The sequence below is a fragment of the Anser brachyrhynchus genome, assembly GCF_964034855.1.
Source record: "Anser brachyrhynchus genome assembly, chromosome: 3".
Taxonomy (NCBI): Eukaryota; Metazoa; Chordata; class Aves; order Anseriformes; family Anatidae; genus Anser; species Anser brachyrhynchus.
Genome location: NC_137696.1, coordinates 87,679,378 through 87,751,466, shown reverse-complemented (window position 1 = coordinate 87,751,466; position 72,089 = coordinate 87,679,378). Strand labels below are relative to the sequence as shown.

The following is a 72,089-nucleotide window of genomic DNA, read 5'->3' as shown; positions in this document are numbered from 1 at the left end:
CAGCTCACCTGACATGCTCTCCAGGGTAGGAACGATTTAGAGCTGCAAGGCAGGCAGGACCTGTGTATTGTATTTTTGTCCCACTGCCTTCATGGCATGGCGTCAGACTCTGGAAGGGCTAGTGGTCACTCTGCCTTCTGTCTCTTGAATAATAATAAGTGAAGTAGAAAGTCCAGGATCACTACAAAGTGTTGGTAATACAGGACTGATTCTGGTATCCAGATTCAGGCTGAATACTTCTTCCCCATTGTAAACACACTTATGGAAAGCCATGGGACTGCTCACACTAACAGCAGACAAAACTGTGCACCAGACGATTATTCACATGGAAATGCCTGCCTGACAGAGACATGTCCTTCAGATAATCACAAATACAAAACAATAAGTGGTATCAGATACATCTTCAGGCTAGGCATGTAATCAAATTACCATGGCATAGCAAGTTGTCACATGTCACCTGGTCCTGGTAACAGCCTGTGCCTGTGCTCCTTCCCCTTGGCACATGAAGTACTTTGTGTTTGCCATGAGCCACAAGTGCCTGTGGATATTTTCTCTGGCCCCATGGAGCACAGGGACTTGGAGGCTGTGATGCCTCCACTGAGACCAAGCCATCCACTGGCAGGAGGAGATTTTAACTTCACCGTAAGGGTGTAGCAGCTCCCTGAGGTGAGGTGCTGGCTTGGGAGTCACCAGCTGGGCAGGAGGGACAGAGACTTGAATCATAGAATCAGTAAGGTTGGAAAAGACCTCCAAGGTCATCTGGTCCAACCATCCCCCTACCACCAATATCACCCATTAGACCATGTCCCTAGGCACCACATCCAACATTTCCTTGAACACCCCCAGGGACGGTGACTCCACCACCTTCCTTGGCAACCCATTCCAACACCTGACTGCTCTTTCTGAGAGGAAATGTCTCCTAATTTCCAACCTAAACCTCCCCTGGTGCAACTTGAGGCCATTCCCTCTAGCCCTATCACTAGTTACCTGTGAGAAGAGACTGACCCCCAGCTCCCCACGCCTCCCTTTCAGGTACTTGTAGAGAGCAATGAGGTCTCCCCTGAGCCTCCTCTTTTCCAGACTAAACAACCCCAGTTCCCTCAGCCACTCCTCACAGGACTTGAGCTCCAAGCCCCTCATCAGCTTTATAGCCCCGCTCTGGACACACTCCAGGGCCTCGATGTCCTTCTTGTAGTGAGGGGCCCAAAGCTGAACACAGCACTCGAGGTGTGACCTCACCAGAGCCGAGTACAAGGGGACGATCACCTCCCTGCTCCTGCTGGCTACACTATTCCTGATACAAGCCAGGATGCCGTTGTACTTCTCGGCCACCTGGGCACACTGCTGGCTCATGTTCAGTTGAGCATCAACCAACACCCCCAGATCCTTTTCCTCTGCACAGCTGTTATTCATGCAAATATTGCCATTCTTGTGAGCAAATACTATCATGAAAGCATTATCACCAAATACCCAGTACCTGTTTCATCTGTTCCAATGACATCATACTCTTCCTCACTTAGCAAGAATCATAATATCTTCCAACACTATGCTTCTAAATGTTTTTATTCCTTGCTGGAACCCTTTTAATTGAGTCACCATCCACATGGACTAACCTGCAGCCTTGTAGATGCTGACTGTCCCCCACAATGAAACAATCTCCTTTGACAACTGACACTTTGCTGGAGTTGATGCCACTTCTTCTACTAACATGTTCACCTTTCTTGGTGACCCTGGCTGATCTGGGTCTGCCCAGGGTGCTCTGAAATCAAGTCATCAACAGGATGATCCAGACTCACCCAGAAGATCGGCAAATAATATGAAATTTTCTACCAGCGTTAGGACCTTCTGATATCTTCTTCGGTTTAAATTGTGTTCGATAGTGCTATAAAAGTAACACAGAAACCTATTGAAAAAAGCTAGTCTTTGCCTTGCATATTGATAGCCTTGAATGAACTAGTACTTTTAAGCCAAACATCAGCTCAATATAGCCTGCCTTGTGCTAGGTTTAGTGGTCAAGACATTTTAATGTAAAGTTCTTCATGGTGCTGTTTGCACTATGCTCCTCATCTCAAGTGAATTTTGGGACATTTATAAGACCCAAATTTTCAGCACAGACCTGCTCTCACTCTTCCCAGGGCAGTAGTCCCATCTCCAGCCATCCTGGACTCCTACCCAGTACTTCTTTCTGGAGCTTGGCAGGTTGGCTCAATTCAGCATGCCCAGCTCTCCTGCCCTGAGCAATGCTGTTAGAGCTACGGATGTCACTTCCACCACTGGCTCCCTGAGTCTCGTACATTGCCATTGTGAGTGGCACATAGCCCTTTCTGGCTCTCTTTCAGTGCATAATCTGGGTCCTACTTGCTGTCTTGCATCTTGGAGAAGCTGCACAGGAACCATCACACTTCACCGTGTTCCCTCTTTCTTTCCTCCCATTACATCCAGTTTCTTTTATTTTCATCCTATCTGTCTCATTGTGGATTCACTTTCTGGAGCTGACTTTAGCTCAATGGTACTTGTTTTCACTCATGATTGATGTTTTGCACTCAGGAGGTGCCAGTCTTTTTTGGTGCAAAACAATTGGGTTTAATACATTGCATTCAGTTGCTTGCCAAGTGGCTAGATTTGCTATAATTGCTTAAATCCCCTCTGTATGACCTTCATTTGGGGCTTTAATGCACAATTGCTGAAATGATGCTTTTCTGAATTCTGTGCACTTTCTTTCATGTATGCTCCCATATTTATTGCAAAAATAATAATCATCAGTATTTTATAGGGAAGTTGAAACATGAAATTACCCCAGACTTATCTGTTACTGGGAACATTTAATTTATTTTGTGTTATGACATATCTTGGTAAGTTTTTCACTGAAGGCTATAAATTATGGTGTAGCAAAAACTTAACCTCTATCTTTCTATTTTAGTCCATCTCAGAGTTAGAAACACCATTTTAACAGTCTGGGACATGCCTGGCACATCATCAGTATGCTGCAAATAATTATATATAAACCAATAACAAACATTAGAATACAATCATTTCTGTTGGAAGTGAATGCAGTCTTGGGCAATGCTGTGTTTCACTGGCGTTTTCAGTATTATTCACCTACAGTATTTTTTCAAAAGGAGATGAAGATCTTGCTGATCTATTTATTCTAGATGCTGAGTGGCAATTTCTTAACGGATTTTTTTTTTTTTAAGGGAAATACATGTAGGGAAAGAATGAGATTTCTGTTGTCATTAAAGATTTAAAATATCAGTGCTTATTTAACTGCTATTATATAGTTCCATTATCATTTTCTGAATACTGCATTACCACTAATTGGTTTAAACTTTACAGCCATATCTATATCACATCCATTATCTAAGCAGATTCAAAGGATGCTAGCACTGTACAAAGACAAACAGTTAATTGAAAACATACAGTCTCATGAACCAGGTTTGCAAAAATTTATCCAGTGGAAAACCTTATTTAATTTTTTGAATTAATTGTGAATTGAGCAACCTTTCTGGGACTTAGGTGTCCTAGTATAGCAACATAAGAAGCCCACTTTCTGTTAGTTTGCAAGAGTGATCACTTAATCAAAACTAAATAAAAACATAAGCAAGACTGCAGGCATACTATGTAATGAGTTAATGTTTCTTACTGTAAAATGATTTTGTGACCAATTGTAATTGTCTTCAAATAGATTCAAGGTCAGTTTGCTGCTTGTTGATGGGAAAGTATGGTGGAGGGGTGGAGATAAACTCAGAGACTGCCAATCAGCTTATAAAATCTCATGCAGACTGGCAGGGACCAATAGAGACAAATAAACCATTCCTACTGTTTTCAGGCACAAACATCAGATGATATCTGGATTCCTTTATGAAGATATCATTACACGTAAATATTAGTCATGGATTTCTCTGGGGCTTTCTTGGTGCAGCACACCTAGAAGAGATGAGCTTTCTTCTCAGGAAGTAATTTTAATTACAGTAGATTTAAACTAATTTTATAAAATGATTTTTTAAAGCTTTGTGGGAATTGTTCTTCCCTTCCAACTGAGGATCCTTTAGATCTACTGTTGCATTTGCTGGTGGAACAGACAGAGACCCCTGTAGCTGGAGTTCTCTGCAGCAGCGGGACTCCAGCACTTCGCATAGGTAAGGCAATATGAACACACGGGCAGAGGCCAAGAGATCCTAACATGGATGTCATGCTCTATTCCAACTAGATGAAACAACACTGCTAACACCATCACCTCTGTGAAACAGCTGAAACAGTTAATGTGTAGTAGAGGTCTACGTGCACCACAAGCTTCTTCCAATACACCTCTTGAAGTCAGGGCTCACACTTTAAAGCCCAGACAAAATACCGCCTGCAAGGTGGGGATACACCAAGAAAGGGTAGGGGCAATCCCATCACTGTTCCTTTCCTCCACTGACTCTCACAGACCTGAGGACCCATCACTTTGATTTGCATAGCTCGTTCAGGGCACCAGTCATGGTATAAGCCTTTCAGCATCTCACCCTTAAAGTAATGATCTGGTCAACAAAGAGGACTGGTTTGTGCTGTTTGAAAAGAGATGTTGCCTCCGTTGTCAAAGGAAATTTGAAATGAGCAGTTTAGTTAAGGCATCTAGCTCTGGTACCGCTAAAAGTAGATAAGAGGAACCCACAGCTGTTATGACTTGTTATTTCTTGGTAATACTACTAATTAGAAGGGACAAACACACACACAAAAAAAGAAATTTTCGCTTATGACAACGATGCTGCTCAGAAAGAAGACACAAACCTACATGGCTCCCCGTCATTACCATCCTCTGCTGTTTCCACAGGATATCCAGCTTCCCTCAGCGTAACTGCACCTTTCCTGCAGGCAGGTTTGTTGTACCAGGAGGTAGCAGAGAGGGGAATAAGGATGTAAAGGGCTGCTGGGAGGTAGGGCTTCCATGGCCACCAGATACTTAGCCACCATTTAGTGGTAGAGATAAGTTCAGCACTATAACAAGGAGAAGTTACTCAGATTCAACAGCAGTGAGAGAATTAGACCTTTTCCTTCCTGGACTCCTCCAGGATAAAATAGCATTTCACAAGGTCATTTGTAGAAATATGGCTCTGCATTTTAAAAATTATTGTTTATTAAATAATCCCTGTGTCACTTACAAATGGGAAGAGATTTGAAAAGAACATTAAAAATGCCTCTTCTCTCGCTGAAATCCCCTGAAAATTACCTTGATATAACTCACTAGTCTGGAGTACTCTTAGCATTACACATTTCCGTCTAAAATATGTCTTACCTTTATTTTTAACTGTAATGATACGTAAACATAGATATTTTTAGTATAAAGACTCTGTGCTACTTATTAGTAGAGCTGTACTGATATCACATATTTTTTTCTTACTCATTTTTTCTTTATTCCAGGAAAACACAATCCTTCCCTGAGAACATGGCCTTATTCATGACATTTATTCCTCTGACTGATTAGGTCAATTGTGCTTTTTAGAGCTGAGGAACAACAACCTGAAACCAGCCATTTGTGAAACTGTTAGAGATACTCCTCAGGTAAATTTACCAGGGGAAAGTGTCTCAGCATAACCCTGGCACCAGGACAGTTTCATCTAAAGGACCAGCAAGACAGCCGAGCAATGGCCTCTTCTTACCCCAGAGACAGCTAAAGGAATGTTTAATAGGTATCAATAAGTTTTTTGACCTTATGTTTCCTCTCTGCATGCTCTTTGTTTCAATGAGTAGTTTCAAAAGATTAAGGAATGAGAGGAGAGAGAAGGAGAAAATAAGACTAAAATCACCCTTAACTTCTTTATAAAAATACATACACCAAGATCAGGAAGGGATCTGGTTCAGGCTGCCTGTCACAACTGTAGTAAAAGAGCTGATTCAGTGTACACTATCACAAAATATAAAACCAATGTCTTGAAAACAGTACTCCTTTCTACTGCCTTGAAGAATATTTTGAGTAAATTCAGATTTTTAGTAATGCTTTGCACATAATCAGAGCTGTCTAATCTTGTCAAACATTTGCCCTCTGGCAAACATGCATTTCCATCTGACAGCCAGCTGCTTTTGAGAAACCTACAGCAGAAATACCCGGTAAGAATTCCACCGGGAGCTTCCTTCCAGCTACAGCAGCATTTAAGCAGTTTTTATTCCTCAGGCAATTTTAGTTTCCAAGCATACAATTATTTTTTTTTTCTCCTTCTATTATGAAAGTAATCATTTGTACTCCCCTAGTTCTGCAAAGCCCCAACAAAGTTCATGTCCCACTGGGCTAGGTCTTCTAACGCCCCAGGAGAAAGCAGCACAGAGATTGCTTTGAACACCATGAACTTCTTTGTCCCAGTGGGCACCAGCTCCATAGCCTGACAGTCATGGTTCATGAAGTGAATCTGGCCTTTGTGCTGCTGGTAGACGTGGGTTCTGCAGTGTTCCTCCACGTGCACTTGTGACAGGCCCCATGGATGTATAAAACTGACGTCTGTGTCCATATTCCTCGTGAGGACAGTCCAAACTTCCTCAGCAGCTGCAATGTCCATTAGCCACTGGCCTGTGTAAGCAGAGTGAGGTGTTTAAAGGCAAGCATGTAGCAGTGTGCCTCTGTGTTGCAGCTGGCTGAAAATTGTCCAGCGAAGCACTTTCTAAGAAGTCTATAGTGAAAACTGGGTGCCTTTGAAAATTGCCTCCAGATACCTATATCCATCTCTAGACATCCAGTTTTCTTGATAAATTTTCATCCATGCCCACGAGGAACATCACTTGAAGACATTTCCAGGCACACATGATCTAGAGATACCTAAGGCACATGCAATATAGTCCCGGGAGGATGCTGTCAGGAAAGAGACAGGTCAAGAAACAACCTGTTCCCCTGCTTACCAGACCAATAAAGGACATGTTGTGGTCTACTACAGGCTGCCTAATCATGGGAAGCCTGTTGATGTGGCCTTCCTGCTTCAACTGAAAGAAGCATTGTGCTTGTAGACTCTCATCCTGATGGGGGATTTCAACCCCCCAGATGTCTGCTGGGAAAGTAACTCACCAGGCTGTAAGCAATCCAGGAGATTCCTGGACTGCATCGAGGACAACTTCCTGGTCCAAACTCTTTAAAGATGTTAAGATCAGAGGCAGCCTGGGCTTCAGTGACCATGCCCTGGTTGAGTTTGTGATCTCAAGGTATACGGGCCTGGCAAAGAGCAAAGTCAGGACCCTGAATTTCTGAAAAGTGAAATTCCAGCTGTTTAAAGACCTATTGAACAAGATCCCCTGGGACACTCCTTAAAGACAAAGGAGCTGAACAGAGATGGCCACTCTTTAAGGATGTTTTTCTTGCAGTGCAAGAACTCTCCATCCCCATGTGTAAGAAAGCAAGCAGAAAAGGCAGAAAACCATGATGGCTGGGCAAGGACCTGCTGGTCAAACGGAGGTGTTTATATGTTGGAGAGATATGGATATGAAAAGGGGACTATTCAGTAAAGAATTAGGCGGATGACCACAGCTAGGATTTGCAGGCTCTATGTCCAGGTGGAGGCTGGTGAGTGGTGGCCCTCAGGGGTCTGTCTTGGGACTATTTAATATCTTTATCAATTACATAGACAGTGGGTTTCGTTGCACCTTCAACAAATTTGCAGATGATATCAAACTGAGTGGTGCAGTCAGTACAACAGAAGGAAGGATGCCATCCATAAAGGGACCTGGGCAAGCTTGAGGAGTGGGCTCACATGAACCTAATGAGGTTCAACAAGTCCAAGAGAAGGCTTTGGGGAGATATCACTGTGGCCCTTCAGTACTTAAAGGGGGCTTAATAAATATACGGAGAGCAACTTTTTACATTGGCAGATAGTGATAAAACAAGAAGGAATTGTTTTAAACTAAAAGAGAAGAGATTTAGATTAGATGTTAGGAGGAAATTCTTCACTCAGAGGGTGGTGAGGCCCTGGCACAGGTTGCCCAGAGAAGCTGTGGTTGCCCCATCCCTGGAGGTGTTCAAGGCCAGGATGGATGGGGCCCTTGGCAACACGATCTAGTGGGTGGTGTCCCTACCCATGTCAGGGAGGTTGAATTGGATGGTCTGTAAGTTCCCTTCCAACCCAAATTGTTCTATGATTCTATGATTCTATGTTTTGTGTCTTGTCTGGTGTCCTTTAGTGAATGTGGTGTGTGTTTTTTTGCTTTCCCTTAATAACCAGTGTGAAATTACTTTTCTATGAGTCATTTTCTTTGCAGCTTCCAAAAATTATCTCACCTTAGTGAGCTACGGTTCCTGATCCTACTGTTGCCAAGATCTTCCATTTACGCTCCAGGAAGTTCCCTGTGCTGAGGTTTGGAAAGATCTGCAGTAAAAAGGAGAGCGACCTGAGAAGATGGCAGTGTCTTTCACAGCTGGAAATGTTATATATCTTTCACTAATGTCAATGTGTGCAGACTCTAAAGTCTACTGTGGAAAGTCAGAAGAAAGCACACAGTGAACCATCTGAAGTCAGCCCACAGTTCGCTTGGACTATTCAATTCTTTTTATGGGTTAGCAAATTTACAGTTATAGAAATCAGAATAGTTTCATAATAAACTTGAGACAAGAAAAGGGGAGACCTATCAAACCAGTTATTCACATATTCATATCTGGTCACCTCTAAAAATGGGAATATAATCCAGAAACTTTACATAAAATGCATAATAGATGCAACTTAATACTCATTAATAGATTTGAGTTAAAATTATCCACTGCCTTTCTTCTCATGTTACACCTCTTCTGATATTTTACTTCTAGGAACTCAGAAATGTTGCTCAAAGATTTACTAGTGAAAATCATCTTTCCGGGAGGTGGAAGCTGCAGTTTGCCAATGTGCTGTAACAGCTTATGAATGAATGATGCCTCATGGAAGGTCTGCAGTGAAGACCTTACCTAAATTTTGCCAAAATCTCCCCAGACTTAATCTGGCACTCAAATTTGATAGGATAACATGAAGAAGTGTAGCAGATTGTCTGCATTGGTGAAGAGTTTGTTCAGAAGAGATTCAGAAGAGTTCAGGAGAGTTTGGTTCTGACCTGCAGATCGAGTATTCCTCCTTTGGAATATGTCGTGCATGGACATGACCACTGTGACTTCTCTGTGCCATGTCCTTTATGTTCATCCTGGATGACTTTCACCAAGTCATCCTCTTCCTCACAGTCTGTTTCTCAGGAATGCATCTTTCTCTTGACCAAAGGGCTATAAAAACCCTAACTGGCTGAAAAAGAGAAATCATAGGAGCTGGGCTTCATTTTTCTTTCTTTCTTTCTTCCAAGACAGAATGGTCTGTTTTGATTTTTACACAAAAATTCATATTTACGTTTGGCAATAAATAAATAAATAAATAAAATCATTAAAAGAAAGCTCTTAGAAACAAGTGTTTAATAAATGAGTTCCACTCTAACTGCACCTGTTTTATCATATTGCTGTTCATTTGGTGTATCTGTAAACAGGTAAGAACAAGATGCACTTCAAAGCAGTGAAATCTCAGTAAATTGTGGGTGAATTCCAATGTATAAATATGGATAAGACCCAGAATACTGCAGTGCTGTGATCTCTGTGACACACATAAGCCAGCCATCAGTTACAGAGGTCAAGGGAGGCCACTTTTTGTGGCTCTACAACTAATTCAAGTCCCTTGTCAGCACCAGTGCAGGAGATGCACTTTTGCCCTTCCCTTCCCCAGCAATGATTTGCTTCTGTTAGAGCTGGTAGTCCAGACATTGTTCAGCCTTTTCTGCTCATGGGCCTCCCAATAGCAACGGAGAGATTTATTCCCTAGCTCAGCCATCAGGACAGGACTTGGTCATAGAGGTAGTGGAGTTATGTGGGGTCAGTCACCTCCAAGAAAGTTCTGTAGCTGAGCAGCCACCGGTACTTTGTAGAGTTGGAGCTTTTAATGTCTGTGACTTCCTCCCTAGGTGAAATGAAACTTCAATAACAAAGTCCACAGAAAATGACATGTGAAATGGTCTGAGGTGAATAAATAAATAAATAAATAAAATGAATAAATAAATAAATATTTTTTTTGTTTGAATGTTTTTGTTGTGTTTTCTCAGCTTCCTGGTGAGCCACCAGTGGATGGGTGCCTGTCTCTGCCATAGCAATTTTGCGAATTGAGTTTGGATGGTGTCCAAAATCCTTGTTCACTTGAGCCCCCTGATGTCAGAGGCAGCTGCTGAAGAAGGATGCTTCCATGTGTCTAACAGCAGCACCCCAATCCACCACCCCAATCCACCACCGTCACTGGCTTCACCTTCTCCTGGAGATTCCTGAATAGTGCTGCTGGTCCCTGAATGTCATTGAGCCTGGTGCTTCAGCCTGCTTATCTTGACAGACTCCACCAAACAAAGCTGATGGGAATGAGAAAGGGCATCCTGCTGGGAGCTGCAGAGGGGTGCTCCTTCCTCTCACTCCACAGCCTGCTGGGTTAGAAAGAGTGAAGCCAAGGTCTCAGCATCTTCCTGCAAGTCTCAGCCAAGCTGAATGTGATCCTGCGACTACCACAGTATTCAAATCCGCCCCAGGGGCTTGTTTCCTCCCGTGTCTCCCCAAGTCCTCTGTGTAAGCCTGGTAACTTCTTTCACTGAGTCACAACATACAAACAAGAAAAAGTGAGATTTGGAGTGAAATGATCCTGAAAGCTTTAGGAAGAATGACTTCAGCCCCAAAATCCCTCCGGATGCAGGAAGCTGTCATTTTTGTTCACCAAGTGTTTTCTCATCAGAAAGAAGCTGTCCAGCTAAAAGTACTTTCAAACACTGTTCACATCTATTACAGACTTAAACACAAACTGCAAATCTCAGAGACTCAAGGTGTTTGAAAATGAGGAATAAGTACTTTGATCTGCGAAGGAAGGTCTGTCCCAAGTGTTTAAGTGAAATGTTTAATGAATGTTTGAATAAAAATATTTAAAACTAAATGTTACTTATCCACATTTAAAATGAAAAAAGAATGCTTTTCATTATGAAGTGATGTCATAGCTGTGTGATGATAACTGACGATTCAGTTTTCCTTGCATAAACAAAGAAGAATCCATTGAGCCATGTGAGTCTGTACCAGATGGGTGTTGCTAGAAGTCAGTCTGTCTTTGGAGACACCTGTATCCCAGAGGTCTAGGTTTATATATTAATCTTATAGAACAGTAAAGATGATTCTTTAGCTTTGCTGGCTTTGTATTTCTCTCATATAGCCTCCTTACTCCCCCTAAGTAGGTTCCTTATCACTGGTTTGGTTTTGCAACATCACTTCTGACCTCCTCATGCGTCCTGCTGTCCTGCCTTCCCTGTTCCATCACCACCACCAGCCTCTGTGAGAAGCAATAACGCTCTCTTCCCCTGCATTGGCAGGGTGGGGGCTGCTTCCTCGGGCTCATTTGCAGCACAGCAGTTCACCCCCCAGAGCCCATCGCTCCTCTGAAGCTGCCAATTGCTAATGGCCAGGCAGCAGGCTCGCCAGGAGTGAAGGCGTCATTAAACCAGCGCTTGTTGGCTTACGGCCTTAAAATGAAAATCTTAGTCCTGCCTGTTCCCTTGCACTCCACAGCCACACAAAGTAAATAATTCCCACTGTAACAGTTGTCTTTGAATAATGTGAAAAAAATACCGGTGCTCGATGCCTGCAGGCCATCACTTTTTGGCAATGTATTAAAAATGGAACAGATAAAAGAGATGTGCACTTATAAAAATCAGCGATGCTTTCCTTTAGATCAGCCTTGTGATTTTGTAGCCAGCTGTAAAAGAGACACAGGGGAAAGGACAAAGTGGGGCGGGACTGGGTGAAGTATGGTTCCCACTCCTGTCCTTCCCGTGCTTCGTAAAATGAAATAATGACACAGTAAAGTACAGAGCACTTCTGAAGTTGCAGCCTCACTAGGGGATGTCATCGCTGTGATAGCCTAATGAGCCTGAAGTGACTGAAGAGTGTCAATAGAAAAAATCTATTGTGGGAAGATTTCTAATCCTCAGCACAGCAGGGAACCACTTTCTGAAATCCCAGCACATTTGTCAGTGACAGTTAAGACTGAAATTTCACGCAGTATAAAGATATACTCAGTACTCTAATAAAACACATTTTCAGTTTTACAAATCCAGGATATTGATTAAATAAAAACAGATCTAAACAAAAAATCTGAATATGGAGTGTTGCAAAGTGAAATACAAATTAGAAACCTGAATTTTGGAACATTTATTAAAGATTTTTTCATTGTAATGTAGGATATAAATCCTCAGAACTACACCAAACAACTTCTGTTTTAAGAGACACAAAGTTGAGCTTTATACCTTAAAGCAAATGGTGTCAAATCAATTAAATTATCTCCTACAACTTAGTAACTGTTCTTGTGAATAAAGGTGGAGATGTAGATGTCACAATGTGATTTTATTAAAGTTTCTTGGTGCTGTTTCAATTATGTTCTCAAAAAAAAAAGGGGGGGAAAAATGGTTACGTTTTACGAGGTAAATGCCAAATAGGGTGTATGCCTTGATCCAGAGAGCTTGCCATCCAAAATTTACTGTTAAAATGAAGGGGTGGGAATTTACCAGGTGTGGTACTGATCCTTGTCTGCATTAGGCACCATGCAACAGTTGTGAATCCAAAGGGCATAATGCACAGCTGGTGCTGCTGGTGAAGAAATGAGTTTTGGGGAAAAAATGAGCTAGTGAGAGGTGGACATTAGGCAAGAGATGGACATACAAGCTCAATGTGACTCCTTGTTGCAAAAAAAAAAAAAATAAAAAAAAAATGCAACCACACCACTGAATGTACAAACTGGAGTTCAGCAAGTGAGATAATCCTTCAGCTCTGCTTCACACTGGTAATGCCTCATCCAAAGTATCACACCTACTCTGGGGCCCTGTGCTTCAGGAAAGGCACAGAATCAAAGAATGGCTTGGGTTGGAAGGGACCTCAAAGCCCATCCAGTTCCTACCCCCCTTCCATGGGCAGGGGCACCTCCCACCAGCCCAGGTTGCCCAAAGCCCCATCCAGCCTGGCCTTGAACACCTCCAGGGATGGGGCATCCACAGCTTCTCTGGGCAACCTGTGCCAGGGTCTCTCCACCCCCTCAGTAAAGAACTTCTTCCACATAGCTAATCTGAATCTACCCTTGCTCACAACTCTTTGTGTGCGACCATCCAGCCAATTCCTTACCCACCGAGTGGTCCATCCATCAAACCCATGTCTCTCTAATTTAGAGATAAGGATTTCACAGGGGACAGTGTCAAATGCTTTGCGCAAGCCCAAGTAGATGATGTCAGTTCTTCTTCCTCTATCAACTAATGCTGTAAAGCCATTGTAGAAGACCGCCAAATTTGTCAGCCACTCGCAGAAAGACCAGAAGATAACTGTGAGCATGGCAGGACGTCCAAAAACCCTGCCTATCAAGAAAGATTTAGAACAAACAAGTGAATAATAAGGGAAAATGTGACACCAAGCACATTTCTAATCCCAAGGTGAAAAGGAAAGGAATGATCTGTCCGTTGTGTCAAGTGAAGGGAACCAAGATATGAAAGACCTAAATGGCAGGCTAGACTTTAGGAAAAACTTCATAATGGTAAGGTCAGAGGGGTAATAGAGTAATCTTTAGAGACCCCCAAGAGGAAGCTAAGAAAGCTTCTCCAAGGACTGGCATGGGTGTAGCTAAACTAGTCTGGAGGCAGGAGAAGGGACCAAGAAGCCCTGAAGGTTCCCTCCAACCTTCTCCTTCTAAGGCACATGGAAGTGATACAGTCTGCACAACAGCTCAAAATTGGATCAGAATAGGTGACATAAGATCTGACTGTTCACAAACCCACTGGCCAAAAGGCCAGACCAGACACTGGGCAGACCCTTCCTCTGAGCAGGCGCTCCCTGAAATCTGGGAGAAGGCATAAAACAGCAGCAACCTCCAAACACCAATTCTACCATTCATAGTCCCAACGCAGAATGGTGTATTGTCTACCTGGGAGATGATAAGAAGGATTTGCCACTTGATTTTATTAAGTCTGAGAGCACAGTACTAAGAAATTACTAAAAACCCATCACTGCTGCATCTATGCAAGTGAGGAGGAAAAAACCAAATTTTTCTTGAGTTTGAGAAGCGGGTTTCCTTAAGTTTCACAAACGCACATACTTTTCCGTTGTATTATTCCTTCACTTTCAAAGCTTCATCTGACAAAAAGCCAATCTCCTTGACAACCAAGCTCAGCCTCCTGCACACAGGGATCGTGCTGTATGGCTCGTCACAACTTCCACAGCACTTCCACCGGACAAAGGACACTCGCCCAAAAGAGGCAAATTCAGTGCTGCATTGTCCATGGCCACAACAGCCTTCACAGCCCTTCACAGGCAGTGATATGGATTAGAAAGCAGAGTAACCAGTAGAAAGTCAGGATAGTAAGTTAAATACTTTTTTTCAGGATCAAATAAAGCACTGCAGTGCATTGATACTTTATTTTTTTTCTTTTTTGACCTTAGATCCTGCTGTTTTTTTCACATCTAACACAATCTTACCTGTTCCTTGTTCTATTTCTGTCCAGGAGAGACGAGTCATAGAAATACATTGGAAAGATTCTTTCACATTCATCTATTCACCTTATACCAGCAATGGACTGTGTGCAACAGAGCATCTTGTGAGATTCAGTGGCTGGCTCTTGGCTCTTTTTCAGGCTGTTAATGTTTTTCCTGGATTTTCACTCTGGTGTAAAGAATAACCACGAATGTTGGCAAGTGGAAATTCAGAAAACTAGTGGTGGCTATTATCCTTTAGTTTCTCTCGTTCAGTCTCACTGTTTGTGTATTACAAATATAATAATATTAGCATGCGATAGTGGAAGTAGGATAAATTAATTAACATTTTAATAGTGTTTTGAATGAGAAAAGCTCTGCAAAGGTATCCTGTCATTTGTGAATTTAATCACATTATTCAAGTTCAATAACGTGACACAGTACTTGGGCTCAGTAAAATAGGTAATCAACTGTTTCCATGTTTTCCAGCTTTTTCTGAAATGTAATTTTATCAGCATAAAACAGGAGATAACAAAAAATCAGTAATTTCACTGGATTTGCTCTGAGAAGAAATAAACCTGATTAACCACAAGTAATTAGAGCCTGTTTTTAATAGCACATTAAATTCACTTCAATCATGGAATTTTTGTCCAATCCCAAAAACTGCGTTTGTCATCAGAAGTCAAGACATTTCAGAGGCAAGGGCTGGTGAGCAGCAGCAGCCAGCTTGGCACAGGCACGCACAGCACTTGGCCCCATGGCCTGAGGCTGAGATGTTTATCAAAGGCTGCAGAAGCTTTGCACCAATTTTTGGTACCTTGTTTTGTTGCTGAAGGTCTTGGGTCCTTCTTCTGTTGCCTGTGGTCACTCAGCAAATGAAGGGAGAGGACAAGGAATGTGCAGGACAGAAAATTCATTATTAAAATAGCACGTGTGTTGTGCATCCTTGTTGTAGCAGCTCAGTCAGGACCTAACACATTGCATCAGAGCCAGAATCAGGGCAACTGCTTGTTCTTCGGTTACTGCATTTGTGACCCAAATGTTACTACAAAAACAGAATGAGGTCAGTGAAGTAACAGAACTGACCAGAGGAATAATTTAACGTATTGGGAAATACACGCAAATAAGGATACAAATTAAATGGTTTCTACAAGAAATGGCATGTTTAAGAAATGAGTATTTGAAGATTGCTCCAGGTCATGTCTTCTATGTCAACTGGTCATCTTTTTCTCCCAGTCCAAGAAGGTGATGAATACGAAGAGGTAAGAAACTGCTTGCAAGTCTTTGCTTCAAAATAATTAATCTTTCATGTGAGCAGTAAAGAATTTAACCACTGACCTTCAATTTCTGCTTTCAAGAGCTTGCAAAGTGCTATTCTGTTAACGATAATTAGTCAAATGCAGCAAAAGTAACAACTAAACGTGATCTAGTCTCAGTCCAGCCTCACAGTCAACATTGACAAGGACCAGCTGCTGACAAACACACTCTGAGGTACAAAGTCCCTCCCAGGTTTCCATGTCCAGACCAGTTTGAAGCCAGCATGAAGCAGCACAACCAAGCCAAACAATCAGCCTATATTTCAGGAGCTCTGTTAAACGCAGATTTGGTAAAGTGTTTCTTTGCCTTTGTCTCAGCCACTGCTGCTCACTCCTTTCCCTCCACCTGAAGGCTCTGTTTGCCCAGCAGATTGGCTCTCAGGTCTTTTCCTCTGCAGACGTGTGTGAATGCATGTGGGTGCTTCACAAGTAGCCAAGGGCTCTTTGAGTGGAGAATGGGCAATGGTGCTTGAAAATGTCAGCAGTGATGGCTGGAAGTTCGTCTGCTTCAGGTAGTTGTGAAAGTGCATTCACATAATGTTCAGATACAGTGAGAAAAACTCATAACCTGAACAAGGGGGAGAAATAGCGTGATGCATATGACGACAGACTCTGGCATATGCAGATGAAAACCCAGAGAAGCAAAGTACATCCAAGGGACAGCATCCTGTCCTGCCCCTCCTCTTCCCCATGGGCGATGGTTTGGATGTGCTCCTGCCTTTGGTCTGAAAAGCGTAGATGTAGTAAGGAGCACAGCGCGTTTCCATCCTCGCTGTATCCCACTGTTTCCGCTGTCACATCTATTCCTGTATCCTTGCCTGGAACTGATACCACTCTGAATTCACTGCAGCTATCACAACTGTTACCTTACTCTGAAAGCTGCATCTGTCGTCAAGAGCTGAGGCATTTCACAGACAAACGTTCCTGTGTGGCAGCAATCAGTTTTGCATAGGCAAATAAACCATTTGGTCTGTTTCCATGCTTCTAGATTAAAGCTCCTGATAACAGGCACAGAGAACCTTCGCTGTAATTTTCTCAACCTTGTTTTGCTGCTAAAGGAGCTAGGATTGTCTTCTGCTGCCTGTGGTCACTGTCTTTTCGGAGGGAAGAGGACAGTGATGGTAGAGGTTCCAGGCGTTACTTATGGGATCAGGGCCCTCCAAACAGAGACCTGGGAAACTCAGTGTCAGCAGTTTTCAAACACCAGACAGTGTCCCTCTGTACCCACGCTCTCTAATCTGCAAGAGAAATCAAGTCAAAACGGTACTGAGGATTATTTCCTGTCCCTTTTTGTGCACCATGAACCAGAGCTTGGAGTCTACCATCTAAAAGATAAAACAAAAAAAAAAAGGTCTGAAAGACTGGAGACAAGGTGTCTAAGCGCAGCTTCTCCATGTGGTGATATGAGGTCTTCAGCAAATAAATCAAACCTGCTATTTTTTCATTTCTCAGGATGCAAGCGGAATTACTCACAGGACATCAGGCACATGAGCCAGGGTGACAAGCCAGATAGTTGCTCGAGAAGGTGGGATGCAGAAGATGGTGGGCACCACTCCATGCACCAGGACATGAACAGGCAAAAACTGTGTGGCTGTTGGGAAGATGAAGATCCCTTCATTGACTCCTGTAGGCTGAAGATACAGGATCAGACATGAAGATGGAAACTGGTGGATGCTTCTACATATGCTGGAGTCTTTCTTCCTTTCCACTGCATCCTTCTGTTTCTCCCTGTAGCCTGAAGTATGTGTTTCTGCTCAGTATTCTTATTTCCTGGCACCTTTCTCATCTGCTATCTTTCTCATTTTCTCTGTCCTACATGGCACAGCTTTCCTTTGTTTCACCATCTTCTATCATTTTTTCCCCAGCTTTGTTCCCTGTCTGTTCCTGCATTAATTTATCCTGTTGGCTGGCCATTATGTAAAATATTGTGGGAACAGGATGTTCCTTTGATACTTAATTAAGGATAGAGTGTGAACAGCTGATCTCCTGGCATTTTTAGCAGGGAGAAAAAAAAAAGGAGTGGGAAAATATCTTCCATATCCATTGCATGTCTATTTTAAATTAAAATTGTTCTTGAAAGAAGCCAGGTGGCAGTGGCAGGTTGAGTATCCCCCAAAATTTTCATTCTTCTTAGGCTAGGATGAGGAGCATTGTCATAGTCAGCATCATGCAGTGGTATATTCATGATTCTCTCAAAATTAACACATGCAAGTAAGAGGAGTGAATGAGGATAGAAACCAGTCTGCTTTGCAGTGGAGAGCCAAGGAATCTTTCAGTGGAAAAGGACACACAGTGGTGGAGACCTGGCTTCTTGTAGGGTTTGAGCTGCTTCTCCAAGCAAAACCATTGCCTCCAGGGGTACCTATGGTGCGGAGAGGGGAAGATATATGTTCAGAGAAAACCTGTTATGGATGTGACTTTGAGAAAGTTGTGTGGATGGATGGTGGTGACCAACAGCTGAACCTAGCTCTCGGGACGAGGCAAAGACAAATGTGTGACATTTGGATCTACAAATGGAAGAGAAGGATGAAAAATTGGACCAGGTCCACAGTGAAGTGTGAGTGTTAGCACTTTGGAAAATGTCAAGATGCTCTGGGAGTCCTCAGGTCGTTAAACTGAGGTTAAGCACTGACTTCGTCACAAGCTTTCCTCACTTAATCAGAGAAAGGACACTCAAAATAAACACCTATTTTTAGTCTAAATACAGCCAGATAGAGCATAAAAATGTACAAATTTACTGCTAAGAGGAGTTAAGCACTGTAGCATGTTAATAGTGCTGATGGCACCTGCTCCATGATCGGAATTTTTAAAGAAAATACTAAGTGCCTGTCTCAGCCCTGCCCTACAATTTAGACAATGATGCGTTTAGCATGACAGACGAGATGATCACAGTGATCCTTCCAGGCCTTGCACCCCATCACACCCACTAAGTGCGTTATGGGACTGCCTGGCATCGGGCGGCGTGTGGTGGATGTGTATTTACAGCGTACCAAAAAATGTGTGTGCTTTTCAGTGGGTGGGATCTGAATCAGAAACAATCTGCTGCAAGTTTCATAGGACTAAGGAGAATGCCGAAAGCCCACGCAGGAGCGAGGATGCAAAACATGGGAAAAGGCATACGGTAAGAGGGCTTCAGGCTGGAACGTGCTGCTTCGCTGCTTCCTCATGTGCTGTGCCCCGCTCAGCATCCAGCCCGGCCCAGCACCCAGACCTTGCCGCAGGGCACCATCACTGCTCTGCACAAGCGATTGACCTGCTCAGCTGAACAGCTGCCAAAAAGCAATCAGAAAAGACTGAGAAGTAAATCAGGCTTTATTCTTTATTTAAGGATTTGCAGCCTTTGCTATATTTCCTCCGATTTGTTAAATATTTCATAGCACGTTAAACAGAGATTTTAGGAGCCAGCTATGACACTAGACAATGTACTGATCACAAGGGACACAAGCTATTGTTATCATCCCCTCTACTCTTGGAAGTTCATCCATTGTGAAAATGTCAGAGTAGGCTAATTTTGTGCTGTATAATGTATTTGACCTACCGCTCTCACTCAGGTGCATTTGAAATTATTCAGATGATCCAAAGTAAATCTTGCAATGAACACTAAATTCCCAATGTTATTGATTTATGTTTTTATTGCACTAAATGATTATAACTGCAGAACACTGCTCAACAGTTCAAGCATTCTCTTTGCTTAATTAGTATTTGTCACAGCCAGTAACCTGAAGGTGCCTCAGTGAATTAAACTGGAAATATGCAGCCTGTAAGCTTCATGGAGCTAGAGCTATATTCAGATTTCCTTTGCATCCTGCATTAATCTTCCATCACATCCTGAGACAAACTCAGATAGTCTTTTATGTTGGGTAGTTTGGAGAAAAGCACAGAATTTGAATCTTACTAAAAATTCTCTGGTGCTGTGTCACCTACAAATAACCAGATGCTTAGTCATAAATATACGCACAGTGCTGTCCCCTTACTGCAACCCTTTCACCTTCCAGCAGCTCCGTTTTGCCCATGATGCAGGTTGGTGCATGCTTTAAAAACTGCAGCATCAGGTTTTAATTTCAGGGAGAAAGAGCTAAGGGATTTAAAGGTTGGACCTGGCACTTAGGGACATGGTTTAGTGGGTGACATTGGTAGTAGGGTGATGTTTGGACCAGATGATCTTGGAGATCTTTTCCAACCCTAATGATTCTATGATTCTATGATTTTTTCCTTATAGCTAACAACACACTTGGGCTCCCCATTATTTTTCACAAATATTGTGGCTTCAACCCTGTGGACACCCAACAGCAGTGCTTCACTGCTGGGAGGTCCCAGGTGTCTCCAAGAACAGCGGTCTCAGTCCCGAAGTCCAGCATCTCTGACGGGTCTCGGCAGGTTTCTATCAGTTCCAGTGAAGCTCCTCATGCATCATGAGATGCCTCATCCTAATGATAACACCCTTTGGGCAGGCCTGGGTGGGCGGATTACTGTACAGACACATACCTCAGTGTGCTGGTGGAGTTATTGGCATCTCACTGTTATCCAGTCCTACCAGCCAGGCTGGCCTTGTGCCCGTAGAGCCACTCCATGCAGACACGGCTCCATTGATAGGGAAAGCTCATCTGTGCCAACCCGTGTACGGCAAACAGTTGAGTGTTGCCTGCCTCTTGGTGAGGACATGACAATTTTCATGCACTAGCCCCTGAACAGACGTGTTAATTGTGAACTTACTGGTCTGTGACCTTGCAGAAGACCTCAAGCATGATTTTTAGACTTTTTGGTCTTCAAGGCTTCAGGGTTTTAGCATGTGTTGAAATTTCTCCATCAGTGGAAGCCTTAATAACATCTTCATCACACCATGCAGCAGAATATACCTTGCCTCCTCATTTTGCTCTTCTGCTTCCCTTTATTTATTTTCATAGATAAATTCTGTCTTTTCTATCTCTCAGGAACTATTTCTTACAACATTTAACTCTTCTCCCACCATGTTTCCAATTCACCCAGAAAATTCTACTACTTTCTTTTCACATTTATTCTTGCTTAGTTTCCCCTTGAATGAATTCTTTGTGTTTGGCCCCTAAGGGAATATCTGTTTTCTCACTTTCTTCCAGGAAAGGAACAGGGAGATGGACTGTGTAGGAGGAAGGAGAGAAGTGCATAAGTGTTTTTTGTCTTTTTTTTTCTTTTTTCCTGCAGACAAGGAGGTCACTGTGACATTACGAGATTTGCCTGTTTTTCTCCATCCCTCCTCAAGACACTTCTTGCAAATACCCCACATTGATCCAGTCAATCTGCATCTTTTCATCATATTCAGATGGCAATATCAGGATTTCCAGCGCCAGGCCCTCCACATCCTGATTTCCAATAAACCCTAGTCTTCAGTCAGTCAATGCTTTTCTATGAATGCTCAGTATTATCTCTGAACTCATCTCTTTACACCAACTTTGTCCTGACAAATTTCTTAAGGGGATTTTCCTTAAGTAAAACATTGTCATGTGTCATGACTACTCCTAGACAATTGCTCAGACAATTTACATTCAGTGAAATTGCATTTCTCAGCAGGTCATCAGGCTTTCTTTCCCCTTCATATTTCTACCAAATTGATATTGTTGATTGTGCTAACCCAAAAATGACCGTCAAAAACCCTCCTGGAGTAATTAATGTGCAACAAGATCCTCCTTGCTGTGAGAAAAGTTTGTTGTAATGCCTGCATCTCTCTCCAGCCTGCTGCAAAATGCAAGTATTTAAAAGATTTTCTAATGAACACAAACATATTTTTTTAACTTCATACCAAACATGTTTTTCTTCTGCAGTTCTTGCTCTTCTTTTACTGAGGCCTCTGTTCCCGTGAGTGACTGCGAGCCTTCATCTCCCACTGATTTCAATGGGCATGTTGTGAAAATGCAGCAACACATCCCTAATAAGGCTGGGAACAGGAGGAGGTATTTATCCCTGCACTTTCTAACAAACTCAGAACTCTATCTTCAAAAAAAACATCATGTCAGGGGAAAAGAAAATAGTTTTCCTAGCAGCGTTGTTGGTTAAAGTATTTCAGCAAAAGGAGCAGCTGTAACAGTCAGATGGAGACTTTTGAAAAAGTGATAGAAACAAACTTAATTAAAGTCAGATTAAAAACTGCATGAAATATCTTTATTTTTTCAAGACTTTGGAGTAAGTACTGTTTACCAGGATAAGTTTACTTTCAGAAAGAAAAAGGATATTAGTAGCATGGCTAAAATAAAGTTGTTTAATAGAATATACACTGCTTAGCAAATAGAGAATAAGCTACAGGAAAAATTCATCACACTCAGGAAAACATTCAGATAGAACACAATATTTTTCCTATGGCAACATAGCATATACAGAAAGTCTTCAGAAGCTGACCGAAGGGTAACTTCATTTAAGAGTTTACTAAATGCAGGGGTAGAGCAAGTGGAACATGATGTTTCTTGGGAAATAAATCATATTATGGGAAAGGAAAAAAAAATCTCTTTATTACTTCTATTGCTCTGGACATAGATTTACTCTGCTTTTCTGCTCTTCTGAGTGTTATGAGAAAGGGGCTTGTTGCAGTGAGTCTGTGTTCCTTTGCAAGTACCACTTGTGAAGAACAAGCCAGATAGAGATCAGGCTAAACCCTCCAGCCAGGCCACGAAGAACACTGGAGTGTCTGGTCTGTGGAGCCCATAAGACTGGCTGAGTGCTGTCAAGAACAGATGCAAACAGAGCAGGAGAGGGGTGAGCAGTATGGCAACACCGAGCTCCAGTCTGCAGCTCGGAGATTTTCTGACACTGAACCTTTATGTTGGTGTGTGTAATGAGGTAAAACGACATATGCAAAGATTTGAATGAGTACTTCCCCAAAGAATGGCCCTGATGAATCTAGAGACACAGTTAAATATTATTTCAAATTTAAAAAAAACTAAGGTGTTAACACTGTTCTGTACTAAGCTGGCAACTCCTTTCCTTCTGACATCTATATAATTGCTATCTTTGCTGCATATACTGTGGAGCTGTCATTCTAGTGATGTCTTGTGGCCCCAGAAGGAATCAGGATCCCGGCCTTTTTACAAACACAATTAGAAGATAACACTTTCCACCTATCAATCCACACATCATCTCTTTCACTGAAATCATAGACCATATAGCATGAAATAAAGCAAGTACCAGGATCAGTTGTGAAGGGAAGCTGCCCAATTTGCTGAGAGATGATCTGCTAGAAGTCCTTGTTTTATAGCAGAATCAACAAAGCATCTTTCTTTGAACATCAGTCAAGACTTTTCAGTGCAGATGAATAAAGCTGACTGTGAGTTGAAAACAACAACCTGCTGTCAGTGGGGGAGGTTGAACCTTGGCCAGTTCGTACTGAACCTTTGAAGGTCTGATCCCAGTTTTCCTCAATCTGCCTTGTTTTACTCCGAAGATACTGCAACTCCCACCAAGGCCCAGCCTGGAGCACCACCCGTGAGATGTTATCATCCCCCTTGGTCACAGGGACATTGGGCATTAGGAGGCAAACTGGGACATGCCTCATCAGAGAAAGATGCCCAGAAGAGATCCTCGGAACTGGGCTGGCCCCACGCCAAGGTGCTGCTTGGCCACCCAGCACCATGCAGGATGGTCTCTATGTGGGTGATGGCAGGTATCACCATGGCTGTTTGCAGTGCTGGGATGATGGAGTATTGCAATGCCAGTGAGCCTGCGGAGATCAGAAATAGTATCAGAAATAGCTTGTATCAGAAACAGTGTGGCCAGCAGGACTGGGGAAGTGAGTGTCCCTCTGTACTCAGTATTGGTGAGACAGCACCTTGATTATGGTGCTCAGTTCTGGGCCCCTCACCACAAAAAGGATATTGAGTTGCTCAAGCATGTCCAGAGAAGAGCAACAGATCTGGTGAAGGGACTAGAAAACAGAAGTTATGAGGAAAGAACTCATGATGTATTGTCATATATATCTTATATACATATTCTTTCTCATGGAGAAAGAATTGTAGTGCACAATGGCACTGGTTTCCTCTTGGAGCACCTGGAAACACGGGCTGCTGCATGTCCCAGCTCACAAGGGATGCTCTCTCTGCTTTGCTTTCTATCAGTATTAGCAGCAGAAGAGGGATGTTATTTTCCGGCATGTGAGTTCTACAAAAACACCACTGATCAGAATATTAAACCTAGCAAGAAGAGGGAGGGCTATGAAGTCTGACATTATTCAACTATTCTGAGGGACTTATCTAGAAACAAAACACTGAGTGAAAATGGGAACTTGTATCCCCCAACAAATCCCAGTGTTTTAATCTCCAGGTATTACATCGAGTCAGAGCTGAACAAGATAAAGGTCAAGATTTTTGCAAAAGAAATTTCAGAAATGTGACTACGGACAGTTATGGGGAGCTCCCTCATCTACCGTGGCAATCCGTGCCCAATGTCCAGCCTATGGATGAAGAGGCACTGCCAAAGGGTGAACCCTCTGACCCTGAGGCAGGCGTCCCAGACAGCTGAAATACCCCCTTGTGGGGTCCATGCCTTCCCTCCACTGACAGAAAAGGGCACAGGGTTGGCTGCCATAAACCCAGCAGTGACAGCAGTCAAGGAAAGCCTTGTCCACAGGTTTTCTGTAGTTCTCCCATCTGATTTTTCCTCCATTTCCTTTCAGCTGGCCTCCTATTCAAAGATAACCACGCAGTGCAGAGCAGTTCTCTCTCTTGCTCTTCTTTTATTTCTGGGAGAGGACAGGTCATTTCCATGCCGTGATGACAAAAAAAAATTGTTCCACCTAATCACAGTTCTGGAAGCACCTCGTTGCTTTCCTTAATTAGGTACACTCAGGATGTCTTGCCATTGTAGCTAAACCCCTGCAAAACACGAACTGCCCAGTCCAGCTGGTGGATACTCGTAACTACCTAACATTTATTCAGCCCAACTCCCTAGGTGAAACCAACTTTGCAGTTAGAGCAGCTCTCCACCAGCTTGCTTATTGCAAAATAGCTCATCTAAGTGCTGATAGAAGAAGTCTTTGATTACCAGTGTATTCATGGGGATTTAAATTCCAATTGAAGTAATTAATTCCTTGTCCACTACAGACAAAATGCAGTGCTACGAGAGATTGGCAGGGCATGGAAGAATATTTTCATTAAAAACTGAATATACCCATTAACCAATTTTAATTAGAGTGGCGTCATTTGCATTGCTACAGTTAAAGGCCTATTGGTATTTCTGGTATAAATAGGCTTTTATCATAACTTCTCAGTATGTATTTGCACTGAGATAGAACATGACAGGATGTATTAGGTTGTTTTTAAAATGTGTTTTTAAATGTTAATTTAATACATTTTCAGTGTAAGCACAAATTTGAGCCCAGCTCTGAGAGGAATTAAGTGTCCCTACTGTAGAGTAGTGTTGTATTAGAAAATCCTTTTAGCGTTAACCAAATGAGTTTCCTGCCCTGAAAAACATTTTCTGAGTTTTCAGATTTTTTTTTCTTTTTATCCTTACCCTTGGTATCAGGATGAGGCCAAGACCCTGCCAAAGTTATTAACATCAACAAATACCAGGAGAAAAATAAGCCTCGCCTTAAAGCAGCTAGTGAATGCCAGCATTTGAGGCCCAGCTTTTGGCAGATTCAGGCAAAAAAAGCAACAACCCTTACTTGTGATCTTTTGCTCACTCAGTTCACAGCTCACTAAGCTGTTTCGGGCTCACTTCACTGCTTCTTGTGCTGGCGCATCCTGATATTACCCTTGATGTCCTCCCTCAAGATCCTCCTCACCTAGGGTCTCAGCTCTAGCTCTATACAGAAATTTCACCTGTGCACTGAGTTTCCCCAGCACCTCAGCATTTACAGCCAGCCAGAGCCCCACGCTCCCCTGTGCACACCTTGGGAAGTTTATGTATGCACAGCTCTCTGCAAGTGACCTTCCAAAGAGATAAGAAATCCTATGGAGCTGTCATTTCTGCTCCTTTTCTTCCGCACAAACCCACTACCCCGTTATCTATTCAATTTGTACGAGCAGTAAAGAGAGGCCATAATTATTCATGAGCCCTGTTATGCCAGATCCTGCGAGAGAGTGTCCCAGCTCTCAGCGTGCTTGTGAGCAGAGGCTGTAAAGCTTCGCTTACGACTTAAATGCCTCGGTTTTGCTCACGCATGCTGATGAGTATCCCTGTCCCCACTGCACTGAAATACCAGCTGTAAAGGAGCAGTCAGCTCCAGGTGGAGAGCAGAAAACTGGCCTCCTTGCAGCACAGGGGTTTGTTGTGCCATGTCCCTGCCTAGGTTTGTGCAGAAAGAGAGCTCACAGTCACAGCCCCAGCACGAAACCACCCCTGAGCTGAGGGGGTGAAGTCCGAGCAGGGCAGCAGAGAGAGGCTGAGGAAAGACAAACTGGTCAGGAAAATTGTCTTTCTTCCCTTCACACATCTCCTTGGCAAACATGGTCACCCAGCGCGTCATTTAAAGGATGTCTTGTTTGGGACTTTTCAAACATATTTATTAGACAAAAAAATAAAAATTAAAAAAAAAAATGCCATAGCATTGCATCACTCCCAGCAACATCGGTGCCTTTTAAAAAAAGAAATAGCAAATGCCTCTATTTACTAAGTGATAAACATGCAAATTGAATTTCGGGGGTTCTTCTCAGGCTTGCTAGAAGTTGTGAGATATTTTTCTCACTCCAGATCTAACTGTAACACACTGCTAATGCAAAGCAACTGTCTGCTACCCATGCTGATTGTCAGATGCACACCAAGCCTTCATTATCCCCACCGTGCTACACTCACAAATCCCAGTGCTAAGAACTGGGAGACAGGAGGGACATATCTTGGATTCCAATGAGCTACAAAGCACGGATCAGTTGAGGAACGGCCTGAGAGATCACTGTGGGACAACTTCTCTTCCATTACCAGCTTCTACATGTAAGTTATCTTTGGCTGACGCTGCCCCCAGCTTTGTCAGCACGGACACTGCTCAGGTGGTGTGCTCCTGCGGTGGCAGCTGAGGCAGCACGATTTTAGGGATGCACCACTAGCTGGCAAGGGTGGCAACCACCGAGCACATACCCCGAGGGCACCCCGAGGGCACAGCACCACGAGGAATGGCTGCATAGCACGATACACAAGTAATGGCTTTGTCACACCTCTGGCTCCATTCCTGCTGGTAAATGAAGGGTCTGATTTGACACCAGCAATCGGCTGAGTGAACGGGAGCAAAATGGTGCTGGTATTTGGGTTTTCCTGCTGGAGTAGCCAAAACCCCATGGCTTGTCATATTCATGTCATATATCAACCACAAAGGTCACCTTCTAGCCAAGTTCCTGATCTCAAGAAGCTCATCTTAAACTTGGCAGAGGAAAGCTTGGTTGGCAGCATGGAGCTGAAAGGGCTGTACTGGCATTTCACAGCAATTTGTGAGTAACATGAAGAGTGAAATGCAAAAAAAAATCACATTATTAAGTGGATTCACCTTCTGAACAAAAGGGGATGACAGAGTCGGAGATGGTCACAAAGGTACAGAACATGGATATCTCATTCAAGTCCAGTAAAAGTTGCAGAAAAGAACAAACTGTAGTTGAGCATGGAAGTTGCAGCTGCACACACCTGAAAGCTATGTGGAGTCTGCTGAAAACATACATGAGAAATGCAGAGTGGATGACAGAGTGGCATGAAGTAAACAAAACCAGCTTGCATGAGAGACAAACCCTCCCCATCCCTCCCGACTTGTGCCCCATATATTTTACTCGAGGGGCGAGATCCCCCTGCACGTTAATAGGGAAGATATCCTCTCTGCTTTAACTGAGATTGCTAAATGATCAGCAACACCTTTGTAGTATCTCGTTAAAGCAAAGGCAAGTGATGATCCTGCTTAAATACGAATGAATAAATAAATAAGTGGCGAGGTAGGCACAAAAAATAAATATTAACCTCTGAGAATCTGTTTGTTTTGTTTATTTGTTTTCTGATTACCATTTAGGCAACTGTAAAATACTAATTGGTGCAGCCTTTAAAGCAAACTCTCCTGCTAGGAACCTATGAATGCTACTAAGGTTGCTTATGCATCTATCTCTTTGTCTGTATAGGTACATCAGTCTTTGCAAAGGAGGTTGTGTCATTGACTGTGCCATGTGAAAGAGCTGGCTGTGGGTGAATTTAGGAGGTATTTAAAAAGGAAAAAAGAAAAAAAAAATCCTCAGGGAACATAACGAGCAAGCTCCAGTTTAGCTCACAGTGGACTTCTATGGCTATTTGCTAAATACGTGGTAATGCCTTGCGTGTGCATCTTAAGCCCACTTGCTAAGCATCTTAACTGCTTACCAGTACCCCTGCAAAGGCATGAAGAAGAAAAAACAAACTGATTTGCTTGAACTTTTGTCTTTGATTTTCTTTTGTTTCTATGTGAGATGGTTTGTGCCATACCAACAAAGCTGAAATGGATGGAGTGAAAATACATAATTTTTAACCACTTTCCCACATAAAAGCTCAAGAGATCCAGAACTTGGCTGGTAACACTAAAGAAAACTACTCACATTAACTCTGCAATTTCTTTACTCGCCAGCTGAGCTTCTGTTCATGGATGGAAACAACATATTTTGGGGAGTAATAAAAAATAAATAAAAATAAAAACCACATCCAGGTAGGAAGATGAAGCCTGAAGTGCGTGTATATAATCATAAATCATTGTGTTGGCACTACTCCTATTGTTTGCTAGCCGTGATGGGCACGTAGCTACGGGCCTCCTTCAGAGACCTCTCCTTGGCCTGCAATTGTCATCCTGAGAGCATCCCTCTCCCCCCGCTCTTTGTTCTCCCACTAGCAGCAGATCCTTTCAGAGCCTGCAGAAGGAGGCATCCGTGGGTGGATCTGAAGGCTGAGCGCATCCGCATCGGAGTGGCCCAAGATGGCCGTGAAGGCACGCTCACTTCTCCCTCTGTTCTGCAACACTACTCCTTAAAATGTTCTGTTACTCATACACAAGGATTTACCACATTTTAATGTGTGCCTTCAGGATGTGCCACAGCAGCTGACATCTTTGCCTATGTTGTGAGAAACCATTTTCTCACCGTTCGTCCCCAAAGGAGGGCTGAGCTGACTCCCTAGGCCATTCCCGCCCAGTGGAGCAGGGAGAGAAGGTAAACCTGGGTATGAAATGCCTCCATCAGCAAAAGCGAAGATGAGGAGAGACTCATCCTGGGTGAAGCTGTGCTCACACAGCATGAATGCAGGCACTGCAGGGACTCAAAGCCAAAGTCTGTGCCTCCATCCTAGTGAGGCAGCCAGGCCCACATGGAAAGTCCATCCCCAGGGCCTTTACCCTTCCCACTTAGGCATCATCAAATCAAAGTGAGTAACAGGCTAAAAAATCCTCCCAAAGTAGCAGGTGATATTAAATGAGACAAAGACTGTGAATTTGGGTTAGCCATCATGCAAAGCTAACTGGAAGTGCTGTTTCTATAGCCAAAATCTGAACAATGTGCATGTAACTTTTATTTATTTATTATTTTTTAAGTTAAAAATGCTGCTGTAAGTTAAAAGGAAGTAACTGGTTGCTGTGCTTTGCGCAGTGCTGTTAGCAGCATCATTAAATGTCCCCTGAAACCTCACTATGGGAAAGTGGATTTAGCCAAGGCCCATTCTGAGCCCAAACTGCTGTACAAAATTGTTTGCTTTATTCGTACAATGGTGCTTAAAATGTTCGGACCTCCGTGCTTCAAAGCAGGCATCCCTCTATTTACATTCCTAAATTAGAGTACATTTTTATTCATGACTTGCTTACCTGCAGCAGACAGATTGCGGTGTTCATATGACCCATCCCATCCTGTCTCGAGGGAGTTTGCTGTAATTAAATATTCCCCATTTCCAGCAGCACACAAAACCCTCTGTAATGTAATCCTGGCCAGAGGTTTTGGCACTTCGACTCAGCTATCTCAGCTGGCATCTAACCATCAGACAGACAGGAGCAGGAGGGGGGGCTTAAAAAATCCTCCTAAATATTTATACAAATTTAAGCAATTGCTCTTCTTGTTTGTTTGTTTGTTTTACAAAAACTAAACATTGGAGTCAGTTGGGGGGTTAGCACAGGGTCGAGTTATATGATTATGCTGAGGGATTATATCACTCTGCAAACAAAGGAGAATATAAAGTAGTGAAAGTATCTAAAACATATTTCAGAGATAAGGGGAGATTATTCCTCTTGCAAATTTGCCCTGTTAGAGTCAATCACCATTGCGCACTTGGTGCCCATTGCAGAGATTTTCCCACTTAGGCCCCTGAGTAGGTAGAGATGTTTTTGCAGTTCACTGCAGAAGCAGGCATCTTTGAGGTATGATCACCTGAGATAAGAAGCGGTGGCCTCCTCCATCTCCCCTGCTTCCTGGGGCTCCCCCCTCTCCTGTGGGCCCCAGGGAGATCTCCTGAGCTGTGGTGGTGCTCACTGGGACGCGTTTCTGCCCTGCCAGCTCCTGCACACCTCAGCTCACGCTCTCCCTTCTGGACTGAGATGTCAACGTCTGCTGCTGCAGCTGGGCTGTGGCCAAGGCTTTTCCCTCTTCTAATGCTCATGCTGTTTTCAGGCTGGTGTTTGGACCACGGCAGATAAATACATTAAAAGCTGACAGCCCTGAGCTGCTCCTGCTTCTGCAGAGCACTTCCGACACATTCTGCTGCTCAAGTTTTAAGTATTGCCACACTGCGTTTGGCCACTGGCATTGAAATCACTCTTACTATCTCCTGATGCTGACTTTGTGTTTTAGGACACAGGTCTCAGGACCATTTTAGGCCATTTGTGGTTGCACCTGAGACGGAGTTAGGACCTTCTGGTGACGTGTAAAAGCCAGAGACTGATGGGAAACTCATGTGGTCCATGAACGCAGGACCCTGGCTGCTGAGGACATCTGACAGTGCTCGCCACAAATATGTAACAGCATCTGAAGCTGGGACCAGGGTCCTGGGTTCCTCCACCCCCAGGTCCCCTAGCTGGCCAGGGAAAGCACCCAGACACAGAGGCAGGTTTGACTCACATGCTCTGGTCTGAGCAACAAGTGGGCTTATTGCCCTGATTTCAGCTGTGGGCACGTGATGAGTACCCCTTTGTCCTTGTTATCACCTCTCCCATTTCTTGTCCCTCCTTTTCACCAGTCTTGAACCTCCATTCATCTCCTCCCAGGTGGGCAACCCTGCCTGAATTACCTCCTGCCCCTTGGTCCCAGTTTGGCAGCATCCATACCCAAATCTGGTGTATCTGATCCAGGACAGCAGGCAAGTTCAGCTCTGTATTCTGTTACTAATATGGTGATCAAGGTGCTGTGGATTTCGCAAGGTTGTGCTCCCAGCAGCGTTCACATCAGAAGCAACTTTGGTCTCTGACACAAAAATTAGCACACAGGGCAGTCCTTTCTCTCCTTGGTCGGGAAAGTGCTACTGCTAATGAGCTACTGGGTGCCCCATGGAGGTAATCATAGGAGAAGAGGTTTATTCTTCCTCCTTTGCAGCTGCGCACCCCTGAAACAGAAGGTATGGAACTATAAATATTGTGTAATTGAATCTTACTTGATGTACTGTATCCTGCCGGTGGCACTGCCTTTTCTCCCGGCCACATATCTTTCAGCACTTGCTGCCGTGATTCCACATTAATACCCCGCCTGCTGCTGGAATGTGCTCTCGCATCAGCAGGTCCTTCCAGCAATAACACTATTAAAAATAATGAAATGTCAGGTTGCGCTACTGTGCATCTAGATCCATTATGGAAAAGTGCTTCAGGACCATAGCAGCCTGAGCCAGTTCTCCATTGAGCTTTTGGAGGCGTAAAGGTGCAGACAAAGACATTTATGTTTTTAAAAAGCACCTCAGTTCCTTCCACGGCTCACCTCTGTCTGAGCAGTGCTTTTCCAGAAGGATGTGTGGGGCAACCTTTTAGTGAAAGAGGCACTGAACAAATCCTGTTTTAGTGATGGCCCTCATGTCAGCAGACTGAACCTTTGTTATTTTTATCCATCAGAAGTGTGTGAATTTAAACAAAAATAAAGGAAGTTGGAGACTCTAGAAGGAACGGACCAGCACGGGATTTCAGAAGATTGGGGTAAGCAGATCTAATAATGTAGGAAAGAAAAAAACTAGTGGACACTACACAGTACATTTCAAGTACTGTTAGCTGCATTGTCAGAGAGATTGCAAATGTTCTGTCATTACAAATTGCCACTAGAAATAGAGGCAGGTCTTGGGGAAAAAGAACAAAATGATGCATAAGATAAGGAAAATGTGGAGAGCTGGGTAGTACATACCGGTACCTGGAACTTCTCAAGCAACAAATGTGTTTGGATTATATCCAGATGGTTTAGCTTGATTGCACAGAGAAGTTTATTTCCATTTATATTATTCCTCTCTCTGGGAATTCTCCACCTGCCTCCTCTATAAAATAACAGACCAAATGAGATGAGCCTAAAGGAATACAGACTAGAAGAAAATACTGCTTGGTAGTGATGGGGTGTGCAATAGCTGCAGGATGCCATGCATAAATGTCCTGCCCATGTCATTAGATTTTAGCCTGGGCTGGTGTGATGAAGAAGGCATGTCTGCTTCTCCTTCTGTGATCCCATAGCACCACAGCACCTCTTCTCATGAGGATGCCTGGGTTTTACCATTCATCCGTGTGTTGTGTTGAACAATCCCACAAGCACATAAATTGTAATTGTAAATTACACACTCTGTTTTCTCTAGGAATAGAGGGAGTAAGACCAAGGGACCAAATGAGGGCCCTGAGAAGGAGACAAAGCTGTCATCTTGTCAGCGATTCGACTGAGCAGCCACCCTCAGCAGCTGGGATGCACCCGACAGCCCCTGCAGGGAATTGGGTGACCACCAGCAACAAGTGCTGTACAAAACAAACTTGCCACGCACGCTCGAGAAAGACATGACCCATAAAAACCACCGTTCCTAACAGCAGCATATCCAAAATAGGCTCTGCCATGTCAAATAGTTTACAGAGAGAGGGTGTCAGCTTCACTGGCTGGGGCAGTGCCGTCAAATGGGACAGCAGTGGCTTCTTGTGTGACCCAGCGGTGGTGAAGTTACCTATCTGGCTAGCCAGAGCTGTAAGGGTGTGAAGGATTTATTCACTTAATTGCTTGCAGCTGTTGTCCTAAAACACATTCTCTAAAACTCCACGTACCTCCTTGGCCCATAAACTTTCCTGCATGTTTAGATCCTAACGCATCTTTGATCGGTAGTAATAAAATCCTGTTATTTAGTGAACCTGTCACTGGGCATTGACACCTTTAGTGTGTTCCAGGTAGATAATGGAAAATGCTATTAAGTATTTGCTAAAGGAAGGGTAGGAATAGAAGAGAGCATGTCTGACCAGAGATGCTCTGCACAAGGGTGTGATGCAGCACACGTTGGGAAAGTTTTCTCATCAACTTCAGCAAGCTTTGAGTGCAATGAAAATCATGCTATAAAAGTGTCTGAAAAGACTTAAAACAAATCAAGTCGAGGTGACTGAATAGAATGTCAGACCGAAACAAAATTGTGGCCACTGAGTATCATCTTCTTTTCATCTTCTCGTAAACTCATGCTGAGATACATCCCTATTAAGGGATCACACTGTCCCCACCTCCATTTATCTCCCAGTTCAACATCACTGTTTAACCATTCGGCGTTGGCGATGGGAGAGTTCTCAAAACGCATCCTGAGTCAGTGATGTATCCCTGTTACAGCCAGGCTAAGAAACGTACAACATGCCCAAATAGCATCTGAAGTAACTATTTAATCCATGATAACAGAGCACGCTGCAGTGTGAAATTTGCAGTCATCACAGGCGTGCCCTCAGTAGCTGGGATAGATACGAAAGATAAGCTGCAGGGTGTTGCCAAAAGATACAAAAGATAAGCTGCAGGGTGTTGCCAAAATGAGTCAAAGTTTTGGGGCAGTTTTTTGAAAGAAAGAAAAAAAATCAATTACATAAAGCTTTTATCCTGGAAGATTTTATAAGCTATAGCTATTGCCTGCAATCAGCTTTATACATGCCTTGTTTTGTGTGTTCAGTGTGAAAAAGATGTGTTTTTTCCACATTTTTTTCTTTTCTACATAACTTCTGTGCATTCAAATTTTGAATTATAGCTGACTACAACCATTTGCTCAGTGTCTTCGCATTTCATTTTATTTTTTAATCAGGCTGATAAAATACAGACTTTCAAGGCTTCAAGATGCTGTTTGGAGTATTCCATATCTTGTAGTATGAAAGCCACCTAGAAGAATTTCTTTGTAGTGGTTCGTCAGAATACCAGTAATTTTCAGAAAAATAATAGATAAAAAGAAATTATTCCACCATTGTACAATATGACTAAATATCATACTTAGGTACACGCCTACTTTAACAGAGTTCTGAGTTTGCTCAGATACAGTGACCGCTATGCTGGAATTTTCCATACATATAAAGCCATTGAAGAAATTTGGTATGAAATTTGAACAAATTTATAACAAGCCTGGAGTTTATTGACTGTTTTCAGTTTAAGAGAAAAAAATATTCCAGAAATGGGCAGTCATCATAAAACAAGCGTTTATAAGAGAGATCCTGCCCCATTTAAATTATTGCCATAAAAATGTGGGCTAAATTTAAGCTTTCCTTTTCATCCTCAGGTTATCTGTAGCAAAATAAAAATACAATTTTATAACTAAAGTAATTCACAGATGTGTGGTCGGGCACTGGGACAGGCTCCCCAGGGCAGTGGTCACGGCACCGAGCCTGCCGGAGTTCAAGAAGCATTTGGACAATGCTCTCAGACACATGGCCTGGTTTTTTGATGGTCCTTCAGGGAACCAGGAGTTGGACTCGATGGTCCTTGTGGGTCCCTTCCAACTCGGGATATTCTGTGATTCTGGGATTCTATGAATTAATTTTAGATGCCAGTTAAATAAGAAATATTTAGTCCTCCGGCAGGAGCACTCTGTGTTGTGTGCTTGATCACATTTTAATCAACATAAGGGGCTTTTATCAATTTCAGAAATGTGTCCGCAAAAACTTCTTCTGTGATAACAACACTCATGCTATTGAAAATCCAAATTTCAAGTGCATTCTTGTGGAGTTTAGAAGACCCTTAACTACAAGTATATATTTTTCACATCTTTTTCCAAATCCAAGTGCCAGGAAAATATGTATAGTGGTCCATCAACTTCCCATCTCTTCTAGAAAGCCCTCCACGCTCCCAGCGTGGAGGTGTGAATCCCAAAGGTGTGATTCAGAGGAGCTGGAGCTTGTGTACAGCAGACTGCAATGCAACCAGGTTGGCTGCAACCAAGTCAAAAGCCTGTGACAAGTCAGCCTTGGTGAAGCATCGGCTGGGATATATCATACTAAGACGTTGCGAAAGCATTAACCAAAGCAGATCCCCTACCAGCCATGAGCAGTAAATGAACTGCCTGTACAGGCATGAGCTGCTGAGGCTGGGAGGAGGCTACAAGATAGACGAGCCTGCAAAGCAGCAGAGCGACAGCGATGGAGTAAGGGTGACATTTGCTGAGTATTTACCAGTGCCGCTGATGGAGATGGAAAGAAAGCACCCAGAGCAGGGCACACGTGTAAGCTGATGCATAATTATTTTGACCACTGTGCAAATGAACAAGTCACAGAGAGGCTTTGCCCCAGCCCAGCAGAGCCAGAAGGCTGTGCTGGTGCCATGTCACCGTCATTTTGTTCAAAGGAAGATGACACTGATGGCACCAAGGCACCAGAGGGTGCAGCACCAATGCGGGGACAAGTGAGGACCCCAAAGCCACAGCACGGTAGTGACCCATTGCTGCCTTCTTCTTGCTGAGGAATAAGAGCCTGCCAAGCTTTGAATTTCAGCAGCTTTTATTAGGACAGTATTTTTGAAAAGGGCAGCTATGCCTCTCTCTGCAAAAGTATCATCTGTTTATTCTTCAGAGCCCTAGCACTACATCTGACCAGGGACCACCCATGGCAAACATCGGCCTGGCAGCAATTCTGAGAAGCTCAAACATAAAAATACACAGCATTTATACGGGCATTTTTGGTATCTTCTATCAGCTCTTAACTGCAGAGTTTAATCCAAATTAAATGAGGATGCTGTTGTGTTGGTTTTTTTTTTTTTAAATTTGCTTTTGAAGAGTAATTGCAGGGCAATTACTGGGCACAAATAGATCACTTTTTCATAGAAGACAAAAAAGGATTATGTCCTTAGGAGGATGGACTGTGTGCTGAGCTGGGGAAAGAGGTAACTTTGAGAGAAGGACTCCAGTAAGCCCAGTGGTCACCTCCTACCGCACCTCATCATTTGCCTGTAGCCAGCACAAGGTGCTTCAGAGAGCTGCAAGAGCCCTGAAAGTGAGTTTTTGGATCCCTCTTCTGCTGAAGAACTTGCTTTAGTGTAGGCAAAAGTCTACCTGGGATCACCTGTTTGTGAGTGATGTAGAGACGTGGTGTAGAGATGGGTGGCTGGGTGGGAGCAGCCCGGAGAGAAATGGCACCTCTGGAACCTGCTTCTACAACATTTCTTTGCCCCTTTCTAAACAAAATCAATCTGACTGATCAGCAGTGCTTTTCTTTGCTAGAAAGCGGCAAAGCAGCTCAGATTTGCCCCTAGCTAGGATTTGATAGGGTATGCAGAAAAGAGGTTCTCAATCACGGCTAGGTCATGACCAGGAGAATTACTCAAAAGGGGTGAGATTCATTTCACCTCAACTGTACGCATCCGAACGTTAATCACCTCCATCTAAGCCAGTCACCCTGGGCTCGCTTCAGACTCGCTGGAGAGAAATGGGCACCTCCAAAAGGCAGCTCATTTCATCTCCACGTAGATGTCCAAGATGGATGAGATGAGTTGCCTTCTGGAGGTGTCTATTTCTCTCCATTAACTATACGGAGAGCCTTAGGTGACAAGTTTGCATGCAGATGATTAACTTACAACGTCAAAAGCTCAAGGCAGACAAATCCCACATGCAGGGCATTAGCATTTGAGCACTCAGCCCTGCAGACTGAAGGGAGGGGATTATGGAGCATGCTGCCAACAGGCACTCCAGTGGCTCCTTCCAGCTCTGCGGAGACATACCTGGTGACATTTCCAATGATCTCCTAGGAAAGAAGCAGCAACCTGCCTGCAAAGAAAGGACTGGGAAAGGGCAATACGTCAAAGAAAGAGTAGGTATGTGTGCAGGTAGCAACCAGCCAGCAATTCCCTGCTGGACTTTTCCTGTCCAAAGTGGCACGATTTGATATGACCAGTTACATCTGAATGGTCCTGAAGTGAAGTAAGGGAGACTGTGACAAACCCCAAAAAAGATTTCATCTTACTGCCTCTCCTCCTGTATCTGCAGCTTTGCTGTGATGGAAGTGCGGCTGTCTGAGCAAGCGCATGCAAGTAAAAGCTCATCAGAAACGCAGCTCCCTTTTCATGGCGATGCGTACGTGACTATCCAAAAGGAAGCAACTCAGTGTGCTCTCTGTCATGCGCTTACAGGTACGCCCAGACCAGGTCTGAGGAGCACTGCAAGAGATGGTCTGGTTGTGGTGACACCTCCCCGTCCTGCATGCCTCTGGGGGCATGCAGAGCCCTTTTATTGCCGTTCAGAGCTGGGAAGCTGAGGCAAACAGAGCTTACAGGACTCAAACTGGGCCACGCATGCCGAAAAGCAGAACCCACCTCTCCCAAGCACCAGCCTGGTGCCATAATTACTGACTAATCCTGCCTCTGTAGCCTGTGACAAGAACAGTTTTTGGCAGTCATTCCAGCTCCCTTCACAGTCACATGAAATTAATTTAATTATTAAAAAAAAAAAAATTAAGAATAATGGGATTTAATTGACTTAATATGAAGCTTTCTGGGCTGTCACTCCACTCAGCTTCGGATCAACTTGTACTCATTCAGCTGTGAGTGACTGATGTTTGTGCCTTTCATTAAGGGACCATTGTCTTCCTTTAAATCCTTCCTTCCATGCTTCGTATTTGCATAACGTTGCTTTTAATTTTCACATCTACATTTGTACTGCCAGGCACCCTGGCCGGAGGGCTCTCCTCGTGAACATGATGGACGCAGCCACCTCCTGCTGCTGGAGGTTTGTCCTACCTGTGGCTGTGGTGTGGTCAGGGGGACGGGTGGGATATGGGGTCCCTGCCTGGGCCATGGACCAGAACGGAGCTGTGCCCTAACTTGTTTTATTCAGTCGTGCACGTGTCAGAATAAATACTACAGCTAACAGGTTTTGTTTGTCTTACCATCATGATGATGGCCCCACTGGGGTTTATGGCCCTGTTATGGCTGGCACTGCATGAACTCACAGCAGCCTTCCCCTAAACATAAGTAGGAGACCTTGGGAACTGTAGAGGAGGTCCTGGGCAGAAATTCTCTCCAGAACTGATGACCATAAAAAATGTCCGAGAATTTCATTCCCCTGTTGTTCAAAATTTGAGGAGGATATGAAAGCCATGATTAAAGAGACCTGGAGATTTTTGCCCCGTGTCATCTTCCACTCCCATTTCAGACCACGGAGCCCTCCAGCAGCCTCGGCCACGTTTCACCAGAAAGCAGCGGAGCAGAAGACCTCCTTCTTCCTGAGGTAAAGCAGGAGAGAGAGACGGGAGCAGAGGCTTTGCGAACGGGGTTTAAATCAGCGCCACTCCACTTTCAAAACATACATATAAATATTTCTAAACCTGTGGGAAATGGCATGACCCCTGGATAGCGACAACTTCCCTAGACAAAGCAGAGGTGCTTTCACCTCCGCTCCCCACTCCTCATTTTCCTGGCACCCCGCTCACCCGCCCTCGCACAGGAAACCGGCAGCCTTTCAGGACGCCCGTCTCAACCTCACCCCAACCCCTCGCTCTGCGGGGAGGGGAACCCTCGCCAAAACCCCGCGGCACCCAAGCCTCTCTCCGCGCCCGGCGGCTGCGGTCAGCGCTCGCCCCGGTGCCCGGCGAGCTCCCCGCGACCCCGGCCCCGGCAGCGGGCGGCGGTGCCCCCTGGCGGGCGCGGAGGGGCTCGGGGGCGGCGCCGTGCCCCCGGCGGTGCGGAGCGGGTGCGGAGCGGGTGCGGAGCCGCCGCAGGCTCCCCGCAGCCCGGCCCCCTCCCCGCGTCCCCCCGCCCCGAAGCGGCCGTGCGCGGCGTGCCGGCCCCCTCCTCCGCCCGCCGATAAATCCCCACTGCCGGGGGGGCCGCGCCGCACTCGCGGCTGCCGGGCTGAGGGCAAGCGGGGGGACATCCCCCCCCCACCCCCCCTCCCCGTTCCCCCAAAATATCCCCCCTCCCCTCCGGGAGAGACCCCCGACCGGGGGGGGGAGCGGAGCTGCTGCCGCCGGAGCGCAGGTGAGTGCCCGGGGGTGTTGGGGTGGGAGGTTGCGGGGTGTCCGGGGGGCACCGCAGGGGAACAGCCCCCTCCTGACAGCGTACTTATTGCCGAGTTTTCCTCCGTGGGCTTGAGACGGTTCCCACTGGGGTCCCGGCATGGGGCAGGTGGCGGTGAGCATCCCGCAGAGCATCCTCGGTACCCAGCGCTGCTGCGGGGCTCTGTTGGGCTGTCCGAGTGTCCCTGCTCGTTGTCTGTGGTGCTGTGGGTCCCTCTCTGAGATGCATCACCCTTTTCTTTCGGTGCATGGAAAGGGCAGCTCCCTGCCCTCGCGTCCGCGGCTGGGGGCTGAGCGTCTGGGAGATGCGCAGGGCATGGGAAGTGTCGGTGATTCCCGGCGCTGAGCAAGGGGCATCGTGCCCCTCGCTTCAGGGCTGGAGCTCCGGGGAAGTGAAATACAGCTGCTGGGCTGTCTGCCTACCTGTTAGTCCCCGTGGCCCCAGATGTGCAGCAGGTGGAGCAGGGATCTTCCCTTGGTCACAGACCGGGCGGAGGGTCCTTGAGTGTATGTGGAGAGAGACTGCATGGGGCAGAGAACAGAGCTCATTTGTTTTAGTGTTTGCCATTAACCTCATGCTCAAAATCCTTGATTCAGGCCCACACCCCCTCTAAATAATCAGCTACTGGAAGCACAGGGCATTTCATCTGCATTTTTATATTTCCTGGTGGTTGGGAATCCTATTTTCAGAAATTTTCAGTTTTAAAAGAACAAAGCTGGAATGGGTACACACTCATACACTCCAAAACCCAGGGCTCCAGGTGAAAGAAAAAACAAAAAGCACTAAATATTGCAACTCTGATGGTATGAGAACTGCACTACTTTCCCTTAGAGAAACACGTACGTATGGCTTCTGGCCAGCAAAGCCCGTGTATAATGCTGGTGAGGGCTGAGGTGCCGTTGGCTTCAGTGGAATTACTCAGTGGCTCAAGGCGAACATGTGCTTTCGTGCTTTCCCGAACCAGGGCTTAAGTCCTGTTTGAAAAACATTCACTCGGATGAATCAAGCTCATTCAGGAGTTCAATGCAGACTGAATCAGGGAAGCATGGACTGAACGGCATCACCAGCCCCCCTGTGCAAGAGCTAGGAAATCACCAGTGCCTTGGGTTTTTCCTGGAAATGCAGACAACAACCTCATAGGAGCCAGCAGCCCTCTGCGATCATGAGCTGGCTGTAGTCTATCTTTGCATTTCAGTCTTCTCTCAAACTTCGGAACCTAGGAGGGCAACTTTTACATGAGCCATCCAACTTTAAAAAAAAAAAAAAAAAAAAAAACCACCCAGAGAATCTCTTATTCGGTAAAATGATGATCTGCAATTATTTTACAATCACCGAATACATAGGTGATTGTCAGGAACCAAAGCACTTTCAAGCATTAAGAAAAGAGAACGTTATATAATTATGATGTCCAAAGAGTTATTCTAAATAGCTTGATTCTTCTGCAAGGAACTCTTTGATTCCTTTAAAAATTAGAGAAAATTGTGCTTAACTGTTCCCTGTTTTTCCCCTCCTGAGGAAGTCCTGCGCATGCTGAAATCACCTGTACCCTCAAGAAGCTTTCTTTTTTTTCTGTTTTTTCAGAAAGTAGATAAACATGCCTGCATTTGTGCTTAAGAGCTCCAAGAAAAGTTCCGAGGCACTTCTGCTTGTACTGCTATTATAACAGCTTTGGGAGCGATCAGGCACAGCAGAGGCAGTGTTGGTTCAGCAGCTCTGAGCTTGAGCCTGGTGCTGTTGAAGCCTTGAAGCTTTGGGTTTTTCTTCTCTAAAAACCACCAGCTTCACCAAGTGGCCACCTAAGGGCAGTGGATATTTGTTTTAAATCTCGTGTTTCCCTGATCCTAGACTTTTGCTGAAACCAGATATCCAGGCATTTCCATGAGGATGTAGAAGGGGAACCTGGCAATTGCAGCTCTTCTGTCTGAGGGGTTTGGATTTAGCATAACCTCCCTGCAAGACTGATATGTTTAAGACATGAGGGTCCCTTCCAGAACAAAAAGGGTGCAGTCTTGTTTATTAAAAATGGAGAACAAGATCTCAAAGCAAACAGTGAGGAAAGCCTTAAATCAGTTCAAAGCTATTTGAAGTCATTGATCAAACACTGGGAAGACACGATGATAAAGAAAAAGGTCACCGGGCCAAACTCATCTCCATGTAATTACATTAAGTCTGTCAAACTAATCCCTGGCCTATCTTGACGGAAAATATTAAGCCGGTTCTTTTTAATCGAGTGACCAGTATATTAAACAGCCTGGCACCTATTGTCCACACACTAAAGTACGTAAATATGCCTGCTTGCGAGCAGCCCTCGTGAATTCAATGGGTTTGGCCTGTGCGAGGCTGACCACCTGCCCGGGGTTTTAGTTGTGCAAGCAGCCAGTAAGTTAGCCCTTCTGAACCTCTTCTCATGGCTGATTTGGTGCTCTTGACAGTCATGGCAGTAAGAAGTGCAGGGTCTCTGGGGGGTGTTGGGGTGGGAAATTTGGCAGAGGCAGGTGAGGTCAGAATTTAAACGCAGCTGAGATGAACTGGAGATGTGATCTGCAGAAGGCCAGGTAGGAAGCACTGCTCTGAGCTGAGAATAATCAACTGCACAGCTATAGGAGGGGAAGCAGCTCACCTGGCAGCCCTCTTGTGATATCTCACAGGGCTGCACAGGAGAGCTTGTAGGATTTGACCCTACAAGGCATGCGAAGGGCTTAGGTCCTGCAGCTCAGCGCTGTCGAAGTCTTGGCAGGAGCACTTGGCCATGGGGTCCGGGCTGGGGCACTCAGCAGCCCTGAAAGCATCACAGGAGGCTGTAAGACATCCTGGCCTTGGGTGGGACTGGGCACAGGTGACAAGAAGCTGCTGCAACAAAGGGAGATTTTTCCATAGTCCCACAGTCAGCAAAGTCAGGTTGAGCAGAACTGTCTGGGGCTGTGAATCGCTTGGAAACCCCAGAAGCACATTGATCAGCCCCAACATCTAACGTCTGCTTGTGGGGAATTAACAGTTTTCAGTGATGTTCCTTCACAGCCAGCATGAGAACAGGGGACCAAAATGCCAAAAGTAAGGCCATCCTCTAAAAGGCGAGCCGTGGTCTGACACATGGCAGTCACAAAAGCTGTGGCTGTTGCCTGGGGCTTTCTGAGCTCCATTTCCTCCTCTGTTGCCTCTGCTGGGTGGACCCTTTGTCCCAGCTTGCAGCTTCTTGGCCTGCACCACGTCTGCCTGCTCCCCCAGGTCCGCAGGAAAAGCTCTTCCTCGCCCCACCACCCGTCCACCACCCACAAGCTCCCATCCATCATCAGGCACTCTCCAGGGGCTCCCAAGACAATGCAGCTCTCCTTCTGTGCCTGTAAGGCTTCCCAGGTTTGGATGTCCTGAAGGGATATCGTGTTGACTGCTTCTAATTACTCCATTAGTTGATTTATCAATTTATGCTGATTTAAGAGCTGGAAGTCACAGAAGCCCAGCAAGGCCTCCCATTCCTGAATCCACATCTCAGACAAGATGGGCTCTGTTCGGAGGGGATGAGCAGCAGCTACCCAGGTTGGACAGTCGCTCTCCCCAGCATGGCCACCTGAGCCCTCTGTCCCTCTCCTGTCCCTTCAGGCACCCTCTTCGTGTCTTTGGGCTCCTTGCCGTTCCGCATGCGGTGTCAGTTCTGCACTCCAGTCCAGTCCAAATACACTGCCCGCCTCCACATCTGCCTTTTTTCTGTTTGGGAAGCAGGTTTTGTTTTATATTTACAATACAAGCAGCAAAAGAAAAAAAAATACATTTATGGAACTAACAACCTACACATTTGTTTATTGTCAGCTAAGCTTACTCCTCTCCACAAGCTAAATTAGATAGCTTTTCCCATTAAGTTACTATTGGTTCTGATGTACTTTTTTTTTTCCAAGCAGGCCAGGCTATCTGCTATCACAGACAGCGATTCTTACATTACATATTTTTTCTCTTTTCTCTTTCACATTTTGAAATATCGAAGGATCAGTTCAGACTAGCTTTTAATAAAGAAAAGCATGCAAGTGGGGGCCAACGTAGCAAAACACTCTTGAAACGTGCTCTGTGGGTTGGGTCCCGTTCTTATTCTGTCTCTGAGTGTCTTTCCTGTAGGAGAAGAGATTGAAGCCGAGCACATCAGTTGAAAGATACCATTCAGAAAGAGATTTATGATCCTGTTTCATCAGGGATGCTTATGTGGAATTACTGCCTGCCTGAAAGCACTGACTCAGAGCTCACATGTAAATTGCCAGTATAATTCCACTATTCTGTGTTTCACAGAATTGAATGTTTTGTGCCTTGCTTCAAGTGTTTTCTTGATGAAAATCTTTCAGTTTTCTCCTAAAGAGAGCTTTGTAGACAGCCTAACTGTAACCACGTCTTCCTGAGTTGCAAACATGCAGCAACTGCCAGTCAAATGTGTGATATCTTAATTTTGAAATGGACAGCTTCATATCAACACCACTGTGTTCTTGCAGGAGTGCTTTTGAGTGATATCATTTCTCCTCGTATGCGTGAAGTTTTGCATGAAACTTAATATCTATCCTGTGCCTTAACTTCACATCCTTGGTCCTTTGCACAAAACCAGAGGTGAATGCCCAGCAAGACCCAGTCATGGGAATGGGTGACGGTAATACACGGGCATGATTCACACGTATTTATACAGCCAATAAATTAATCTTGATCCATATACTGAGGCACTTCATTATAGCACTGAAATAGCATAACAAAGCGCTTCTCATACTGTTGAAATAGGGCAGGTTCACTAACTGGCACCCAATTTGGAAACTAAGAGCAAGGTCTGAAAAGGTTCACACAAACAGGCGCACGCACTGTTTCTTTACCAGGTATTTTCCAGCCAATGATTCCAAACTTCTGGGGGTCAGAGCAGCACGTGCCTGCCCTTACCAGGATGAAGCGGTCCAGCTGGGTGCATCCTCTCTGCTCGAGGCAGCTCGCTGTGATGCTCAGGCAGGCATCTGTGCGATTCACGCCTTCATGAGTTGAGCGAGTCAAGTGTCCACCTTTCTCTTTTTGCCACGACTAATGGTTTTGTTGCTGTTGCATTTCATAGGAGAGCACGGACTAGTCAAGAGGCCTCACGGAGCTGTAAATATTTGATGAAGCTGCTGGCTGGGGCTTTGTACAGCATGAGCGTGAATTCCACGCTGTAAGAGACAGCTAAAAATCAAATTATGCTGAGCATTACCTTGCTGAATTGAAAGCATGAATTGACACTGGTTTTGATCCCTGAGCTGAAACAAAAATCAGAAACTCCTGAATAGTTTGACATGTTATGCAGCAGGGTCTGGTAGGAATGTACTGCTCACCTGAGGGGCTACAAGCGCACACCCTCGCGGTGCACGTACCAGCCTTTCTCTGGGCTGCATCTCCCACAGCGCCTGCTGGTTGAGCCTTAGGCGGGCTTTCAGGGCCATTAAAACACACGGTGTTCCTCTGAAAAACAGCAATAGTCGTGCCCACGCTTGCATGCCTCCCGTGGGCCCTCAGCAGACACAGGGAGGAGGGCTGTTACCCAGTTGTGTCAGGTAATGCGTGGCCACGAAAGGAAGAGCCCCCCTCTTACAGAGGAGAAGAAAACCACATGAAAGGAAGAAATAGGAAATTATTACTGTAGCACAAGAAATCCCAAAAGCACTATAATTTGGGACTGGAGTCCACTGTGAGAAGGTCTCCCGTGGTCGGCCTGCGCTGCCTGGCTGAGCAGAGGTGGGCTGGGGGGTCCGAAATGCTGCGACCACAGCTGGGGGTGTGGGGATGGGGTAGGGCCCTAACTGCTCCCGCTTGTGGAGGCGTTTGGAGCCAGACTTCAGGGAGTGTAATTTTCACGTTATTGTTAACGAAGTGGAACAGGCCCTGCGTTTCACCTGTTGGTTGTGAAGGTCTGTGTCCTGAAGAGCCTGAGGCGAACTTTCTCTTCTGTAGGCACAGAAGTGTTAGCAAAACAGGGAGAGATCTTCCACTGATAGCAACGGGTGCTGGATTTAACACTTTTTAATGACAGCATAGCTCAATTGTCGCTTTGAAGAAGATACAGTATTTAGCATAAATAGTTCTTTATAGGCTCAGGCTTATGATTTAACATATATACTAAGCTGTTAAAGGGAAACGCATGCTAAAAAAATAAAGCATGCATATTTTTGCAACTATCTGATGAAAGAACTATTTTTGAACACTTTGCTAAAAAAAAAATCGAAAAAGGAAACTATTTGAAGTATCTGATACAGGAGGAAAAATTAAATCATAAATAAAACCAGATCAGCCATACACAAAGGGTTTGTGCACAGCCGCCTTTGAAGCAAATTGTGGCTGGGCAAGAGATAGGTATATTAGGATTTACTGGTGGAGGTGTTTGCAACTTTTTCAGCTCGGGCCCCTAGCATTGTGTTGTCAAAGAGCATCCCATGGGTGTTCGGAAAACTCTGGTGCCTTTTCTGCTAAGTGTTCCTGTTAATAAGTGCTAGCAGAGAACCCTGCCTAACACTGCTGATGTGCAGCCAAATGAAGGAGTGCAGAAATGAAGTGAGAAAGTCCTGGCCAAGCCATAGGGACAGCCAAGCTCAGAGGGGGAGCTGAGGCTGAGGTTCTTGTGTTATAATATCTTGCTACTATAACAGCATTGCTTTGCGTTACCGGGAAAGCTTAAATCTAGAGTGTGGGCAAGTCCAGACGCCAGGTCCAGGCGAGAAGTAAGGACTTGATCCAATCACTGCATGTGCTTTGGGGTTTTGTGCACATCCCTTAGGCACCATAGACTTCACTGGAGCCAATCGATGTCTGGGAACTGCTAAGAACATAAATAAATTATTAATATGCTGTCAGATAAGGGATAAAATATTACTTCAATGTCTTTCATGCCTTGTGTAAGAGTTGGCTTTTCTGAAGTCCAATTTCTTTTGTTTGCTGAGGGAGTTTTCTTAAGGAACCCATTACTTATGCTATTATTCTTGTTTCTCTGTACTTTGGGGAATTCAGCAGATGTGAATATAGCCAAGGCAAGCTCCTTCCTAACCTATTCATATGTGAAGGAGATTTTCCAGGGTTCTATCTGTCCTGGCTGCCCCTTGCTGGTACTTCTGTCCAGGCACCAGAGGAGGACTGGAAAAGTGTGGGGATTGCAAGGGTGGTTCCTGAGCAGCCAGAGCCAGATGATGGGGATCAAACTGAGGGTTTGCATCCTTGACTAAAACAGCTTCCCAAAATGAATGAAATCAAGTTGCATCTTCCTTCCATGCTTTCTGTGCACCCTGGGCTGTGACCAGCTCCCGTGCCACAAGCATGGAGCACAACAGCAAGGAGCAAGCAGTTGAGTTGCTACCGTACAGCCTTTGGCGCTTGGACTTCAAATGTAAACATAGAAGTAGGATAAAAATACAGATGCTGGCATTTACCTCTTCTCTTCGTTTAATTTTTACAGCGCGGCTTACTTTGATCTTCTCTTTTTTTTTTTTGTTTGATAGTGTACAGCACATTCTAAACAATCATTTAATAAGATGTTCCTGTGAGGTTAAGAGCCATAGCAAAACAGTCCCTATTTATTGCTAGCTTTATACCTGAGAAGCTTGCAGGTAGCAGACTGTGAGCTGTGTGATGATTTTAATGTGAGGGTGGCATTTACATGGATAAAATTTCCATTATTTCATAACCAAGCCATTGTTTTCTACCCAGGCATGCAGTGGGAATGGTTCAAGAGAAAAAATATATATTATAGTTCTTTCATAAATTATAGTTTGGCTGCATGTAATATCGCTCTTACTTCTGTATTTATTTCCTGGTATTGTTGATATGATAGTCTATTTTCAGAAAAATATGCTTTTTCTCTGGAACTGTTTTTTAAAAGTATCTTCTTCAACAGGCAAAGCATGCAAGTAATTTTATTTTGACTATTTTAAGCATAATGATTTTACATTGTTCATTCAACAATAAATATCTTAATGGACCTTTTCAAGTAACAGCATTTAAATAATTTCACTATCTAGTACAGCAGTACCAACACTGATCTAATTTGGGGCCATATTAGATAGAACATTTTAAGATGTTCCATGAGGCAAGAAGTCTTGCATATGGGGTTGAAACTGTGTGCAGCACAAGGCTGAGCAATACTGCGTGATCTTGAAAATGATCCTGAAAATCAATCATTCTGAATTTTCAATTATGCTGGAATGTTTTTTGGCAGATAGAGATATATTAAAAAAAAAAAAAAAGATGTTAGGGTGTCAAAACAGCTTGAAATGTGCAATACGTGTAAAAGCCTGCCTTGGACAGTGAAGCCAGAAGATGGGAAGAAATTTGTCAACAAGCTATGCCCACTGATAGGTCCTGCATCCCGTCCATCTACCCATCCCTAATATGATGGAATTAAATTGCCAACCATTCCCTGATGATTCCTTGCATCTGACTCTGTACTGAAGCACACAGAGATCCAGTCTTTGTTTCTTGTTCAACCAGCTTTGTCTTTAGAAACATCCCTGCACAGCTGACTACTAGTGGATCTCAGAAATGGTGTCTCTTAACCCCGTTTCTTTGCCCTCTCAAAATTTGTATTAAATTTCTGTTTTGTACCTGTCAGTTGTGCTACAAAAAAAACATCCCAAATTGCTTATTTTGACAGCTTGTTTAGGCACAAATTTCCCTTGAAGGCATTTCCAGGGCACTTTCAATCCTTCCTTATCTATTTGGGCAGGTATGTTGAAACAGTTGCCTACCGCTAGTGTTAACCTTCTTGTGCCAACACTTGTCCCCAGGTGCATTAACCTTTGCATTGAATTCACAAGTAGGTGTGGATGTAGCCAGCAACTTTGGAAAGAATTGAAGCACCTCTGATCATGTAGAGACCTCCAGAGAGTCATCTGTAGGCTCTTTTGCCAAACCAATGTCATCCAGGCAAATATACATGCTTCCTATGGCACCAAAAAAGTTGCATTTTCCTGAAATCTCATTCCAAACATAACCTTGCTGAGGAAAAAGCCTTTTCTCCTGGTTCTGATAGGGCTCAAATGTGGGCTCTGTTGTCCAGAGCAGCTCTTTTCTCTAGTTACTATAAAGTGTTTCTCTTGTTCAAATTGCTTCTGGGTCTACACCCAAGGAAAGGGTCCAGGTTTGGTAGGAGCTCTTGCTGGTGACCTTCAGTTGGACCAGCCCTCTTCTACTCCCTAGGTGCCTCAGAGCAATGAGTCTTTCCAGGATGCCAAGACAGAGTGTAAATCTAAATCTGTTCTGGTTTTCCACCACCTTTACAGATTTCTAACTTTGGTGGGACTTTGAATGACCCCAGTATTGGTAAAGTGGGATCTTTCTCATTTTCCCCTAGTCCTGTGGTGCCTGGTCACTCTTTGCAGACAAGCACGAGGGCCACTCATCCCCACTGCAGTGGACCTGAAAGCCCAGTCCTGGATAAGAAAAGACAGGCTAACACAGCACTGCACTCCCAGATTAGAGCTGTTCTGGCTAACCCTGTCTCATGGAGGAGCCAGGTCACATCATCTCCTGAGCTCACTTCCAACATGGTACTTCTAATGTGATTTAGCTCCTGGATTTTTAAAGCATCACGTAAGTGGCATCTTCATGCTCTTCAAGGAGGCTAGCAAAACTCTCACTTTATTTTGGAGAATAATGAAATGTTGTTTAATGTCCCTCCTCCAAGCTCTTAGCAATTAAACTTATTTCATCTTGCTGATTTTAAACAGTCTGGCAGAATTCTCGCAGAGTGGCATGTTGTCTGAAAACTGTTCATCCAACTTCTCTCTCATTCTTTGCAAGATAATCAGGGAAAGCACACACCATGCAGGAGCCTGGGGGTAGGATCCATGCTCCCCATCCCAGCCGTGCGTACCCAAACCAGCACCTACGGGGAGACACCCTGCTCCCGGGGAAGGAGGGATGCACTGTGCGCTGCTGTCTCCAGCTGGTGTGCCAACACGCTGGGGCATCAGACTGCTGACACTAAGAGGAGATGTTAGCCATGGAAGTGCTCGTAGGCAGGGGATGGAGAAGTACCAGGAATGGTTTCCTATGAGCAAGACAAGGCTGGACTCACCATCTTCTACCTGCATGCTCCCTAAAAATGAATTTAAAGCGATTTTCCAGAGTGCTTGGACACCTTCTTCTGATTTAAGGACATTAAATCCAGTTACTGTAAGCTCTGGCATGGCTGTTTTTGCGATTTCCCTCAATTCCCAGTAGAAATTAAGCACGGGAGCTGGGATTCAGACGTCTGAGATTAATGGAATTGCTCAGGTATCGAAGCAGTGACAAAATGGAAAGTTCTTCCTAGCAGAAAAAGTAATTAGTCCCTTTCAGATCTTCAATTTGACACTAGCTTAGCATCAATTATTCTCCAGTGGGAATACTACATCTTAACAAGGTTCATTGTAATATCATCCCTTCTCAGTAGTAATCGGAAAAGAGAAGGCCTCTTCAAATCGTTGTCTTGCTGCATTGAGATTTTTAACATTTCAGCCTCCCACTTATCAGCTGATACTGCTTGCATTGACTTCAGCATGTGAACAATTCCAGTACCCTCAAGTGTCTGGAAATCAGCTCTTCCTCCTTCACCCCCCCCCCCCCACCCAACCTCCACCCCCCGAATTTTTGGCAAGAGTCTGCAGAGAAAAGCAGCAATGTTTCCAAATTAAAAGGTAGTGTTACAATTGAAGTTAAAATCTTCAGGGTGGAGAAAACATGTCAAAATAATCTGAGAGGCTGGGTTTTGGGGGAGAAAGGATAGCTCCACTGTGTGGATTTCACCTTAATAAGGAAATTGTGTCAGCCCTGGGTCTCTGTTCCTTTAGGTCAAGGCAATTCTTCCAAAAGCAGAGTGTGCCATCCTCAGGTGTGTCCAACAGTGTAAAATGGGCAAATACAAAAGTGCCCAGGTGAAAAATATGCTGTATCCTTAAGAGCTGAGCTGCTGTCCTGGCACACGCTTCTTTGAGAGTTTAATAAAGCCTGGTACAGCCTGTGCTATTTGGTTTTCTCAGGCCAAGGAGATCCTTTCTCCATGCCACCATTCATAGTACAACCCCAGCCCTGAGTTGCCCTGTGCAAGTCACACCTGTGCTTAATTGCTCGCTCTTCCGTTTCCCCACCTATCACCCAAAGTCCCATCTCCAATTTAACATCATGTATTTGAGGCTGTTGAAACACAGTTGAGAAGACTTAGATGTACAGCTGGGTGACTGCATCTCCTAGATAGGTTTGATAATCAGTCTCTATGCACAGCTCCAAGTTATTTTGAATAGAGAACTGCTGAAAATAAACAGAAAAAGAATTAAATAAATTGTAAGTGACCTCCTTTCCTGCGCCGCCAGATTGGGACATTCTGTGGGTAAACACAGAATAAAGCTGTTCTAAATTAAATAAATCGCTGGCTGTGGTGGGTATAATATGAGGCTGGCAATAAAAGCTATTTAAAATCCCATCAAGATGTTGAAGCCCTCATCCAGAATGCAACAGGGCAAGCATGTGCTGTTGCCAGCAGACCTGACCGCAGTAGCTGTCACGAACCAGCATCCCCCAGTGTGACTTCCAGCTTCAGAGCAGGGGATGTTTAGAAGGGTTAGGGCGTTGGGCATCTCCGAGGGACTCACAAGAACTGTTGAGCTCAGCAGGGAAGCTGTGCAAGCTGTGCAAGAGCAGGGGGCTCCCGCAGAGACATTTGCTGCTGGCTGCTAGCACCCAGCCAGCGCAATTGTCACAGGGCCTTAGCTGGAAATGAAAAGGCGTATTTGAAGTCAGTTGTGCTGAGTGCTTTCACTTGATTATTTGAAGCATTTGTAATAATAGCATTGTAAACCTCATCTTCATTTATGTGGTTCTCTTTGCAAATTGTTAACAATTACAGGTCACCATTGAGCTGGAAGCATCTTAGCATTTGTTGCAAAAGCTTTTTAACAGTAATTCAAGTCTTATTTACTCTGTCACCAGATCATTTCATGTGCTAATGCACTGGGAATGTCAAACTGTGCTGATGGTAGTGGAGCTTTCATTCTGCTCCATTTTATTCCTGTGCAAATACAATTAAAGCAAGAAGTGTCTTAGAGGTGCCTGATCAAATGCATTAAGTTAACTCCCCTTTTGCTCCTAAGGCAAGCGCACCCAGAACTGTAAGGTCTCAGGGGAAGGGCCAGGTCTTGTACCTGTTAGGGCAGCACCTTGCGGGCTTGGCTCATGGCCCTAGCCCCTGCCCACCTCACCCATGCTGACTGTTGGCTGATGGTTGTGGAGGGTGATTCACGGGGAACTAAACAGGACAACCCTAGGGCAGAACTGTATCTTAAGAGTAAATTTTACATTGCAGAGTCACAAGGAACTGGCAGCATCTGATGGGACTCTGATCAGACCTGAGGCACCCAAAGGATAATTTCACCCATCCGCTGAAGTCTGTGGTGTGTCAGAGACCAGGCACTCCACTAAAGGGTGACTTGATCCCAGACCACCTAACAAGCAGTCATGTCAGTTATTATCACCATACAGAGGGAGCAATTTAGGCAGTGACCCATGCATGCTGACCACCCCTGCAAACCAGACTGGTTTTGATTAAGTACCTGAGAGTGGTTTCAGATGCCTAATACAGGAACTATTCAGATAACGAGCCTACAGTGACATGGCCAAACCACTCCATCACTACATCAGTGTCAGGCACAGGCATATAATTTGACCCTGGGTGATCCATCAGAGTTCATCTATCTCAACTAACAATGACCTTGTACATGAACATATGAAACTTTAATGCTGTCCCGTTTTCTGGTCCCTCAGTTTCCATAAAATAAATGTGTTCGGTGGAAGGCTGGGAATATATAAGTGAAAGGAATCAGCTCTCTGACCTTTTAGACTGACAAAAAATCATAGTAGACTACAACTAAAAAGTAATAATAACTTGTGAGTCACAAAAGACCCTTGGGTGAACACAATTAGAAAAAGAGAATTAGTGGTATATTGTCTGTGTACGCCTGAACTGCAGGCAGACATTGAAGTGCCAATAACTTGTAGCAAGAGAGTTTGCTGTTGTTGCTCAGGTTTTTTTTCAGACTGCTTCAACATCCCATGCAAAAATAATTTCAACAGCTTCCAGTTGTGAGGAAATATGTAGCCAAAATTTGTTGCTATAAACATATATTCAAGAGGAGGACAGAGTAATGCTGTGTGCTAATCACTGTCAGCATCCTGTTGAATTGTCAGTGTCACTGGATGGTGTACATAGTGTCCAAAAAAACCTATTTTTCTGTTGTTTTTCACATGGTGTTTTTTACACTAGTTTCACCATTATAGGAGAATATCAGATACAGTTGTCTCATACCAGTTTCAGTGGAGATCTGGACTGGAATAAACAGCTAACATAATAATGCTGCACGAGGATACACCATGAAGATATGACAAGCCATAGTACAATCAGTAGTATAGCAGCATCATTAACCTTTTTTTCTTTTTTTTTTTTTTTGTAGCTGCACTATATTTTCCACAGACAAGAGCATTAGTAATTTTAACTTTGATTGAGAACTGCTATTATCCACTCACAGCATGTGGGAGCAAACAGGCACTTGGATAAATCACAAAAAAGAAAACCACTTAGCAAGCTGCTTTCCTCAATAACACCTTTTTCTGAAGGTACAAGGCTGAGTGCTGTAGGGAGAGTGTGTGTGAAGAGAAAAGCAAGGCTGCAGCAGTGCACTGAAGCGCGCTCAAGGTCAGCCCCCCTTGTGGAAGACCAAGAGGTCACGTTTTGCTTGGAAGGTATTCTGAAATGTTTAAAAAATTTAAGTAATTAAATAATTCAGCAAGTGAAAGCCATCAGGATTCTAATGCAGTGTTAATGGGGTCTTTCAGGAATTGCAAAGATCAGCTTCAAGAATGACAGAACTGGAGCCATTATCAAGCTCATCCAGCAGAAACCATCCATCAGAGGTGAGCGTCTCCATATCCTGATGCAGAGGAGCGTGAGGAGCAGCACAACATTCCTGCCTGCAGCCGCTGCGAGAGGCATGGGACACATGCAGATAATCTCCTGAATCCCCTCATTTTCCTGCTGCAGACTGTCAGCCCAGGGGTGTTTGCCACCGCTCAGCAGTGGATGAAGCTGGCAGTGACTCTACCAGGCTGAGTATGTGCAACAGTCAGTGGGAGATCATCTTCTCCTCAACCGGTGCTAGGCGAGAAGCAGTTCGACCTGGTTTGTAATTTGGAATATCTCTCACATGGCCACTGAGATGAAGAGTTGATGGACAGTCTCCAGGGAACTGCAACACCATTTTGGATCGGGTATTTCCCACCGAGAGCGCAGGCAGTGCCAGCGTGGCAGAAGAGAACAAGAGTAAGGGCTCCAGCTGCTCCTCCACTGCTCATCGGCTTCTGCAGGCCTCACCTCCGTGAGGCAGCCTGGCGGTACCGGGCAGTATTCGAACTGGGCGAAGTGTGGTGAGAAACAGACAATTTAATTTTCCTTGTTCAAGGCTGGGATAGCCTCCAGATTAAATTTCACCTCCTGGTAACTCCTACTGGATGTATCTGCTACCAAAGGCCTTTGGAAAGGACCTGAACCAGAGGAGGTTTGGCCCTTCACATCTGTGGTGCAGAATCCAGCGGTACATTATTCTGATTAGAAGGTCTAATACAGCCAATAGAGCATATAAAACTGTCTACTGCGTTTCGTCATATATCATTTGCTGCAGCAACCTACAGCCATCCAAGCTGCTTCAGCCTCCCTCTCACAACCCTGAGAGATGTTGTCCCAGCAGAGGGGTCCCTGCGTCACCAGCACCTCAGCGCTGACAGAGCGGTGTGATGCCTTCAGAGCATTCAGCAGGTCCCTCACCTTTTACTGGGCATCTGAAACTGCCGTGGGGAGAGGCAGGAGGCACCCCGGGGCCTGGCTGTCCCCACGAAGAGTGGGCGACCGCCTCTGGGGCAAGAACTTCGGGAGCGCTTGGGCTGCGCAGCAGGTTGGTGCATCTCAGCGGGCTTTCTCCAGACACAACCTCCTGTCCTGTTTTGTGGTTTGGGAGGGATGAGATTCACTAGCACGCTGTGCCATCTGTGCCCCGTGATGGTGTTTAGTGCTAGGGCAGGGGTTCACTGGTCCCCCCAGGATGGTGAGAGGCGGCTTCTTGCGGGGCTGGGGAGTCACAGGGCCTGGGTCTTGCTCAGAGGGACAGGGCATCATGTGCCTCAGCACTCGGCAAGTGGCTGCAGCAGGGCAGGGGATGGAAGATGAAAGGAACAGACCTACCTGAGAAATGCAGCATCGGGCACTGCAGTGTGGGCACAGCATGGGGCTGGCGGGACCGTGGAGGCAGCAGTTGGAAACATCTACTGTGTCCCGAGCTCTAGAACAAGAAGAGCATTTTTGCTGCAGTAAAATTCAACGTTAGCTGCTGTGAGAGTGTGTTGGCTCACTCACAGGCTTGGTTACTGGCTGCCAGTACAGGACATGGTACGATCTTGATTGCTGCTGCACAGGTAGGGATGGCATGGAAAATGTAAACTGAGAATGATATATTAGAGAGCTTAAGTTAGATTTTATCTAAATATACTTAAGAAGCCCAGGAACAAGAGGGGAACGAATGAAGACTTCAATCTGCTTTCCAGAGTCTGATCTTTAGCTGACTGTCCATGATTGTTACATGGACAACTGGGGGATGCTATGTATTGGTAGTGAGTATATGGAGCTACTATACCCTGAGAACTAGATAGTCTTGCAAATTAACTTTTCTCATTCATAGTAGCGGCCAGAATAATGCACTCCTGTGCATTATCTGCATTATCTGGCAGATAATGCAGAGTGAGAATGAATGAAAGCGGCATGTCTGAGGGTATCTGGAAATTTAGTTAATCTGTACTCAGAAGTCATAGAGGAAAGATGTTTTATGTTCCATAACTGTAGACATACATTTGTTTGTGTGCCAATGATCTTCAGCACCAAAGATGACAAAAGTGGTGGCACTAAAATTAAAGGTTTTCCTCGTAAGTCAGATTTTCATAGAGCTCTTTCTTGTAAGGTCACAACACAGCAGTACGCTCAAGCAGCATTTTTAGGTTGTATTTCATAAATGCACTCCACTTCTACACAGAGCAAAGAAATGGATATATGAAGTTCGTGGTGAAAAAAAAAAAAAAAGAAAGAAAACTAAGGGAAAAGAAAAGCAATGCTAAAATGATAAAATGATGCTAAAAGATTACTCCTTTTGGATGCTTCCATTATAAATCTTTCACTGTGTATATCAGTACTGGGATTTGGGGCCAGAGGTGACTGTTGTGGCATGTTGACAGAGAGCAGGTGTGTAGGATGAAAAATGTTCCATTTTTGCTTTTTCCACTCATTGACTCCTTAGCACTTCTGCACTGTGCTGTCCAAAGCAATGGTGCCGTTAAGGGGCAAGAGTCAACACCTGATTATGAAGATTATTGCTGTGGACAAGGTCTGACCTCCTGTCAGTCAGCCCTCACCCTCTGCAGCTACTCATATTTCCCCTGTGGGCTGAGAAATCCCATGTTTCAGTCTCCATGTGACTTTTTGCAAGTCTGAGCAAGAACATCAGCTCCTGCTGTTTTGCTAGTAGAAGTTTAATTTCTTCCACATGGTGCAAGCACTTGCACAGCTCAGAAGTGACGGAAGGCAGGAAGGATAAACTGCCCTACAGAGAGATCTCTGTCTTGTCTATAGAAGGAGCTTTGGTGGCAAGCTTAGACTAGAAGCTTAAAACAGAGCTTGCTAAAGCCTGGTAGGAGGTAATGGTGGGAACTGCTTTATGTGCCCATCAATAAAGCTTGCTTTGTCTTGAGCCCAGTAACTTTAATATCGAGAGTAAAATTGTACATTGCATACTTGACGATGTAGCTCTCACTGGCCAAACTTCCTGGGTGTACATGATTGTGAGGATCAGGTAGAGCATTGGAAGCAGAAAACCTGGCCTTCCAGCCCAGCTCTTCTAGGAGCTCTTTGTGTGATTGTAGAAGCACTTCTCTGACACTCAGCATGTCCATCTATAAAGAGAAATGTTGGTCCTGTTCTACACCCAGTCATAACCCCCAGAGCAGTCATTCACCTCAATGATGCTGTTGAGTGTTGAGGAACACTCAACATTTCTGCTTCTTGCTAGGTACCAGAAGATGTTTATCTCCACCTCCTCCAGAACCTGTGTGTACAGCTTATTGGTAGTTTGTACATCCTAGGAAATCATATTAAATTGGCGGACCCTGCCCAACTTATATATTACCCTAGCCTGAACATGTAGAGACCCAGAAAGACAAGCTGCTTGTTCTTGACTGGTAACCAGAAAACATTCCTAGACCAAGACAGACCAAGTCCTCTCCTTATCTGAAGAGTCCAAGTGCAGATCATCCACCAGACCACTACAGGTAAACAGGTAGGAGGGAAAATCATGTCTGAGCTACCTAGCCCTATATTTTCTGCAAAGGTTTCTGTCACTACCCTTCTGATTATTAATTTAGAAAATAAACTCACCCATACATTTTGGGGATCTGGTTCTTCTATACCTGTAATTATGCTACCATCAAAGAGGATTTCTGTTTGGGAACAGGTATTCTTTTTATTTCCTAAACCATGCCTTTGGATCTATTCTCTTTCATGATTACTGAGTTCTAAATTCCTCATGATGATTAGTATCACATCAGCCCAGAAATGAACTTGTATAACAATGCCACAGAACCACAGCAGCCCCTTCTCCTACCCCAAGTTCTGCTCTTTTACATTGTTAGTATCCTACAGTCTCCACTAAAGGGAAAAGGAATATTTACCTTGCACAACTTCTGACAGAAAAATTTACTTGGTCTGGTAGGTTTTCAGGATAGTCCCTCAGAAACTAGCTCTCCTTCCAGTTGATGTCCCTCAGTCTGTATGAGCTCGCTTTGGAGACAGATAAGTGTTTCCTGGTGAGCAATGTCCACGTTTAAGAGAACAGGAGGGTTTCAGGCCTAGCAGCCTGTCTGAAAAGAATCGGCATTGTACAGCTGGGTGCTGCCCATCATCTCTCACTGCAAGCAACGCTGGGCTGGGTTTCAGCTGCAAAGCTGACATGACCCAGAAAGGGAGCCAGCAAGTCTTAACCATGTGAGACGAGGAAGCCTCAAACATCAAGAAAGTGTCGTTCAGCTCTCGCTGGGGGATACAAGAGTCGCGCGGTGTCGGCTCCTTTGCTTTTATCGCTTCAGAGGCAGGTGAGTCAGTGCAGCGGTGGCATTTGTCAAAACTCCTCAAACTTTCAACAAGATTTTGAGGAATAGCATACTGTTTTATACAGTCTCATGGTATTTGTGTATGCACATGCACATACACATTTTCAGCCCATGTATGACTTAGAGAATATATGCTGTTTGAATTTTATAGAACTGATGAATTTTAAAACACTTTGCTTCGTTAGAGTCACCTCTGATGCCACAGTGAGTTCTACCCAAGCAAGCATCTGTAGCTTGCTGAAGTAGACGTCTGGTAAAGTGAATGAGGCATATGCTTTTCATCTTCTACCCCCTCATCATCTCCTTCATTTTCTGAGGCAGCATAAATCAAGGCTTTGCTTATGGTGATGATTAAAGCACTCTGGTTTATTCCAGAATTTAATATTGTTCTTAATGAGAAAAACATATTTGAAATGCACACAGTAGGTATGAAATCTATCTTGCCTTTAAAATCAGTCTTCTGCCACTGAGACAGGCACCTGGGGGGAGCAGTAGAGGAGACTATGGTTGATTTATTTTTTTTGTCATTGTTTTTTTTGTGTATGTGTCTATGTGTTTGTGACATTTCCTTTGTTAGCACAATATTAAGACTTCTTCTTTATTATGACTATTAGCTGCTGCAGCAAAACCCAACCAAGGACAGGACAAATATCCACATTAGGAGTCTTCTGTTTAATAGAGGGATGTGATGTACCAGTAGTCATAGGATGTTTTGGGTGTGACCCACAGTCTTCTGTACTCATTATAACCAATCTACTACAAACAGGGAAAATGGAAATATGGTATATATGGTGCATAGATGAAAAATGCATGTCTTCCCATGGCACTTCATAGAGAATGACAGCCAAATACTGTCCCCCTTTCTGTCTCTCCAACACACACACAAACACCTGCTGTCAAATATATATGTTACTTCCAGCACAGTTTGGTTCATTGCATTTCATTACACCTGTTAAAAGACAGCTCAATCTTTGTAGTGGATGAACTTTCATAATTACTCTGTATTTATGTTGTATTTGTGGGTTAATTATATAGCGCTTATGGGTTTTGACAGCTAATTACCACTAATTCATATAATGACGTCTGATATTGAATTAGTTTCATAATGCTATATTTTACTTATCTTGTATCTACATGGTAATTGATCCAGACATGTAGTTACAGTGCCAGTTATGTGAGCTTAGACAAAGTTAAAAGTTTCCAAAAACAAAGATATGGATTATCCCAGGCAATGGACAAAATTAAGCACGTTCGTTTGGTTGTAGGTATTGAAGGGTCTTCATATCAAAGCTACAGCTAGAACTAGTTACTGCTAAGACTCCAAAGAACATAACTGCAGTATCATAATAGTCACTGTATCACATTGGTAACCAAAAAATTGTCCATATGTGCTGTCAGCTCCGTGAGTATCTAACATTGATCCATTGGTTCCCAACAAGAACAAAGTTCGGAAACAAAAGCAGCAATTCTCTTTTTCATGTGATTTTTCTGATGCTATTGACTGGGTTTAGATTGTGATTTCTGTTCTTAGCTAGGCATATTGCTAGGGTCACCGCTATGAACACTTCCCCACTCTGTCTAACTCCACTCAGCGAATACGCAGACTTCTCCGTGATGCTCCAGCACAGGAAACTTGGCCCTGCTGACCCACACTTGGCAAATTCAATGAAAAACTGCCTCCTCCCAAGGTTCCAGGGCCATCGCCAGCAATTTTGCTGCAGCAGTGTCATACTAAGCAGGAGCCTGTCCTTGACCTGCTGGGTGTTGTACGCCACGTGGGCTGTCAGTAATTCATTTCTCCTGCACTTGCAGCGAGCGTGCCGGCCAGATGGAAATCCCACGCTGGCAGCCCCCAGCAGCAGTCTCGTGCCACTCGCACAAAGCTCTCACCGTCACGAGACATTATTCAACGTTAGGAAGGACTCACAGTTGCCTTCTGCTATGATAAAACTATTTGTTCTGTCACAAAATTTTCCTTCCAAAGCAAGTCTGGAGCCATTGTGTGAGTCATTTGCTTTTTTTTTTTTTTTTTTTTTTAATCAGCTAGAAATCGGACATATATTCACTAAGGCTTAATCTGAAATCTTTTGCTCACAGCAGAAACATTTCCATTGATTTCGAAGGGCCTTGGATCAATCTTCAACGTCTTTAATACACCATTAAGTTTTAGTCTGCCAGATTTCTTCATTTGGGCCATTATGAACTGCAGAACAGCTGTGTACAGAACCAAGTCACGTGGAGATCAAATAAACCCCATTGACATCAGTCTCCTGACAGGGAATAGCAGCAAGAAGCAAATAATGACTTGAAAAACAATGCATGTACAGTGACATTTAGCTTGAATAAAGTGATTGTCTCCATATAAATACAAATAGCACCATTTCCCCAGAGCTGAATAAATGATATTCATCAGCAAATATTTGTGTGTCTCTGACATATCTCTAAGCAGCAAGATGAGAAATTGAGATGGAAAATGCATTTGCAGGTGAGAATTCAGTGTAGATTTTTTTTTCTCACAGTTTTTCTCAACACATTTGGGAGACCTCGACAAGCAGATGCTTCTTTTCCTAGATATTGGTTGAAATGTGAAGTAACAAAATTATAACAGACCATGGCATAATAGGCTCCTGCCAAAAGTTTCCTGATCCCACCACTCATGCTGTGTTATACTGCAAGCTGCAAGCCTGGAAACACTCCTCAGATAGAAAATGTAAAGCATCCAGGTAATTCAGAGGCTTCATTCCTGTTTTCAGAAAGGATTTATGCACCCATCAGCCAGCGTTTCACAATCTTTCTATGAGAGTTAGGGTTTTTATGGACCAGGGTTTCTTCTCAATCGGAGTTAAGTGACTTAGGCATCTTTTATAAAGTAACTCCTGTATAATGGGCTTGTTCCGCTGTATGGGGAAGTTCTGTATGAGGCAAAGCATTGCCAACAGGTCGACGGAGGTGGTCCTTTCACTCTACTCAGCACTGGTGAGGCCACAACTGAAGTACTGGGTCTAGTTCTGGGCCCCTCAGTACAAGAGAGACCTGGACAGACTGGAAGGAGTCTCCAGCAGAAGGCCACCGAGATGATGAAGGGACTGGAGCACCTTTACCATGAGGAGAGGCTGAGAGAGCTGGGACTGCTCAGCCTGGAGAAGAGGAGGCTTTGAGGGCTCTTATCAATGTCTATAAATACCTGAGGGCAGGAAGCAAAGAGGATGGAGCCAGGCTCTTTACAGTGTTGCCCAGTGCCAGGACAAGAGGCAATGGGCACAAACTGGAGCACAGGAGGTTCCCTCTGAACATCAGGAAACATTCCTCGACTGTGAGGGTGACAGAGTGCTGGCACAGGTTGCCCAGAGGGGTGGTGGAGTCTCCTCCTTGGAGACCTTCAAAAGCCACCTGGTTGTGCTCCAGGGCAGCCTGCTCTGGGTGGCCCTGCTGGAGCAGGGGTTGGGGCAGGTGGCCTCCAGAGGGGCCTGCCAACCTCAGCCACTCTGGGAGTCTGTGTTTTTGTGAATGAGTGCACAGACTCAGACCCTTTAGGTAGGAGAAAGAAGACTGAAGATTCAGCTGATGGCAACAGAGATCTTAAAATGACAGGTGACACAGGGAAGGCGGCTAGGTGACAACTGACAACTGTTCACCCCAGCCAGCAACTGTTCCCTAAGAGGTGCAGTCTCAGGACCGTGCTTAGGTTCTCTTTAAGAAAGGCTATAAACCACTGAGGATGAAGTAGGATTTCAGACCGGGGCCAAGAGCCAAGCACAGTTCATCAAGGGGCTGCAGCTGAATTTCCAGTGCTCACTCAGCATTCATGCACTGGGGGCTGCAGGACAGGTCAGTCCCCTCGTCCTTACAACTGCCTGTGTGCAGTAAGTGAAACATTAGGCTTGCAAGCCTCGTTGGGAACTTCAACTCAAAGAGTAACAGTAAGGATTGCTGTTTGGGAAGAAAACCCAGCTGTAGATCCTTCAATGACTTTTCCTAGCTATATTAGATGTAGTTCTCTTATGCCTCAGGGGACTTTTTTAAGATGCTCCAGTGTGGTACTTTAATAGTTTGCAAATGAAACAGGCTTCTTTATAATGCAGGATTTTTTTAAAAAAATACTTTTTCCCTCACAGGATTTTTCCCTAGCAAAATTGGTTTTATTTACAACAATTTTACAATGCATGAGTTTTGTTCCAAAAGGACTATGGGAGGAGAGTCACAGCTAGGCAGTTCTGCTGCTAGTAACAAAACAAACAAAAGATTGTATTATTTCAAAGGATACTAACTTTCAAAATCATGCATTATTTAAAAACTTGTGGTTCCTGAAGCTCTACGAATGAACTTCTATTCTCCGGAAAAAAGAGTAAGTCATTAATCAAAGGGTTTAAATACTGGATTTTCTTTTTGTAAGTCCACTTGAAAAGGAGAAAAAGATTTCTTGCTTAGAGAGATTAATCTGCTAGTGACCAAGGGGACACTGAAATATTTTGTCCCTCGGTCTATTTTTTGAAGTTTTTGTGTTTGTTTTTTTTTTTTCTCCAGAAAATAATAAAGTGAACTCCTCTTCTCCCAAGTCCTCCAGCTCCTTGATGATACTAAATTTCCTCAAAACACCAAGACATTATCTAGCCTCTTCCCAGCTAGGAAATGGGGATCTCTTCCTGTGGCCTTCCAGTTTCATGACAGCATAGCCCCGACAGTTAGAATCCCTGGCTATGGTTTTTGAAGGCATATGTGATTGCATTTCATTTGTCTTTGGGAAAATGTTGCTGGGACTTGTGGATGGAGCTGCATCTTAGCTGCTGCCTCCCTAAGGAGGGCTGTAGGTGCTGGAAACGGCATGGTCCTCTTTCCTCCCTTCTACGAAATACACTTAGCTGGCAATGTCTAACGTGGCATCTCGTTATCTGAGCTGTCCTCCCACCTGTATTTTATCTGATTGCTGATCTTAGTCATGCAGTCAATGAATAAACAGTCTGAATGGAAGTTGGAGCAGTAGGAGGAAGGGTAGTGGAGGGCCCCACGGATCCACCAGAGCTCAGCATGGGCTCTCTTTCCTTCTGCACGTGTGTGTGTGCTTCTAAGCCATTCAGTAAAACCACTCAGAGATCAGTGCCATGGTCAGTCTTATAAAACAACATAAGGGAAAAAAATTAAAGTGTTAAAAAATTAATTAAAAAACACAGGAGAAGGATTGTTGGCAACCCAACATCTTTTAAAGATGCATGCACAGAGGTAAAACAGAAAATTCAGAGAAAAGGGCTTCTTTAGTGATGAAAAACATTTAGAAACGTAGAGTTGGGTAAGATGGTCTGAACCACAGGCTTTCTAAAAATAAATAAATAAATAAATAAATCAGAGAACAACCTGTCTGTGTGAGAGTAACAGCTAGGCGTGAACACTGCAAGAGTCAGCAACCTGCGCAGACCATATTTTTCTTTCCCAGACAAGAGGTTAAGTGTGCAGGTTACATGTCTCCTGGCTATAGCTATCTACTAAATTAGGAAGTCAGCAAGGATCAAGAGCCCCTTCTCTGTACTGAGGCAAGATCTGCTGATAAGCACAGCTCTGAAGGTTGTTGCCTCAGGGCAATCAAAACGAGCTGGTGTGCTTCTGCTAACAGATGCCCTATGTACCAGGGAAGGGCTTGTCAGCTAGCTTTCATCAGGTTAGCTCACATGACAAGGCTGTTTCTCATCATTTACATCAATTTTTACTTCCTCAGTCCTGCTCGTCATGCCAAATAGCAGCTCCAAATATCCATAACTCATCTTTCAAGAAAGCAGAGACAAAAAGACGTCTCTCTGCCACAGCTTAATGTGAAAGGCAGCACTTGAAAGCTTTAGCAACATAGGGTTATACAACTGATTATTAAAAATTCTGTCCAAAAAGTTTGCAGGACCCAGCTACTCATGTCTCCTGGCTCCTGCATATGGGGAGATACAGCCTGCAGTGTTCATAGGGTTAAACAATTCAGGATTTAAGTTAGTGCAGGAAAAGGGGAACGTGAAGTCAGCTGCAATGAATGAGCTGAAACTTAGAGTATTTTGTGTACTATAAAACAAAAGAGACTTTTTAAATGTACAGTGTTAAGAGTCTAAAGTGTTATGACAAGTGGTAATGAGTTTTAAAGTTAGTTTTTTTAATTTGATAGTGTCTCTAAAGCAAATTATTACAAATGAGGCATCTTCTTGAGTTGTTCATGAGAAATCTGGGTATTTTACCTGCACAGAGGATTTTACATATATTTAACTAAAGACGGGATGAAATCCACACTGAGTCTTAGTTTGTATCAGATTGCAGCTCAGCACCATCTTATGAGCTTGCACTGCCTAAGATTGAGTAATTTTTGTATTAAAAGCAGATAAAAATGAGTAGTCATCTGTGAATGATAATTATACCACTGCTTGTGGGAGGAAGCATGGTTTGAAGATCGTCACTAATTGTTGTTTCTCATTTGCATGTGCCAAGATCTACACCAGAAAACCTTAGCTCTGAAGTGTGATCCTGAAAGGATTTCTTTAAAATTTGCTTCGCAGAGCTCCCTGCTTGGGGTCTTTCATTGACTACAGATCAGATTGATTCAGGCCCCGATTTGCAATGATTATGCAAAAGGGTGCATTTTCAAACGTCACTGTAAAACTCATCCTGGAGATTCATGAATGAGCTTAAAACTGGTGTACATCAATTTGACTTAAGTAGGTTTATGACCTGTTGAAAACAAATGAATAAGCCCACCCTAAGGTATTTGACTAACAGTTTCATATAATCCGTATTTCAGGTTAGAGTGTAATTGTTTTCAAATATAATGATCTTGAGCATTGCCAACATGACACAAGCATTTATGATGTGGATGGGAAGAGCCTGTAGAAAGCTGAATATCTTTCCCCTGGAGAAAGCACGCGCACCTGGCATGTGCCAAAACCAAGTGCTCATACTTACGTACAGGCCAAAAATGGCCTGAATGAGCACTTGGTTTTTGCCCTTTGACAGGCAAGAGGCCATGGTCGGCACCTTGTCACTCCGAGGAGGTGGTGGGTAGCTGCCAGTGTCACCAGGTCTGGTGAAGCCACTGACACCATGGCACCAGGGTGCTGGGTTCTTCCAGCCCCAGGTCCCCAAGCTGGCCCACAGAGGTGGGTTTGACTCACATGCTCTGGTCTGAGCAACAGGTTGGCTTATTGACTGACTGTGGGCAAGCAATATGTGCCCCTTTTATACTTGTTATATCTTCTCCCATTTCCCATCCCTCCTTTTCACCAGCCTTGAATGTCCCTTCCTCCATCCCAGTCTCCTCCCAGATGGACAACCCTGCCTGAATTACCTTCTGCACCTTGGTCCTAGTTTGGTATCATCCATACCCAAATCTGGTATTTCTGATACAGTTTTGTAGGCAAGCTCAGCAATACGTTCAGTTACTGATGTGGTGACCAAGGTGCTGTGGATATTGCAAGGTTGTGGACTCCTAAGGGTCCCCACAGCCCTGGCTACCTTCCTTACACAGCCATGCTGGAGAGCAGGCTGCAGGCCATTATAGCCTTGATTGTAACATACTGCACTCTGGCTATTTATGTCAGGGTGAGTATATATATCAGCATTAGTCAGATAGACAGAGATACAAATAGACAAATAGCCAAGCCTCCACATACCTTGCTTGGTGCCGAGCCCCTCTGATGAAACTGCATGCTGCTCAGGTCACCACTGTAGAGTGAAAATCTGACTTGAAGGTCAAATTTGTACCTCAGTTCATGCAAATGTTATAGTAATTTTGTTCTGGGCCTCATTCAGTCTGCGTTGAAGAAGGCTGCATCCCTAAACCTGAGGCCCATAATGCAGCTAGGAACTTCCCATAGACAGGGTGAAAACTTCTGATTTAGCACAAAAATAGCCACTTCATTTATTCTCCTATCTATCTCAGTTTACTCTGTTGTGAGGCAGTCTCAGCTCACCTTCTGATAGTCTACCTTCAATACAGTCAGCATCAAAAATCTCATGCTGTGAGTGTGAATACGAGCTGTTGGTGACTGCAGAATTTTATCTTGCTGGCAATCCTTCAATGGGTTGGTGTGATTCTGACCACCTCCATTTGGTCAGCTCTTGGGTACCCCTTTTTGCAATATGATGTTATAAACAGCATCAAGCGGCTATATAAATTGTAGTTAATTAAGACTGCTGCTGTAACATTACCTCTGCAGCACTGAGGTCCTCAGAAACCCAGAGAAACACCAGCATGCCAGAATACAATACAAGGTACTTGCCACCTGTAGTCCTCAATTAAAATCAGCTCTATCAGTTGGCTATGAAGGAGTCCAGAAAGTCTTGACTTTACAAGAGTAAAGTACAAGGATGATCTGGAAAGTTGCAAAATCTTGCAAACTATCTTCAAAGTGAAATGCTTGAATTTCAGTGCTTTTTGTGTTGAATTTGAAAGAGCCAACCTCTTTGAGATAATAAGGAGGAGTATTGGAAGTTTAACATCTTTCCATAGCTTGAAATATCAACATTATCATAAATGCGCTAAATAATATTTTCCATAAGCTAACCACCTGTTTCACAAAGCACATTGCAGTTCTTGCTCTTCACGACTATGAAAATGGAAATACTGAAAGTGAAAAGCTCTCAGACCAATTCAGAGTGTAACAAAGTCATATTGATCTACTGCTGCCAAAAGCATGAAGTACCATAACTGCACAGTGCCTTAATTGCTTAAAGGCAATGTAAAATCGTGGATATGAAGGAACTAACCCTTCTGCACACATATGCGCATGCACATGCACACAGGCACATGCACACATGCAATGCTAGCTGTCCTTGTTCTCTGCAAGTGATATTATTCTATTTCTCATGAAGCAGTAAAAAGTTCAGTGGTCAAGGAGTTGGAGTCATCCCATCCACTTGTCTATTAGAAATTCAGAGTATTCTGCCATGTGGCAAAATATTCTTACTCTGTTGAGACTATGGAGATATTTCCTGGCAGGAGCAGACACGGACATTGCCATCTCATAGCTTAAACCTGTCCTGTTGTTTTTAGGGAACAATTAATCATCCTTTTCTCCCCGTCTCCTTCCCAGACAGCACTCAGTGCCATTACCAATAATCAGCTAATATGCAATGTGATTGATTCTCATTTGGAGGAACTCACACAAGCTTCTCCCACCAAACCAGTAAAATCAGCCTCTGTGTGAGATGACTGACAGCCTGAAGGGATACAAGCACAAGCCATAAGCATGGCAGTGCTTTTAGTGAGAGTACTTTAAATAAGATAACTATGTTATTAATGACGCTTCCCAGAAGTGACTTACAAAACCACAGTCAATCACTATAGTGATAATAATACTATATATAGCAACTATGTGGTCCCTGGCACTGGTCAGGGGTTGACAGGTACTTCAAAAGACAGCAAACAAAGAATTAAAATAGTGAGTGACAGTGAGGGATGGGGCATGCACACTGACCCTGGCTGAGCTACTGGAGGCAGAGGCTGAGGTTGCAGCAGAAGGTCAGGGGAGTCTCAAGCTGGTCTGGCACAGGGAGGTGAGGGCTAAGGCACTGCACGTGCTCTGAGAGGCAGGAATTATGATCAGATCCTATAGGATGCTTGGATCCTATAGGATGGCTTGGAAGATGGGGAGCAGCAAGGGGCCAAGCAGCAGAACAAAGAAAATCTCTGTTGTACCATCCCACTGGGAGTGTGGTGGGAAGCACTAGGTCTAAGCAAGGAAGTGCTGGTCTGTCCTGAGGATGGGAGCTCACCAGTGCTGCCAGCTTTGCCACCACCTTGAGCAACCTATGCAACAGCTCCAAACACTCTGACCTGGCCAAAAAACTGTCTGCTGTGTCCTCACCTTGGTGAAAACTGGCTGGTAATGCCAGGATCTGTCTGCACCAGGCCAGAACCTCTCTGATGTGCCTCTGCCATGAGTAGAAGTGCCCATACCATAAGAATGCCTCATAATGTGTGAAAGGGATGAAGAGGGGCAGGCTTAAGCCATAGAGGAAATCTTCAGACTGACATCTCCAGATTTTTCAGCATTTAAATATACTTCCCTAATAACTTTGGTTTAATACAGTTTTTGTATGTGGTATTTATATTGTCTGAATTGCTAAGGGCTCATTTCCTATAAAGAATGTGGGAATTAAAATCAAATAACTCTTCTGTGTTGGTCTTTGACATGACACTCTGTGTCTGCCTGGTCTGAGGTACCTGCAAGCTTGTCTTCTGCAGGGAGGATGCTTTGTTTATATTTCTACCCTGACTTCAATTATTGCAGTGATTTTCCAAAGAAAAAAATCATACCTGCTGAGCAGTGAGCAGACTTAACAAACTCCCCCATGTGATCAGCAGCATCCTTTTTTCTAATGGAAACCACAGCAGTTGGGCCTGACAAAGTGTGATGGGTTTTGTTTAAAGACAAGTTCATTAAGGAAGAAAACATTTTTTTCAGAGTATCTTTGTGGTGGTGCAAAGAGGGAGGGCAGAGCTCAGAAAGGTTATGTTGGTATGAAAGGCCATCTGGGGATTTAAAACTCACGTGCTGTTTGCTTACAGTCTGCAATGATGCAATGAAACAGATCTTCTTTCCTAGGGCTGATCTGCAAAGTACAGCGCTTTTTTTTTTTTTTTAAGTTTCTATTTTTGATTGTTCCTCATTCGGCTCATTCAGAAGATGGCACTCCAATTTCTGAATAAGAGTGTATGTACAGACCAAAGCAGCTGACTAACTTTACATTCATAATTTCTTATTCAGACTCTTAATTACTCATTAGCTTGCATATGCAAACTCTCTCTCAGAGCCTAACCCAAGTCCCACTGGTGTCAATGAGAATGGGTTTTACCTATCAAATTTAGCCATCTAAAAATCAGGCATGTATTCTAAGAGCAAGCATGGAAGAGCCACTTGTAGTCAAAATTGAGGAAGATCAATGTTTCCAGGGGGTGATTCATACCATCTGCTTTATAGACTTGTCTGGAGAGGGGACAAATACGTTTCTGGCAGCAGCTATCTCAATCTACTCCTCATCAAGGGAGCCTACACAACTAGCCTAGAGGACTCCTTACTTTTGGATAAGTGAAGCCAGGGAAAGGAATCTTTTGGTTTATTTTAATGGCAAACTATTCAGGCTTTCAGTCTACTACACCTTTTATGAGGAGATTTTACAAACAGGAACGCAAGGCCCTGGAAGGTATCTCAAGTTGCATCCCACAGGTTGCTAACTCTGGCCTCAGTCAGCATTTGGGATGCAAAGGACTTACATGTTTTCACAAAATAAACACCTGAAACAAAATTAAACTTTTTGTTTAAGGTATATACATATATGTTTATATATATATATATAATTTGTATATTGCACTGCAATGGACTGCCTGACAGGCAGCACAATTTGATAGAAATCTCAATGCAAATGCAAAAGCTTTTTGACTGTCTCCTCCAAAGACACACGCAGTGGGATATGTGAAATGTCAGGAATAATTAGCCAAAACTATATAAGCTCCTAGCAACACTAATGTGCTGTGTAAAACTAAGTGTTCACCATAAAGCTTTAAACATTGTTTGAAAGCTGCATGTTAAAGGTAACCTGAGTAATTTTTAAGTACTCTTTCCGAGATATTAATAAAGTCGTGGATATGAAAAAGCAGAATAGAAAACTATGAAATTCTGGCATGTCTGTGCTGATGTAGGCTGCTCCGTTTCTTTTTTTCAGAGATGATATATAGAAGTAATTGATCCCTTTCATACAGCAATTAAAGTGAAAAGGCAGATTTCCTGAACTTTTCATCTGCTGGAGCCTATTTAACAAGCAGGCAAAGACTAGCTGCCAGTATCCATAATTAACAGAGATCACAGAAATGTTTGTTGGAAGGGATCTCTGGAGGTCTTCTAGTCTAACTTCCCACTTTAAGTGAGATCTTCAAAGTCAAAGGAGAAATAAACACTTCACACCAGCAGAAAAATCTGGCCCAAAATGCCCTTTAGAAATGAGAAAGAAATGAATGCAGAGGAAAAGGGGAAGAAAAGGAAGGAGAGAAGAAAAGAAGGAAAAATGAACAAAATTTTTATTTGAGGTGCTAATATTAGAAGTGCGGGATTTTTGCCAAAAAAATTGGATTTCCCTAAATTTGCTAAAAGATGTATTTTTATCTTCTAGGAAAACAATGAGCAGGAGAAAACCTGGAATCTTTTTGCTGCACTGTTGAATGTGGAGATATAAAAACTTTTGTACCTGGAGCATCTCTGTCCCTCTTTCCAATGGGTGACTTCTGAAGCTGGAACTACCCGCTACCTGAAGCAGCCACTTCTTTCACTGTGCATCCTGCAGGGGGAAAATGAATTTCACAAATTGCACCACTGAAGCCAATGTGGCTGCAAAGCCAAAAACTGTAACTGAAAAGATGCTTGTTACCCTGACCTTGGCCACAATCACAACCCTGACTATGCTGCTGAATTCTGCTGTGATTGCGGCAATCTCCACAACCAAGAAGCTCCACCAGCCAGCAAATTATTTAATATGTTCGCTCGCTGTGACAGATCTCCTTGTTGCTGTCCTTGTCATGCCCTTGAGTATCACTTACATAATGATAGACAAATGGACTTTGGGATACTTCATCTGTGAGATCTGGCTTAGCGTCGACATGACCTGTTGCACGTGTTCGATTCTTCACCTGTGTGTCATTGCTCTGGACAGGTACTGGGCAATCACAGATGCCATCGAATATGCCAGGAAAAGAACGGCCAAAAGGGCTGGGCTGATGATAGTCACCGTGTGGACTATCTCCATTTTCATATCCATGCCCCCTTTGTTTTGGAGAAATCACCACAGCGTCAATATTCCCAGTGAGTGCCGCATTCAGCATGATCACGTCATCTACACTATTTATTCCACATTCGGGGCATTTTATATACCTTTGACTTTGATCCTGATTCTGTACTACAGGATCTACCATGCTGCAAAGAGCCTTTACCAGAAGCGCGGTTCGAGCCGCCACCTCAGCAACAGGAGCACCGACAGCCAAAACTCTTTCGCCAGCTGTAAGCTCACACAGACGTTCTGCGTCTCGGACTTCTCCACCTCCGACCCAACCACAGAGTTTGATAAAATCAACGCGTCCGTGAGGATCCCTCCTTTCGAGAATGACCTGGACCTGGCTGGTGACCGGCAGCAGATTTCCACCACGCGGGAGCGAAAGGCTGCTCGCATTTTGGGACTGATCTTGGGTGCTTTCATTTTGTCCTGGTTGCCCTTTTTTATCAAGGAGCTGCTGGTGGGCCTCCACGTTTGCACTGTGTCTCCAGAAGTAGCAGATTTCTTGACCTGGCTCGGATATGTCAACTCCCTTATCAACCCTTTGCTGTACACTAGCTTTAATGAAGATTTCAAACTGGCCTTCAGAAAGCTCATCAGGTGTCGAGAACATTCTTAAAAGTACTGGGAGATGATGATGATGACATGACTCCTGGCCTTAAGAATGAGAAAAATAATTTGACTATTGTCATTTCCTTTGACAAAGGGAAAAAGGGATTTTTGTGTTTGCCTCTTTGCTCGACTTCTCTCTAGCCTGTAAATTTGTTTTGCTGTTTTTTTACCTCTGGTGTTATTCATGGTAAAGAATTTGAAATAAATTTATTCTACAAAGAAACAGATTTTTTAGCAATGAAACAAACAAACAAACATTAGATAGTCATGTTTACGGCATTCTGTGTAATCAATGATTTGAGAAGAAAACAACAATATTCATATTTCTTTTATACTTTTTTAATTTAAGAAGCGAATGTCTAACTTAACATGCACTGTAGTAATATGAAGACTTATAAACTGAACCCCATATATATGCATTCAAAAATTAATAAACACTTCATGGTCATAACATCTAAACAGAAAATCTTTACTGTGGCATTTTGAAAAAACTGTAACAATTTTTTAGAAGGATAGTAGCCACCATTTCCAGCGTAGGTTACAGCAAAATAAACAATTTATTCTTCTTACCCCCACAGAAATACACTGCCAGAACAGAAAACAAAGTTCAGTTCATGTCTTCTAAAAGCAGATCCCACTTTGTAGTCCAAAATAATCATGTAAGTGGCTCTTTTTTTGTGCAAATTTCCTGATTTATGTTAAAAGTGTTGGACAGAGTCTGAAGTTTGTTTAACAACTGAGAAAATGCAGCTATCAAGTGTTGTGCTTGTACGACCAGCTGCACATCTGACTGGTCACCTTTTAATACCACTATTTATTACCGTATTTCTTCAGGGCTCAAGCCTTGTGCCTCGGTCAGCTATGGGCTGGCATTAATTCAGTTTTTCCCCACTTCCTGTGGACCTTGCAGTGCACAACCCCATGGATTGAGCAACCTTACCCCGCAGACTCAGAGAGTCGCGTGTCTTCGCAGAAGGCCAGTAATGTACGGTGTTCAGAAATACCATCTAAAAACCCAAATTACTTTCTACTTGAACAGCATCAGCAGAAAAAGAAATAAAGAAAAAAAAAAGATAGGGAAAAGAACTTTTTAAAATAGCAGTCTATTGTATGCATGTCTGTCTTATCTTCATCTTACAATTCACAATGGCATTCTTGAAACTTAACCTATGATCAAGTCCTCTAGCAGGATTTCTTGTTTTGGCAGTCCACCAAGGAGTTACTTCTCTTGTCCAGATAGTGACAGAGTCCTTCATATGCTGTCTTCTGTGCTTATGCAAGTTGAAATGCCCTGGTTCAAACACTTTGGAAATCAGGCTGGGAAGAGACAAAATCAAAACTAAGAATCTGGTACTGTCCATTAGTAAATCCTAAATA

General features: G+C 44.0%; 1 protein-coding gene and 1 long non-coding RNA gene across 4 annotated transcripts; one reads left to right on the top strand and one right to left on the bottom strand.

Moving 5' to 3' along the window:
- Positions 1-21,905: 21,905 nt before the first annotated feature.
- Positions 21,906-40,323, bottom strand: LOC308191737. Its single transcript, XR_013948243.1, has 2 exons — positions 39,539-40,323; positions 21,906-23,476 (listed from the first exon to the last, which is right to left on the bottom strand). It is a non-coding gene; the product is annotated as an uncharacterized lncRNA (long non-coding RNA).
- Positions 38,779-71,726, top strand: HTR1E (5-hydroxytryptamine receptor 1E). 3 transcript variants are annotated; one of them, XM_080584485.1, is made up of 4 exons: positions 38,794-39,077; positions 52,571-52,859; positions 52,953-54,064; positions 69,447-71,726. In XM_080584485.1, exon 4 carries the CDS (start codon positions 69,625-69,627, stop codon positions 70,717-70,719), a length of 1,095 nt encoding a protein of 364 aa, XP_080440611.1. In that variant the 5' UTR covers positions 38,794-39,077; positions 52,571-52,859; positions 52,953-54,064; positions 69,447-69,624; the 3' UTR covers positions 70,720-71,726. The 3 variants fall into 3 exon arrangements, with proteins under 3 accessions (XP_080440610.1, XP_080440611.1, XP_080440609.1); XM_080584484.1 differs by lacking the exon at positions 52,571-52,859 and having other exon boundaries at positions 38,779-39,077; XM_080584483.1 differs by having other exon boundaries at positions 52,571-54,064.
- The last annotated feature ends 363 nt before the right edge of the window (positions 71,727-72,089 follow it).

What these genes read in the sequence shown, in the direction of transcription:
- HTR1E (XM_080584484.1), top strand. Translation starts at nt 69,625, where the DNA reads ATGAATTTCACAAATTGCACCACTGAAGCCAATGTGGCTGCAAAGCCA.